Source organism: Nicotiana tabacum, chromosome 13 (genome assembly GCF_000715075.1).
Source record: "Nicotiana tabacum cultivar K326 chromosome 13, ASM71507v2, whole genome shotgun sequence".
In the NCBI taxonomy this organism is placed as follows: domain Eukaryota; kingdom Viridiplantae; phylum Streptophyta; class Magnoliopsida; order Solanales; family Solanaceae; genus Nicotiana; species Nicotiana tabacum.
The window spans coordinates 13,629,289-13,701,377 of record NC_134092.1 but is presented as its reverse complement, the minus strand read 5'-3'; the positions used below and the strand labels follow the sequence as shown (position 1 = coordinate 13,701,377).

Genomic DNA, 72,089 nt, shown 5'->3' with positions numbered 1-72,089 from the left:
TTGGCAAATTTGAATGAAGTTTGTAAAGTGAGAGTTGGGAAGGTTCTGGTTGAATGTTGTGATTGTTTAAAATTCTCATCAGTTAGAGAACTAAAAGTCCCTTCTTTATGATAAGTAGTCACACCACTTACACTTGTTTGGGACACTGCATCATATATAATTGGAGATGGAAGGTTCATAGAACTGCAAACAAGTCATTAACTTAATTATTGAACATAATTAATGCCTAATTTAATACTTAAACTGATAGGAAACCTTTGAGTAAGAGAAGATGTTTCTGAGGTAGCATAGAGATGACTATTGTTGTTCTCATTAATATAGTTTGTGTAACTATAATCTTCAAGCTCTAGCCATAAGTCATAGGGGGATTTCTCCAATGAGGGCATTGTGTCCTCAGCTTGTGTGTTGTCTATGTATTGAAGAAGTGCATTTATTTGCTATGACAAACCAAAAAAAAATATTTAGTTCCTAGAAATGGTATACATAATGATGTAACATACAAGATTGCAGTCATTTTGATAAATCAAGTGACATTGCTGAAAAGAAAAGAAGGTTTGTATGGCTTAAACTCATGTATTGGAGATACCTATCATATCAGTTTTTCTTCTCTTTGATTGTTTTATTGACACACGCGCGGAGACGGACCTATGTTATACAATGAGCGGTCATCGGTATCGGTAATGTTCGCCAAAAAATTTATGTACATATGTATTTGTCTTTAAAAAATGATATTTTTGTAGTGACACCTTATATACAAAGCAAATTTTGATTGAATACAAATGTGCACCCGCTACTTCTAAATTCTGGGTCCGCCTCTGCTAAGGGTGGCACGTGGGTTGGGCCCGGTCCTAAGTGGATTTCGTGGGCCCGGTCCTAAGTGGGCCGGTCCTAAGTGGTCCCGGGGTTCGTGGGCTTCTTGTTGGAACCGGCCCGGGACCGGGACCACGAACTAACGGTCTCGGGCCTAAGTGGACCCAACAAATACTTTCTATTTTTTTATTTTTTTTATAGAAATTAGAGGGAAAAAAATGGTAATAAAAATATCTAAGTCAATTCCTTGTAAAATATATTATAGAATTGTGACCTAAGTTTTTTAATTCAAATTTAAAAAGATATATAAGCTATATTCGATTTATATACTATATATACATCTTAAGATATATATATATATATATATATATATATATATATATATATATATATATATATATATAGAGCTTATATCGAATATAGCTTATATATATATATAAGCTATATATATAAGAAAAAGTGTAATTATAAAAAAATTGGGGTTAAAACAAAGTTGGGAGGAGAGGGGGGGGGGTTAAATGCTTATTTTATAAATAGCCAATGACTATTTTGGCAGGTAAAACGGCCATATTTTAAATGCCATAAAGGCTATAATGTGGCAGATTTGTTTTTTAAAAAAAATTAGCCGTTGGGCCCGGATAGGCCCGTTTAGGACCGTTTGAACCGGCCCACTTCCCAACCAGTCCCGGTCCCAACCGGTCCCGGTCTCGCGGGCCTCACCTATGGGACCGGCCCACTACCCAGCCCATCTCCCCACGGTCCCGGTCCTATCCGGTTAGGACCGTTTAGGCCCACCATCCATTTGGGCTTGCGATCTTGGACCGAGCCCGGTCCTAACCGGCCCGCATGCCACCCTTAGCTTCTGCATACGCCCACGTTGCACACACATTCTTCTCATTTGTGTGCTTGTGTATGCACGCGCATGTTTGTGTTTCTGAGTGCATGTGTGCGCGTGTGAGTTATATAAAAGGAGATAACTTTATACTTTATGGTAAGATATGTCAATGACTAGTATTAACCTTCCAGAATTTAGTGTTAACCATATATATAAGCATCTCGACCTTGAGCAAAAGAAATGCATATTCAAATATCTTATCCTTTTTATTTCTTATCATAAACTTAAAAGAACATAAATATTTTTAAATTATCTTTACCTCCATATTATCTTCATAGCTTGATGTATGATTGCTCGAGAGTTGTTCCTAAAAAAAAATTAAATTATTAAAATTTGAACACAAAAAATTAGTAGATTGTAATCTTGGTTATTTGGGCAAAAAATAACAGGTATGCAGTCATACCATTCTTTGTCTAACTTGGTTTAAGGCAACCTGAAGACGTTTTTCACACAAATCTAGCTCATGGAGTGATGTAAGTTTTTGTGTATCTGGTTCAAATATTCTTTAAATAAAGTCAAAATGTGAAAGGAGAATATATCAGATAACAATTCAAAGAATTAAAAAGTAATTAAGAAAATAAAATAAAATCGTATCATATGAGTAAAGAATATGATTAGCTCAAAGGAGTGTTTCTTCCATTTCTTTAATTACCTTAATAATCCCTCAGCCTCATCGAGTTTACAATGCAAGCCATTGATTTCTTCTTGAATTTTCTAAGAAAAAAACAAAAGAGAAAACAATTAATCTTAAGGTTGATAATACAAAAATGAAATGTAATATGGAAACAACAAAACAGAGAAAATTAATTAGTTAAGCACCTTTGCCGTGTCATTTGTGTTGAGGTATGCAGGACTTATCCTAATAAATTCAGTAAAAAGAATTATGATAAATAATATACGCAAAGAGTTGTTCCAAAAAAAAAAAAAATCATAGATGTAAGAAAACATACCTTTCAATATCGCAGAATTTATCTTGAATTTCAATCTTCCTTAGGTTCCAGAGTACAGACTGCATGTAGAATGCAGTAATTAAGATGAATTGCCTTTTAGTTTTTCTTTTAGTTTTTCTTCCCTAGCCCCTATATTCCTGATTTATAAGAGTTTAACTTTTGTATATTACACTATAAGACGATATATTATTATAGGTTAAGATATATTAATATAAAATTCTTCATATGTCATTGTGTATAGAAAAATCCTATTTAGAAAGCATAGAACATTACTCTCTCCGTCCTTTAATTGTCTCTTTAGCTCAACAAACTGTCCGAAATTAACTGTCAATTTAAGATTTCAAGACTAAATTTGTGAGTTGTTTTCAATTATACCCTTAATATTAAAGGAATAATAGTTCTTTTTAATATTCTCAAAAAGTATTTAGGGGTTATTTAGTAAATTATATTTTGTAATTATTATTTTTCTTAATGAACTTAAAAAGAGCTAAAACGACAGTTAAAATGGGATAGAGAGAGTAATCATGACCATAAAAAGTAAGTAAAGCTCACCTCTTTATTATTGATATAGCTGCAATTGACAAAGAAATTTTGAGTTAGATAGTGTATTTTATAAAATAAATAAAAGATGAAAAAGAAAAGAACTCAACTAAAAGCAACAAAGAAGGGGAAAAGTTTCATAAACTAATAAATGAAAAACTTACAATCCTCTTTCACTATCCGGGAGATTGACGAGTTCCGAAAGAACATCTTCAATTCTGCATTGATAAAATCAGCTTATTAGTAATCAAATTTGATTTTTTATATATTTGTTTTTTCTGCAGTTTTCTAAATTTATATAAATAGAATTTTTTTGTGCTTAATAAAAAAATTATGTAGAAACTAACGATGCAATAAAATACTACTAGTATCATTATTACAATCATATATAGACAAAATATCAGCTATTGTATTTGTCTGAAAATATATTGTACAGGTGGCCCTCCAAAATACAATGATTTGCATTCTGTTATGTCTATATAATTCTAAAATCTCTAGAATTTTACTTCTTGAAACAAATCAATCTTTTTTTAATTCAATTTTTGTAACAATTTAATTGATCTCAATCAACAACAACACAGAGATTTCAGACAATTCAATTTCTTCTCGACTGGCCTATTATGCGACTGGAAAAAATCTAGAACATGTTCTTATGAATTTCATCTCTTCTTATAAAATTACAACAATTATATATTTATATGCATGGGAAGAGTTTCATTACCTTCTTTTACGTGAATAATGTGTGAGACGACCAGAAGGAGAGAACATGATAATAGCAACATCTACATCACATAAAACTGATAATTCATAAATCTTTTTGAGAATTCCATTTCTTCTCTTGCTAAATGTGACTTGTCTGTTTGTCAAGCTCTCTATCTTCAACAATGGCAACTTACTTCGTCCCATTATAACTTTTTTATCTTTCTATAATTTAGAAAGATATATACACATATATAATTGTAATAATCAATTAAAAAATGCATGTTCCATTTTTCCGATTGATGTAGACATTACATTCGCACATATTTTGCATTCAATTTGTTGCTAGAAATGATCCATTCCATCCCATTAACGTGAAGTTTTTATATATGGTCAATGGAATATAAGGAAATTAAGGAAGATTATAGGGATGGATGTGATGCTAAATATGAGGGAAAAGAAATTGACGAGATTTTACATTTGTGTTTTTAGGGTAATGAAAATATTGATTCCCATATACGAAGGGATAAAAAGAGATCATGGTTTTTAAAGAAGAGAAGGAGAAGGAAAAAACTTAGAAGTTGAGAAGGTTAATGGTGGGAATAATTGATTTTGTCCTAAAAGAATGGGGAAGTTGGGGTGGACGGAATATACTCGAATTATACAGGAACGAAAAAAAATTATTTGGACTCTTGAACAAAAATATGTTAATTTAGTTAAATAATAAATTGAGATAAGAAAATGCATTAATTATCTTAAAGCTCGTATAAAATACGCATGTCATGTACATATTATATATAATGCATAAGATACTAGTAAGTCTTTTTTGTATGCAAGGGTATGCTAGTGATTAGATAATAAGGGCTTATTGGGTAATTAAGTTCTTTTATGGTGATTTATGGCTGAGATTTTTGAAAATAGATGAGACTTGGACTTTGGATTTTTTTTTTTTAATGACCGAAAAATTTGTCCAGAGCCAATTCTTTGGACCAATTACCGCTTTTGAAATTGGGGAATAATGAGACCGCCCTTCTATCGTTCTTCATTTAAATATAAGAGATAGTTTGTTTGGTATAGGATTTGAACTTGTGATCTAAGACACAAGTCCATCAACCTTTGTCGCTGACCTTGGAGGCTGGACTTTTGAGATTCTTTCAAGAAGTATATTTGAAAAAAGAATTGTGAGTAGATTTTAAATTTATCTAAACAAAAAGTTTCTTTTTTGTTTTTCTTCTGAAAAGAAGAAGAAGAAACTAGTGGGGTTTATTGTCACATAGGATGGACTAGAGTGCGGGGCGGATTTAGTACAACAGTTACGGGTTTACGTGAACTCAACAATTTTTGTCTAAACCTTGTAGTTATATTAAGAAGGAAGCATTATGCGACGCATCAAACATTGACCATGTATTTATCATTCGTAGCTATATTTGAATTTTATAGCAAATCCATGAAATAATAGATTAATTGCTGGTTAGAGTGCACGCTTAGCTAGCGAAGGTCTTGAGTTCGAATCTCAACAAGAACATTTTATTTTTCTATATTTATGTATTTCGCCTTAGTTGTATTTATTGCGCGAACAAATACAGTCGATACAGGCTGTATCCTTTGTATATACACATGTATATGATACAAGTTGTATCCTTTTGTATACACCTTATATTTCACTTAGGTTACATTTGATACATATTGCATTCGTTGCACTTAGGCTCTAAACTATAGTGGTTTATGAAAATTATTCCATTAAGTATGTAAAAATATATAACTCAGAATCCAATTTAGTAGCCCGATTATTATTGTATATTAACTTGAGATAGTTGAAAGAACATATAAACTTAGGACTCGTTTGTCCAAGAAATTTTGTGAGTTTTTGGAATTTTTTTGAAAATGAGTTCAAAATTTTCAAAAAATTTCTTTCCCCACTCATAAAGCTGCAATAATTTTTCAAGTGAAATGCATATCCAAATATAATTTCAAAATTCAAATATCATTTTTCAACTTAACTCTAAATACTATTTTTTTTCAAAAACTATAATTTTTATCTCCAAACACCTACTTAAAATCCTTGATTCACATCTGTCTTGAAGTGGGATCGTTGAAATTAGACCTCAAAGAGTCTAGAAACAAAAAGGTTAAAGCCTCAATCATATGAGAGAGATATTGTTGTATAATTTGACTTGAAATAGGAGACCAACATTTTGCCCCTATCAATAATGGTACAAATCGTAGTACCTCGGTTCACTTTTATTTGTCCATTATGAACTTTGCATCCTCCTAAAAAATAATAAATGAAATACATAATTTATCTTGATACTCATATTAATTGATGCATATTTTTAATGGATTTGAGAAAATGATTTGAAATGAGTAATTAATACTGTGGGTATAATATGAAAAAAAAAAATTGTCTTCTATTAATATGCTAAAAGTGACAAGTAAAAGTAAAAATTTATTTTTAGAATAATGGACAAGTAAAAGTGAACGGATATAGTATTACAATCTTATGCTGAGAACCATTATAGTAGTAGCTAGAGGAGGGAGGGAGAGATTTTGGTCCTTTCATGCGTTGTACAACATCAATCAATTCGTGAATAAATGCACTAGAAAATTTATTGAGAGAAAGAATCTGAATTAATTACAAGGTACTATCGGAAATTTAAAAAGAAGTAAAGACTTTTTAAATATGCCATAATGTGAGAAATTTAAATTAAATGTTTTCAAATTTAAAAAATAGACAATCTTTTTAACGGATTAAAATGAAAATATTACCAGCTATAAATCTAAATTAAATTATTTGCCTTTCCTATTTATAGAAGGTAATCACGTACGCCAATCTCTTTTCAGCTGTAATTCAGCTAGCATTCATAAATGTGACATAAAAAAAGAATGATAAATCTAAAAAATAGTATGTGAAATTACATCCGATCTAGCAATAAAGTTTAATCTTGTCAAGCTCTGAAGTTTCTTCTTTAAGTGATCATTATCGGCAGAATTGGGACTCGCTCGACGCTGGCCCCAGGGCGGAGCACTCGTAAAATGTCACTGGGCTTATGTGTAGGGCTTAGTTCCGTGAGACTTACGCCTCGGCCGTCGGGGTTTACGCCCTGGACACGTCCAACGCCCAGTGTACTGGGCTCGCCTAATAGAACTTTATGCAATTTTATGTAACTAACCTTGTAAATCCTCAATTTTTCTTAATAAATCGTTGACTATTCAAAATTACTTTTTTTAATCATAAATCATTAAGTTGAGAGTATTTTATGTCATAATTAAAATAAAAATTATTGCACGTTATCCACTAAGACTTCTATGATAGTAAACTTTAAATAAATCTTTCATTTAAAAAGTATTTATTTATTAACTTTTATTTTGTCTTTATTATATAATAGTCCATAATTTTTTTCCTAACTATTATTTTTTCACGTTTACGAGATACAATACTTATTAATTTAATAGCTTAGTATTAGCTAGTAACTATTTACAAATAATTAGTTATCATGGTATTGTATGGTAAATTATGTGTCACTTTATTAACTTGTTAGAAGCTTAAAAATAAATGATGCTAGAGAATCATATTTATATTGTGAATTATGTTTTTAGGTAAATTCTCTTTCAAATAAAAAGCATATTAAATAAAAAGAGTATTTAAAAAAATATTAAATTATAATATCAAAATTCATTCAAGATTCATTACTCCTTAAGAGATGCGTATAAGATTTCATATCGAATACATTACTTTTGTCACAACCCAATTTCACATATAGGTCGTGATAGCGCCCAACACTACAGCTAGGCAAGCCAACAAATAAATTAAACATATATCAATTATTTTCAGAATAATTTTCTAAATAATTTTATTACTTTACTAGCAATATTAAAGAAAATAAAAAAGATACCAATTAATTTAAATCCAAGAAATAATACAAATTTCAAATTCTACCAATGTGTGTGTGCCAAGACCTGGTGTCACAAGTGTATGAGCATCTAGTAGATTATACAAAACTCCAAATATTGTCTCAAATAAAATAGACAGAATATAATTACAAGAAGAGACATTGGTAACTGCAGAACGGCTCAGAAAGGCAACTCACCACTACGCCTCTGGATAACGTGGGTGTAAGATGATAGGTCCTCCAGATGTACCTGCCTCAGATCCTGCACCAAAAGGGCAGCAAGTGTAGTATGAGTACGTAAACAACGTGTACCCAGTAAGTATCAAGCATAATCTCGAAGTGGTAGAGACGAGATGACCGACTTTGACACTCACTAAGGGTCAATAATAATAATTGAAATAAAACTAGAATATCTAAATCATCATGATTCACAGAGTTAACAATAATTTATTTAACCACAAAAAATAATTAAATTCCTTCAAATGCAACAATTTTCAAACTATTAATTAAGTTCACAAACTGCAATTGAAATGCCAAGGTATCGTATAATTATTATTATTAGGCACGATTTCTGCCGAGGTCGTACGACCCCGATCCAGAGTATCGTGTACACTGTCGAGGGACGTGCGGCGCGATCCATAGATGCATCTATCCTGCCGAGGCGTTCGGCCCGCTCCACAAGAAAGGAGAACATTTTCTTATGTACCTCCGGAATGAGAGTATATTTATTATAAGATCAATTCGAGAGGATGAACAATTTCTTTAATAATTAATTAATTTAAACAGAAAATTAAGCATATGAGATTTTCACCTTTTAATAATTTCTCTAACAATTCACAATATATACCAAATAATTTAATTAAATAACGGATATAATTTACATAAGTAATTCATGCTTTGAGTCCTAAAGTACCCGGACTTTAGCATTAATAGTTGCTACGCACGGACTCTCGTCACCTCGTGCATACGTAACCCCCACAATTAGCAACGATTATTAATTTAATTACTTATGAGGTAATTTTCCCCTCACAAGATTAGACAAGAGACTTACTTCAACTTGCTCCAATTTAATCCACTATAAGGCCTTTTCCACGATTATCCAACTCTGTTTGGCTCGAATCTAGCCAAAATAATTCGATACAATCACTAAAAATTATAGGAATCAATTCCATAAGAAAATACTATATTTTTCAATAAAAATTCGAAATTAATTCAAAAATCTTCCGTGGGGCCCACGTCTCGGAATCCGGCAAAAGTTATGAAATATTAATGCCCATTCAACCACGAGTCTACCCATATCAAAATTACTAAATTCCAATAACAATTCGGCCCTCAAATCCTCAAATCTATCCAAGAAGGTTTTCAAACTTTTTCAACTTAATTCACCAATTAAATGATAAAAACAGTGATGGATTCGGGTAATTTAACCAATATTGAGTTAAGAACACTTACCCCGTTGTTTTCTCTGAAAATCTCCCAAAAATCGCCTCAATCCGAGCTCTAAATTGATAAAAAGGAGTCCCATTTTCAAAACTTAAACTTAATTCCCAATGATTTCTTCTACGCGATCGCGAACTTCCTCATGCGATCGCGTAGAACAAGTTTTCACTGCCCAGAAAATAACCCTACGCGATCGCAAACTATCCCACGCGATCGTGAAGTTCAAACCTACAGGCCCACGCGGTCGCAAACCATTTCACGCGATCGCGAAGCACAAAGGCGTGGCCTTCCCTGCTGTTCCACGTACTCTACGCGAACGCGACCTCCTCCACGCGGTCGCGAATACCAAATTCCCACACCTCCGCGATCGCATCCCTATTCACGCGATCGCGAAGAACAAAAATATCACTGCCTCAAACAAGCCTACGCGATCGCAAACTATCTCACGCGATCGCGTAGAACAAAGTCGCCTCTGCCCAATTTACACTACGCGATCGCAGACAAACTTACGCGATCGCGTATAAGGAAATCAGAAGAAAAATACCAGTAGCTATCAACAGTCACCCAAAGGCCAAAAGTGATCTGTTAATCATCCGAAACTCATCCGAGCCCCTCGGGACCTCAACCAAATATACCAACAAGTCCCAAAATATCATACGAACTTAGTCGAACCCTCAAATCACACCAAACAACGCTAAAACCACGAATCATCCTCCAATTCAAGCTTAATGAAACTTAAGATTTCTAACTTTTACATTCGGTACCGAAACCTATCCAATCAAGCCCGATTGACCTCAAATTTTGCACACAAATCATAAATAGCATAACGGAGCTATGAAAATTTTTGGAACTAGTTTCCGACCCCGATATCAAAAAGTCAACTCCTCGGTCAAACTTCCAAACTTAAATTCCTGTTTTAGCCATTTCAAGCCTATTTTAACTACGAACTTTCAAATAAAATTTTGAACACGCTTCTAAGTCCAAAATCACCATACGGAGCTATTGGAATTGTCAAATCCCGATTCCGAAGTCGTTTTCTCAAAATATTGACCGAAGTCAAACTTAGCATTCTAAGGCTAATTTAAGGAACCAAGTGTTCCAATTTCAATCCGAACACTCCCAAATCCCGAACCAGCCATCCCCGCAAGTTATAAATTAACAAAAACACTTACACGGAGTTTTATTTAGGAAAACGGGGTTCTAAAAGTTAAAATGACCGGTTGGGTCATTACATTCTCCACCTCTTAAACAAACGTTCGTCCTCGAACGGGTTTAGAATTGTACCTGTAGTGCTGAATAAGTATGGATATCTGCTCCGCATATTTTCCTCGGCCTCCCAAGTCGCTTCCTCGACTGGTTGGCCCCTCTTCTGGACTTTTACTGTAGAAATCCTCTTGGACCTCAACTGGCAAACCTGTTTATCAATAATGGCAACTAGTTCTTCTTCATAGCCCAAACTATTATCTAGTTGAACTGTTTTGAAGTCTAACACATGTGATAGGTCAGCATAATACTTCCAGAGCATAGATACATGGAAAACCGGATGAACTCCTGATAGATTGAGAGGCAATGCAAGCTCATAAGCAACCTCCCCAACTCGTCTCAACACCTCAAATGGGCCTATAAACCTTGGGCTCAACTTGCCCTTCTTCCCGAATCTCATGATTCCCTTCATCGGCGAAACCTTCAAGAGAACATTTTCACCCATCATAAATGATAAATCACGCGCTTTCTGATCTGCATAACTCTTCTGTCTGGACTGTGCTGTACGAAGTCATTCCTGAATCAACTTTACCTTTTCCAAGGCATCTTTCACCAAATCAGTACCATATAACTTAGACTCACCGGGCTCAAACCATCCAATGGGCGAATGTCATCGCCGACCATATAAAGCCTCAAATGGAGCCATCTCAATGCCGGATTGGTAACTGTTATTATAGGCAAACTTGGCCAAAGGCAAGAAACGATCCCACTCACCTCTAAAGTCAATCACACATGCCCTGAGCATTTCCTCCAAAATCTGAATTGTCCGCTCTGACTGCCCGTCGGTCTGCGGATGAAAGGCTATGATGAGCTCTACACGGGTCCCCAACTCACTCTATACTGCTCTCCAAAAATGTGAAGTAAACTGAGGACCTCTATCCTGATATGATGGAAATTGGCACACCGTGCAACCGAACTATCTCCTGAATATAAATTTGGGCCAACCTCTCTAAAGTATACGTAGTCACAACCGGAATGAAATGTGCCGACTTGGTCAACCTGTCAACAATGACCCAAACTGCATCAAACTTCCGCAAGGTCCGCGGCAACCTAACTACAAAGTCCATAGTGATGCGTTCCCATTTCCACTCCGGTATAGTCATCTGTTGAAGTAGGCCACCTGGCCTCTGATACTCATATTTAACTTCCTGGAAATTTAGACACCTAGCTACATACTCAACTATGTCCTTTTTCATTCGTCTCCACCAATAATGCTGCCTTAAGTCGCGATACATCTTCGTAGCACCCGGATGAATAGAATACCGAGAACTGTGTGCCTTCTCTAGGATCTTTTTCCTCATGTCATCCATATTAGGAACACATAGATGATCCTGGAGTTGTAGAACACCATCCGTGCCAATAGTAACTTCCTTGGCACCACCTTGTAGTATTGTTTCTCGAAGAACCATTAAGTGTGGATCATCATACTGGCGAGCCTTGATCTGTTCAAATAATGAAGACTGAGCTACAACACATGCAAAAACTCGGCTAGGCTCTAAAATATCCAGCTGCACAAATCTGTTGGCCAAGGACTGAATATCCAAAGCTAATGGCCTCTCCTCTGCTGAAATGAAAGCCAAACTACCCATACTCTCCGTCTTTCTACTCAAGGCGTCTACAACCACATTTGCTTTGCCCGGATGATACATGATAGTAATATCATAATCTTTTAGTAATTCAAGACATATGCGTTGCCTCAAATTTAGGTCTCTATGCTTAAACAAATGCTGCAAACTACGATGATCAGTGTAAACTTCATAAGACACCCCATAAAGATAATGCCTCCAAATCTTAAGAGCGTGAACAATCGCAGCTAACTCCAAATCATGCACCGGATAATTCTTCTCGTGGGGCTTCAGCTGTCGGGAAACATATGCAATAACTCGCCCTTCCTGCATCAATACACAACCCAAGCCAATGCGTGAAGTGTCACAATACACTGTATACATTCCCGAACCGGAATGCAACACTAACACTGGTGCTGTAGTCAATGCTGTCTTGAGCTTCTGAAAGCTCACCTCACAATCATCAGACCATCGGAATGGAGCACCTTTCTAGGTTAATTTGGTTAAAGGTGCTGCAATAGATGAAAAACCTTCCACGAACCGACGATAATAACCTGCTAAACCTAGAAAACTCCTGATCTCAGTCGCCGAAGTGGGACGATACCAATTCTGAACTGCCTCAATATTTTTGGGATCAACCTTAATGCCCTCGCCCAATACAATATGCCCCAAAAATACTACAGACTCTAGCTAGAACTTAGCATATAGCTTTTGTTCCCGCAACGTCTGAAGCACCACTCTCATATGTTGCTCGTTCTCCTCCTTACTGCACGAGTAGATCAAGATGTCATCAATGAAGACAATGACAAACGAATCAATATATGGCTTGAATACCCTATTTATCAAATCCATAAACGATGCCGGGGCGTTAGTTAAACTGAAGGACATTACTAGAAACTCATAATGACCATATCTCGTCTGGAAAGCAGTCTTCGGAACATTCGAATCTCGAATCTTCAACCGATGGTACCCCGACCTCAAGTCTATCTTAGAGAACACCCTAGCACCCTACAACTAGTCAAATAGATCATCAATATGCTGTAACGGGTATTTGTTCTTAATAGTGACTTTGTTCAATTGGCAATAATCAATACACATTCGTATAATACCATCCTTCTTCTTCACAAATAATACCGGTGCACCCCAAGGCGATACACTCGGTCTGACGAACCATTTGGCTAGTAACTCCTCAAGTTGTTCTTTTAATTCTTTAAATTCTTTCAGAGCCATGCAATACGGTGGGATAGATATAAGCTGGGTATCTGGAGCCAAGTCAATACAGAAATCAATATCACGATTAGGTAGCATGCCTGGATGATCTGAAGGAAATACATCGGAGAACTCCCGAACTACAGGCACTAAATCAATAGTCGGAGTCTCTGCAGTAGTTTCTCGAACATAGGCTAGATAAGACAAACAACCATTTTCAACCATGTGTTGAGCCTTCATAAAAGAAATAACCCGATTAGGTGCACTAACAGACGAACCCTTCCACTCCAGCCTAGGCAATGCTGGAATAGCCAAGGTAACAGTCTTGGCATGACAATCTAGAATAGCATGATATGGAGATAACTAGTCCATGCCCATAATAATTTCAAAATCGGCCATCTCAAGCAATAGGAGATCTGCTCTAGTTTCATAACCACAAAATATAATAATACATGACCAGTAGATCCGATTCACAACAACAGAATCTCCCACAAGAGTGGACACATAAACAGGAGTACTCAAGGACTCACAAGAAACACCCAGAAATTGAGAAAATAGAGAGGACACATAGGAATATGTAGATCCTGGATCAAATAATACGGAGGCATCTTTGCCGCAAACAGAAATAATACCTGTAATCATGACATCTGAGGCCTCTGCATTCGGTCTGGCCGGAAAAGCATAGAACCGAGATGGAGCGCCAACTGGCTGGCCTCCGCCTGACTGACCTCTACCTCTAGGACAGCCCCTACCCACTTGTCCTCCACCTCTTGGTGGTCAGACGACTGGTGGAGCAACTGGTGCGGTAATCATAGGCTGCTAACCCTGCTGCACTGGTCTACCCCGAAGCTTGGGGAAGAATTTTGGTTTGTGACTGGGATCCCCGTACTCGTAACAACTCTTCGGTACAATGGGCTGCTGACTAAGAATCTGGCCCTGGTGACCTAAATACTCACTGGAAGAACCTTGAATAACTGGTGGGCGATAAGAACTCTCTAGTATAGCACTGAAATAAGGTCGCACTGGAGGACCCCGAGGAGGTGGTGGTGCTGGATATGGGGGCATGCTGGACTGCCCTCTTACGAACTGGCCTCTGCCCTCCAGATGGAGCACCTCTGAACTCTCCAGAATACCTAAACCGCTTATATCTAGTAACTTGCTCTCGGCTACGCTGACGCACACCCTCATTCCTCCGGGCTATCTCCATGACTAGCTCATAAAAAGTACCCATCTCAACCTCTCGGGCCATAGTGGCGTAAATGCCAGTAAGTAAACCCGCAACAAAACTCCGCACTCTCTCCGCCTCAGTAGGGAGTATCATATGTGCATGGCGAGATAACTCACAGAACCTCACCTCATAATCGGTCACTGACATCTGACCCTGCTGGAGTTGTTCAAACTGAAACCGCAACTCTTCCCTCTGGAGGGTAGTATATACCTGTCCAGGAAGATATGGGTGAACCTGTCCTAAGTCATGGGACGAGAATCTGCTGGTCTGCCAAGAACATAAGACTTCCACCATCTACGGGCTCTGCCCTCTAGCTGAAAAGTAGCAAAGTCAACCCCATGAGACTCCAATATCCTCATGTTATACAGTCTATCCTTGCATCGATTAATGAAATCCTGGGGATCCTCATGTCACTCACCCTCAAAGACAGGAGGATGTAGTCTAGTTCATTTGTCCAATAGTTTCTGTGGATCAGAGGCTGCAGCTGGCCTGGGCTCAGGTGTAGCTGCTGCCACTGGCTGGGCTCCACTCACGGGTAGTGCACCCTGGGTCTGATATACAACAGCTTCCTGCTCATGAGCCTGTGCGGTAGGGGTCTGTACTTACTCGCCCGCCTGAGATGTGGTCGGATCTGCCGGAAATAAACCGGTCTGAGTCATATTGTCCATGAACCGCAGCATACGACCCATGACATCTTAAAATCCCGGTGCAGATGTGAAATCCACCGGAGCTGGCTCTGCCACATGCACCTCACCTTGTTCCTCAACAATGGGATTCTCTGCTGGACCCACTGGCGGATAACTAGAACGGTCCTGGGACGTCCTCGCCCCCTACCACGGACTGGAGACCTCCCTCGGCCTCTGCCTCGGCCTCTAGCAACTGATGGAGTAGCTCTTCCCTGGTCTGGAACCTCATTAGAGCGCGTTCTCACCATCTATGAGAGAATAAGAGAAGGATATTTAGTACAACATTAATTGCACGATGGAATATGAAGAAAGGTAGTTTTCTAACACCCTATAGCCTCTCGAAGATAAGTACAGACATCTCCGTACCAATCCGCAAGACTCTATTAGGCCTGCTCATAACTTGTGAGACCTACGTGAACCTAATACTCTGATACCATGTTGTCACAACCTAATTCCACCTATAGGTCGTGATGGCGCCTAACACTACAGCTAGGCAAGCCAACAAATAAATTAAACATATATCAATTATTTTCAGAATAATTTTCTAAATAATTTTATTACTTTACTAGCAATATTAAACAAAATAGAAAAGATATCGATTAATTTAAATCCAAAAAATAATACAAATTCCAAATTATACCAATGTGTGTGTCCCAAGACCTGGTGTCACAAGTATATGAGCATCTAGTAGATTATACAAAACTTCAAATATTGTCTGAAATAAAATAGACAGAATGTAATTACAAGAAGAGACACTGGTAGCTGCATAACGACTCAGAAAGGCAGCGCACCACTACGCCTCTGGATAACGTGGGTGTAAGATGATAGGTCCTCCACTAGTACCTGCCTCATATCCTGCACAAAAAGTGCAGCAAGTGTAGTATGAGTACGTAAACAAAGTGTACCCTGTAAGTATCAAGCATAATCTCGAAGTGGTAGAGACGAGATGACCGACTTTGATACTCACTAAGGGTCAATAATAATAATTGAAATAAAACTAGAATATTTAAATCATCATGATTCACAGAGTTAACAATAATTTATTTAACCAGTAGAAATATTTAACTTCATTCAAATGCAATAATTTTCAAACTATTAATTAAGTTCACAAGCTGTAATTGAAATGCCAAGGTATCGTATAATTATTATTATTAGGTACGATTTCTGCCGAGGTCGTACGGCCCGATCCAGAGTATCGTGTACACTGCCGAGGGACGTGCGGTGCGATCCATAGATGCATCTATCCTGCCGAGGCGTTCGGCCCGCTCCAGAAGAAAGGAGGTCATTATCTTATGTACCTCCGGAAGGAGAGTATATTTATTATAAGATCAACTCGAGAGGATGGACAATTTCTTTAACAATTAATTAAGTTAAACAAAAAATTAAGCATATGAGATTTTCACCTTTAAATAATTTCTCTAACAATTCACAATATATACCAAATAATTTAATTAAATAACGGATATAATTTACACAAGTAATTCATGCTTTGAGTCCTAAACTACCCGGACTTTAGCATTAATAGTTGCTACGCACGGACTCTCGTCACCTCTTGCGTACATAGCCTCCACAATTAGCAACAATTATTAATTTAATTACCTATGGGGTAATTTTTCTCACAAGATTAGACAAGAAACTTACTTCAACTTGCTCCAATTTAATCTACTAGAAGGCCTTTTCCATGATTATCCAACTCTGTCTGGCTCGAATCTAGCCAAAATAATTCGATACAATCACTAAAAATAATAGGAATCAATTTCATAAGAAAATACTATATTTTTTAATAAAAATTCGAAAATAATTCAAAATTCATCCGTGGGGCCCATATCTCGGAATCCGGGAAAAGTTACTAAATATTAACGCTCATTCAACCACGAGTCTACCCGTACCAAAATTACTAAATTCCAATAGCAATTCGGCCCTCAAATCCTCAAATCTATCCAAGAGGGTTTTCAAACTTTTCCAACTTAATTCGCCAATTAAATGATAAAATCAGTGATGAATTCAGGTAATTTAACCAATATTGAGTTAATAACACTTACCCCGATATTTTCTCTGAAAATCTCTCAAAAATCGCCTCAGAACTTAAACTCTTTGCCCAGTGATTTCTTCTACGCAATCGTGAACCTCCTCACGCGATCGCATATCACAAGTTTTCACTGCCCAGAAAATAACCCTACGCGATCGCAAACTATCCCACGCAATCGCGAAGTTCAAACCTACAGGCCTACGCGATCGCAAACCATTTCATGCGATCGTGAAGCACAAACGCGTGGCCTTCCTTGCTGTTCCACGTACACTACGCGAACGCGACCTCCTCCACGCGGTCGCGAATATCAAATTCCCACACCTACGCGATCGCATCCCTATTCACGTGATCGCGAAGAAGAAAAATATCACTGCCTCAAACAAACCTACGCGATCGCAAACTATCTCACACGATTGCGTAGAACAAAGTGACCTCTGCCCAATTTACACTACGCGATCGCTGACAAACTTACGCGATCACGTATAAGGAAATCAGAAGAAAAATACCAGTAGCTATCAACAGTCACCCAAAGGCCAAAAGTGATCTGTTAGCCGTCCGAAACTCACCCAAGCCTCTCGGGACCTCAACCAAATATACCAACAAGTCCCAAAATATCATACGAACTTAGTTGAACCCTCAAAATCACACCAAATAATGCTAAAACCACGAATCATCCTCCAATTCAAGTTTAATGAAACTTATGATTTCCAACTTCTACATTCGGTACCGAAACCTATCAAATCATGTCCGATTGACCTCAAAATTTGCACACAGGTCATAAATGACATAACGGAGCTATAAAAATTTTTGGAACTGGATTCCGACCCCGATATCAAAAATTCAACTCCCCGGTCAAACTTCTAAACTTAAATTCCTGTTTTAGCCATTTCAAGCTTATTTTAACTACGGACTTCCAAATAAAATTTCGAATAAGCTCCTAAATCCAAAATCACCATACGGAGCTATTGGAATCATCAAATCCCGATTCCGGGGTCGTTTTCTCAAAATATTGACCGAAGTCAAACTTAGCATTCTAAGACCAACTTAAGGAACCAAGTGTTCTGATTTCAACCCGAACACTCCCAATTCCAGAACCAACCATCCCCGCAAGTCATAAATTAACAAAAATACATACAGAAAGTTTTATTTAGGGGAACATGGCTTTAAAAGTCAAAATGACCAGTTGGGTCATTACAACTTTTGATGTTTGAGTTGTAATGACGTTGCAAATAATTTGCATATTATGATATATGTCATACTTTTCGTATTATTCATAGTTGAATTATAATTCATAAATATTTTAAATAGAATATTTGCTATAATTTTGTGATTTTAATGTAATTTTTATAATTATTTTTTATTTTATACTATCTTAAAATTCTTATAATTATAAAATTTAAAGATCTGTGGGACTTACGCCCCATGTCTCAAGGTTTAAGCCTCGCCCCGTCAGAGGTAAAACGCCTAGCTTCACACCCCGCCTTTTAAAACATTGATCATTACTAGCAATTTTCCGTCATTTTCTTTGTCCAAAACACCAACAATTAAACTATTGATGTGGACAACGACACATATTATTACCTAAGAACACCACGTTATAATCCTTCTTCTTTTCCTGTACAGCTAAAGGTTTAAAAGCATTTGTGGTTGCATTTGATGAATGACTAAATTAAAGATACAATTGATCAATGAATTATGACTTAATTATTCTTTTGCTAGGACTCATCCGGTCTAAGTAACTAAGAAATTTTTTGAACAACTATGTGTGAGGTATATTTGCATTTTTCTTTCCTTTTCTATGTACAACAGTCAGATAATTGGACTCGAACTCGATATTATGTTTACAACGAACAAGTCATCTATATATCTTACGTATTCCCTCTTTAACATTTGTTGGATATTGGATCATGTGTCGCCTCATGTGAGCTGACCATGAGGCGTTAAATAAGAAAAGAGTGGGAGAAGTTATTAGCTAGAGAAAAGTTAGCATCAGGTAACGTTAAAAAATAAAAAAGTTAGGAACAGTTTTTCTCATAACTTTTATTTTCTCTTTCCTAAAAACAGAAGTTATTGCTCTGTCTAGGATTGAGGATTGAAAAATTCTCTTCGTCCTTCTTCTCCATGTACATAGAATTTAAAAGACTAGGCAACAGATTTATACTGTCTCTTGACTAGTCATTTACCCTATGCGATCGTGTACAGGAAATTTTTTGCTGCAGTGATCCGACTTTGGAAACTTATATTTTGCAATCTATAAAAAATTTGGAGATGATCCAAAAATAAAAGTTGTAGACCTTTGTGTTTAGTTTTGAGAAAATTAAACAATTTGGCATTTGAAGTTGTATACGAAACGTTATAATTGGTATACTATAGGCTGTCCAGGAAGATATTTGGAAATCGCGAAGAAGAAATTTGTGTTGTATAGGACTAATTTTGACAGCTTATATCTCGAAATCTATAAGGAATTGGAAGATGAACAAAGCATGAAAGTTGTAGATCTTGGTGTCTAGATTTCATAAAGTTAAATCATTTGTTATTCAGAGTTTGGTACAAAATGTTATGATCATTATACTAGAAGCTGTCCAGAAGAGTTGGAGAAGGCTGTTGGAAAATATTTGTTCTTCGCGATTGCGGGCGAATGGCCGCGATCGCATAGAGTAAAAAAATGCTGGAAATATTTTGTCTTCGCGATCGCGGGAGTTGGCCGCGATTGCATAGGGTAAATGACTGGGCATCAGATTTAAGTTCTAAAAATGGAACGCGATTTTTCAGAGATTTTCAAGGGAAAACATTGGGGTAAGTGTTCCTTATCTTAGATTAATTATATTCCATGATTCCATACTTAATTACATCATGAATTCGTGAATTAATGGAAGAAAAATAAAATTTTTATAAAACCTTCCAAAAATATAAAAAGGAAGATTTGAAAGGCAATCCGATGTCGGAATTTGATAATATTTGTATGGTTGGACTCGTCTCAGATTGGGTGTTAGAATTTTATGCGTTTTTTGAGATTCGAGACGTGGGTCCAACTGTTGAATTTTGAGATGAATTTCGAATTTTTATTCGGAAGATTAGTAATATCATATAGAATTTATTCCTACGATCCGTGTTGAGTTTATTGAATTGTTTATGACTAAATTTGAAACTTTCGGACACCAATTCGCGAGGCAAAAGTTTATTGAAATCTTGAATTTGGTTGCAAAGCGAGGTAAGTGCCATGGTTAACCTTGACTTGAGCGAATAGAACCCTTGAATTATTTGTTACGTGAATTTCATGTGTAACGATGTATAGGCAAGGTGACGAGTGCCTATACGTCATCAAATTGATTATTTGTATAATTATCTGGAAATCATAAACTATTTTTTTTTATCATGAATTAATTACTATATTAATTGTTTCTCTCATATTCCTTGCTAAATATTAATTCTTGATTTCATGTTATAATTGCTAGATGCTTTTTTGATTTTTGTGTCCTAATTACTACTTGACATTTAACATATTAAATATGAAATTGCCTACTTTCTCCCTGATTTTCCATAATTAATTGCTACTTGTCATTACTTGTTTCCTGAATAAATTGTAATCATTGTATGCTTTGTTGCCTAATAATTTTTTATTGAATATGGTATTTATTGGAGTATTTTTATTACAATCAAGAGTTATTAATTTTATATTGTTGGAGCGGGTTGCACGTCGCAACGGAAATGAAAATGAATATATTGAGGGATCGGGTTGCACGCCGCAACAGATTATATTTTAAGTTTATATTGTTGGAGCGGGGTTGCACGCCGCAACGGAAATTTATTGAAGAATTTTATTGTTGGAACGGGTTGCACGCCGCAACAGAATGAAAAAGAAATAATTGATTGTAACTGCTGAAAAGATTTCAATTATTGATATGATTTATTTGTCTTACCTCTATTCATGCTGTTATTATTATTATTATTACGTACAGGTTAATATAAGCGACCACCCTTAGCCTCGTCACTATTTCGTCGAGGTTAGGCTCGGCACTTACAGAGTACATGTGGTCGGCAATACTCATACTACACTCTGCACTTCTTGTGTATATACAAGAGTTGGTCCTAGCAGCGTACTATAGATTTTGCTCGGATTCAGCTATCAGAAGAGACTTGAGGTATAGCTGCACGGTGTTCGTAGCTCTGAAGTCCCCTTCCACTTTATTTTAGTTGTGTGCTTACTTTCAAACAGCTTTATTTTTATTCATACCCTTGTGTGTATTATTCTAGAAGCTCGTGCACTTGTGACTCCAGTTCTGGGATGGTATTTAGACATCGTACTTATTTTGGTTTGTTCACTTAAATTCAGATATTAATCCAGTTGTTGGTATACTTTACTATTTAATTAAGATGAATTGTTAAAAATAGTTAAATTATTCTAACGTTGGCTTGCCTAGCAAGTGAAATGTTAGGCGCTATCACGGTCTCGAAGGTGAGAATTTCGGGTCGTGACAAGTTGGTATCAGAGCATTAGGTTACTTAGGTCTCACGAGTCACGAGAATGTTAAGTAGAGTCTGAAGGATAGGTACGGAGACGTCTGTACTTATCTCTCAGAGGCTATAAAGTTTAGGAACAATATAACTTCTTTCTTATTTTTTTGTGCAATTTTATTCTATCATCGATGATTGAACCATTCTATTCTTATTCTCTTGCAGATTCCGAGAACACGTAATACATCAACCGACGTACAGGTACTAGAGCCCCAAGTGGAAACTATGACCAGGGGTAGAGGCCGAGGCCGATGTCGTGCCAAAGGCCAAGGTAGACGCAGAGGCAGAGCCCAGCCTCGAGCTTGAGCAGCAGCACCTGTTGTGGAGCCTCAGGTGTATTTCGAAGCGGAGGTTCCAGCTCAGACTATACCTGTTGGACTAGTTCAGGTCCTGGAAGGATTCATAGCTACTCCGGTACTTTAGGACGCTCTAGTCCGTTTGGTGAGCCTAATGAAGGGTGTGGCCCAGAATGTTACATTTCCAGTGGCACCAGCTGTCTCACAGGCTGGGGAGGAGCATTTACTTCCTACTCCCGCTCCGGAGCAGATAGCTCCCCAGTATCAGGCTCCAGGAGTCCTGCCAGTTGGGATAGTTCAGCCAGTTATTGCGGCACAGGCCGGTGATAGACCCGCCATGTCTTCTGGGGACTTATTGAGATTGGATAAGTTTACTAAGCTCTTCCCAGTTCACTTCAGTGGTACACCTTTTGAGGACCCACGGGATTATCTTGACCGTTGCCATGAGGTGTTGCGGAACATGGGTATAGTTGAGACCTATGGGGTCGATTTTGCTGTATTTCATATGACGGGTTCCGCCAAGAGGTGTTGGAGATATTTTATGTTGACCAAACCAGCTGGGTCGCCTGCACTGACTTGGGAGCAGTTCTCACGGTTATTTCTAGAGAAGTTCCTCCCTATCACATTGAGAGAGGATTATCAGAGGCAATTTGAGCGTCTCCAGCAGGGCAGTATGACTGTTACTCAGTACGAGACCCATTTTGTGGATCTAGCCCGTCATCCTCTCCTTTGGATCGAGTTGCACGCCGCAAACAGAATTATTCTAAGTTTATATTGTTGGAGCGGGTTGCACGCCGCAACAGAAATTAATTGAAGGTTTATGACTATTGGATTGACTTCAATTATTGATATGATTTACCGGTCTTACTTCTATTATTATTATTATTATTATTATTATTATTATTATTATTATTATTATTATTATTATTATTATTATTATTATTATTATTATTATTATTATTATTATTATTGCGTACAGGTTAATGTAAGCGACCTGCCTTAGCCTCATCACTACTTTGTCGAGGTTAGGCTCGGCATCTACAGAGTACATGGGGTCGGTTGTACTCATACTATAGTCTGCACTTCTTGTGTAGATACCGGAGTGGGTCCCAGCGGCGTACTATAGATTTGCTCGGATTCAGCTATCAGAGGAGACTTGAGGTATAGCTGCACGGCGTGTTCGCAGCTCTGAAGTCCCCTTCCTCTTTATCTTAGATGTGTGCTTTCTTTCAGACAACTTTATTTTATTCAGACCCTTGTTTGTATTATTCTAGAAGTTCGTGCACTTGTGACTCCAGTTCTGGGATGGTATTTAGACATCGTTATCACTTTGGTTTGTTTACTTTAATTCAGATATTATTCCAATTGTTGGGTTTTTTGTTGTTTAATTAAGATAAATTGTTAAAAATATTACAATTATTCTAATGTTGGCTTGCCTAGCAAGTGAAATGTTAGGCGTCATCACGGTCCCGAAGGTGGGAATTTTGGGTCGTGACAAGTTGGTATCAGAGAACTAGGTTACTTAGACGAGTCACCAGCAAGCTTAGTAGAGTCTGAAGGATCGGTACAGAGGCATCTGTACTTATCTCCTAGAGGCTATGAAGTTTAGGAACAATATCACTTCTTTCTTATTCTGTCGTGTGATTGTATTCTATCATCGATGATTGAACCATTCTATTCTTATTCTCTCGCAGATGGCGAGAACGCGTAATATATCTACCAGCGGACAGGGTCCAGATCCCCCGGTGGCAACTATGACCAGGGGTAGAGGCCGAGGCCGAGGTCATGCCAGGGGCCGAGGTAGAGGCAGAGCTCAAGCTAGAGCTCGAGCAACAACACCCGTAGTGGAGCCTCGGGTGGATCTTCAAGAGGAGGTTCCAGTTCAGGCTGTACCCGTTGGACCAGTTCAGGTCCCGGAAGGATTCATAGCTACTCTAGTGCTTCAGGACGCTCTAGTCCATTTGGTGAGTCTTATCGAGGGCGTGGCCCAGAATGGTACATTTCCAGTGGCACCAGCCATCTCACAGGCTGGGGGAGGAGCACTGACTCCCACTACTCCCGCTCCGGAGCAGGTGGCTCCCTAGTATCAGGCTCCAGCAGTCCCGCCAGTTGGGGTAGTTCAGCTAGTTGTTACGGCACAGGCCGGTGATAGGCCCGCCATGTCTTCTGAGGCTTTATTGAGGTTGGACAAGTTTACTAAGCTCTTTCCAGTTCACTTCAGTGGTACACCTTCTGAGGACCAACAGGATTATCTTGACCACTGCCATGAGGTACTACAGAACAGGGGAATAGTTGAAAGAAACGGGATCGATTTTGTTGTGTTTCAGATGAATCCTTTTGCCAAGAGGTTGTGGAGAGATTTTGTACTTGCTAGACCAACGAATTCACCTGCACTTACCTAGGAGCAGTTCTCACAGCTATTTCTGGAGAAGTTTGTTCATATTACATTGAGAGAGGAATATCGCAGGCACTTTGAGCGTCTCCAGCAGGGTAGTATGACTGTTACCTAGTATGAAACCTGATTTGTGGACTTAGCACGTCATGCCATCGTCTTGCTTCCTACTGAAAAGGAGAGAGTGGGGAGATTCATTGATGGAATCACTTATACTATCAGGCTTTATATGGCCAATGAGACAGGGAGTGATATTTCCTTCCAGACAGCTATGAATATTGCTAGGCGGATCGAGTTAGTTTGTGCTCAGGTGAGAGGGCCAGTGTCAGATAAGAGGCCCCGTCATTCCCGTAATTTCAGAGGTGCCTCATCTGGAGGCAGGGATACTTATGTCAGGGGTCATCCTCCCTGGCCATTTTATTCAGCACTTCAGGCATATCACGGTGCTTCAGGTAGTCACGGTCCTATTATGCCTTACTCTGGGCAGCCAATATTTAGTGCACATCCAACTCCTATCAGTGGACCATCGCTCCAAAGTCACTATAGCGGTTATCCGACCCGTTCGGGTCAAGTTCAGCTTCAGCAGCCACAACAACAGGATGGGTGTTATGAGTGTGGGAACATTGGTCACATCAAGAGGTATTGCCCTATGTTGTCGAGCAACAGATCTCAGCAGGATTCTCGTGCCATCATACCGGCACCGGTTACTCCACCGCTCGCCCGGCCAGCTAGGGGCAAGGGTCAGATAACTAGAGGTGGAGGTCAGGTTGTTAGAGGTGGAGGCCACCCAGTTAGAGGCCGTCCTAGAGATGTAGCTCAGAATGGTAGGGCCCAGCCCCGATTTTATGCCTTTTCAGCTAGGCCTGAGGCTGAGTCATCCGATGTCATGATCACAGGTATTGTACCAGTTTGCCATAGAGATGCTTCAGTTTTATTTGATCCAGGATCTACTTATTCCTATGTTTCCTCCTACTTTGCTTCATCTTTGGTTGTGCCTCGTGATTCTTTAAGTGCTTCTGTGCACATGTCCACGCCGGTAAGGGATTCTATCATTGTAGATCATGTCTATCGTTTGTGTGTGGTTACTATTGGGAGTCTTGAAACTAGCGTGGATCTTCTACTTCTTGATATGGTAGATTTTGATATCATCTTGGGTATGGATTGGCTGTCACCTTATCATTCTATATTGGATTGTCATGCCAAAATGGTGACCTTAGCCATGCCGAGGTTACCTCGAATAGAGTGGAAAGGGACTCCTGGCCATTCTATCAACAAGGTTATCTCTTATGTTAGAGCTCAGTGTATGGTCGAGAAGGGGTGTCTAGCTTATTTGGATTATATTCGCGATCCTAGTGCGGATGTTCCTTCTATGGATTCAGTCCCAGTTGTCCGTAAGTTTCCAGATGTATTTCCTGCAGATTTGTCGGGGATGCCACCCGACAGAGATATTGATTTCTGTATTAATTTGGCTCCGGGCACCCAACCCATTTCTATTCTACCATACCGTATGGCCCTGCCGGAACTAAAGGAATGGAAGGAAAAGTTACAAGACTTGCTTGACCAAGGATTCATTAGACCTAGCGTCTTGCCCTGGGGTGCACTAGTGTTATTTGTAAAGAAGAAAGATTGTTCAATGCGGATGTGTATAGACTATCGGCAGTTGAACAAGGCTACTATCAAGAACAAGTATCTGTTGCCAAGAATTGATGACTTATTTGATCAACTTCAGGGTGCCAAGGTGTTTTCAAAGATTAATTTGAGGTCTGATTACCATCAGTTGAAGATTAGGGCATCCAATGTCTCTAAGACAACTTTTCAGACTCGGTATGGACATTACAAATTTCTAGTAATGTCATTTGGGCTGATAAATGCCCCAGCAACATTTATGAATTTGATGAACCAGGTATTCAAACCCTATTTGGATTCTTTTGTGGTTTGTATTCATTGATGATATCTTTATTTTCTCTAGCACTCGAGAGGATCATGACAAACATCTTCGAATTGTGCTTCAGACTTTGAAGAATAATCAGTTATATGCCAAATTTTCAAAATGCAAATTTTGGTTAGACTCAGTTGCCTTTTTAGGAAATGTTGTATCAGCAAAAGGCATAAAAGTGGATCCTAAGAAGATTGAGGCAGTTCAGAATTGTTCTAGACCTACTTCAGCTACAGAGATCCAGAGTTTCCTAGGTCTGTCAGGTTATTATCGTCGGTTTGTGGAGGAATTTTCATCTATAGCATCTCCATTGACCAAATTGACCCAGAAGGGTGCCCCATTCAGATGGTCAGACGAACGTGAGTTGAGCTTTTAGAAGCTTAAGACTGCTTTGACTACAGCGCCAGTGTTGGTATTACCCACAGGTTCAGGATCTGATACGGTGAATTGTGATGCATCTCGCATTGGGTTTGGTGCAGTATTGATGCAAGATGGCAGGGTGATTGCATATGCATCGCGGCAGTTAAAAGTTCACGAGAAGAATTATCATGTTCATGACATAGAATTGGCAACCATTGTTCATGCGCTGAAGATTTGGAGGCATTACCTTTACGATGTCTCGTGTGAGGTATTTACTGATCATCGTATCCTACAGTATCTGTTCAAACAAAAAGATCTCAATCTGAGGCAGAGAAGATGGTTGGAGCTGTTGAAAGACTATGATATCACCATTTTATATCACCCCGGAAAGGCCAATGTGGTGGCTGATGCTTTGAGTAGAAATGTTGTGAGTATGAGCAGCCTTGCGTATATTCAGTTTGGTGAGAGGGAGTTAGCTGCAGATGTTCAAACTTTGGCCAATCAGTTTGTGAGGTTAGATGTTTCAGAGCCCAGTCGGGTTCAAGCTTGTACAGTCGCTCTGTCTTCTTGATATGAGCGTATCAGAGAGCGACAATATGATGATCGTCATTTGCTTGTCCTTAAGGACATGGTACGGCACAGTGGTGCCAAAAAGGTTGTTGCAGGGGAAGATGAAGTTCAGCGGATGCATGGTCGTATTTGTGTGCCTAATATAGATGGGGTTTGTGAATTAATTCTTAAAGAGGCCCACAGTTTCCGATATTCTATTCATCTAGGTACCGCCAAAATGTATCAAGATTTGTGGCAACATTATTGGTGGAGGATAATGAAGAAGGATATAGTTGCATATGTAGCTCGGCGTTTAAATTGTCAGCAAGTCAAGTACGAGCATCAGAGACCCGGTGGTCTGCTTCAAAAGTTAGAAATTCCTGAGTGGAAGTGGAAGCGTATCACTATGGATTTTGTTGTTGGGCTCCCACGAACTCAAAGGAAGTTCGATGCAAAATGGTTCATTGTGGACAGGTTGACCAAGTTAGCACATTTCATTCCAGTGGCAGTTACCCATTCTTCAGAGCGGTTAGCTGAGATTTACATCCGCGAGATTATCCGTGTCTATGATTTCTGATCGAGGTACATAATTCACCTCGAACTTCTGTAAGGCTGTACAATGTGAGTTAGGCACGTGGATTGAGTTGAGTACAACATTTTATTCACAGACAGACGGACAGTCAGAACGCACTATTCAGATATTGAAAGATATGATTTGCGCTTGTGTTATAGACTTTGGAGGTTTTTGGGATCCGTTCTTGCTACTTGCGGAGTTTGCCTATAATAACAGCTACCAGTCGAGCATTCAAAAGGCTCCATATGAAGCATTATACGGGAGGCAATATCGTTCGCCAGTTGGCTGGTTTGAACCGGGAGAGGCTCGGTTAATGGGTACTGATTTGGTACAGGATGCCTTGGATAAGGTCAAGTTTATTCAGGATCGATTTCGCACAACTCAGTCTAGGCAAAAGAGTTATGCCGACCGTAAAGTTCGTGACATTGCATTCATGGTAGGAAAAAGAGTATTGCTCCGGGTTTCACTTATGAAAGGTGTAATGAGGTTCGGAAAGAAGGGCAAGTTGAGCCCTAAGTATATCGGACCCTTTGAAATTCTTGAAAGGGTGGGTGAAGTAGCCTACAGGCTTGCACTACCACCTAGTTTATCAGTAGTTCATCTGGTGTTCCATGTATCCATGCTCCGAAAATACCATGGGGATCCGTCCCATGTGTTAGATTTAAGCTCAGTCCAATTGGACAAAGATTTGATTTATGAATAGGAGCAGGTAGTTATTCTATCCCGGCAGGTCCGACAAATTGAGGTCTAAGAGTTATCCATCAGTTTGAGTACAATGGAGAGGTCATCCAGTAGAAGAATCTACCTGGGAGTCCGAGTTGGACATGCGGAGTAAATATCCACACCTTTTCACCAGCTCAGGTAATTTTCTAATTCCGTTCGATGACGAACATTTGTTTAAGAGGTGAAGAATGTGATGACCCAAAAGGCCATCTTTAAATTTAATATTCACTTCTATGTTCTGAGACCTCAAATAGCACCATTCAACTTTCCTCGACTTGCGTGCGCAGTCCATATAATTTTTCGGTAAGCTTTTATGTGAAAAATTGATAAAAATGTGAATTTGTGCATTAAAACTCACTTAAGTTGACTTCAGTCAACATTTTGAGCAAACGGACCCAGATCAGTATTTTGACAGTTCCGGTAGGTTCGTATCGTAATTTGGGACTTAGACCTATGCTCGAAATTTAATTTGGAGGTCCCTAACTTTAGTTATCGCCAGTTGTTGAAAACTAAAAATCTAAAGGCTAAAGGTTTCCAAAGTTTGACCGCAAATTTGACTTTATTAATATCGGGGTCAGAAACCAATTCTGAAAATTAGAATAGCTCTGATATGTCATTTATGACTTGTGTGCCAAATTTGAGGTCAATCGGAATTGATTTGATAAGTTTCGGCATCGAATGTAGAAGTTGGAATTTTCTAGTTTCATTAGGCTTGAATTGGGGTGTGATTTGTATTTTTAGCATTGTTTGATGTGATTTGAGGCCTCAACTAAGTCCGTGATATGTTTTGAGACTTGTTGGTATGTTTGGACGGGGTCCCGAGGGGCTCGGGTGAGTTTTGGGTGGTTTCGGACCATTTCTAGGCCATTTTTAGCTGTTGGTTTTTGGCTACAGCAGTGTGCTATGCGATCGCGAGTAATTGACCGCAATCACGATGAGTAAAATGGGAGAAATTGGCCAGTGATTCGCGATCGCGGATGACCTTTCGCGATCGTGTAGAGGAAACTTTTTGCTGCACTGACCCGACTTTGGAAGCTTATATCTCGCAATCTATAAGGAATTTGGAGGTGATCTAAAAATAAAAGTTGTAGCCATTTGTGTCTAGTTTTTAGAAAATCAAACCATTTGGATTTGGAGCTGTGTACGAAAAATTATAGTTTGTATACTACAAGCTGTCCGGAAAGATATTTGGAAATCGCGAAGAAGAAATTTGCGTTGCACAGGGCTGACTTTGGCAGCTTATATCTCTCAACATATAAGGAATAAAGATATGAACAAAACATAAAAGTTGTAGATCTTGGTGTCTAGTTTTCAAAAAGTTAAACCATTTATTATTTAAAATTTTGTACAAAATGTTATGACCATTATACTAGAGGTTGTACGGAAGGGTTGGAGAAGGTTGTTGGAAAAAAATTGTTCTTCGCGATCGCGGGAGAATGGCCGCGATCACATAGAGTAAAAAAAATACTGGAAATATTTTGTTCTTCGCGATCGCGGGAGTTGGCCGCGATCGCATAGGGTAAATGACTAGGCAATAGATTTAAGTTCTAAAAATGGGACTTCGTCCCATTTTCCATTTTTAACAATTTGGAGCTCGGGAAAGGGCGATCTTTGAGAGATTTTCAAGGGAAAACATTGGAGGTAAGTGTTCCTTATCCTATATTGATTATATTTCATGATTCCATACTTAATTACATCATGAATCCGTGAATTAATGGAAGAAAATTCAGATTTTTATAAAATCTTTCAAAAATACAAAATGAAGATTTGAAAGGCAATCCGATGTCGGAATTTGATAATTTTTGTATGGTTGGACTGGTCTCGAAATGGGTGTTCGGATTTCGTAAAATTTTTTGATATTCGAGACATGGGTCCCACTATTGAATTTTGAGATGAATTTCAAATTTTTATTCGGAAGATTAGTAATTTCATATGGAATTAATTCCTACGATCCGTGTTGAGTATATTGAATTGTTTATGACTAGATTTGAAGCTTTCGGACACCAATTCGTGAGGCAAAAGTTTATTGGAATATTGAATTTGGTTGCGAAGCGAGGTAAGTATTGTGGTTAACCTTGACTTGAGCGAATAGAACCCTTGAATTATTTGTTACGTGAATTTCATGTGTAACGATGTATAGGCAAGGTGACGAGTGCCTATACGTCGTCAAATTGATTGTTTGCATAATTATCTGGAAATCATAAACTATTTTCTTTATCATTAATTAATTATTATATTAATTATTTCTCTCATATTCCTTGCTAAATATTAATTCTTGAATTCATGTTATAATTGATAGATGTTTTTTTGATTTATGTGTCCTAATTGCTACTTGATATTTAGCATATTAAATATTAAATTGCCTATTTTTTCCCAGTTTTTTTACAATTAATTGCTACTTGTCATTACTTGTTTCCTCAATAAATTGTAATCATTATATGCTTTGTTGCCTAATAATTTCTTATTGAATATGGTATTTATTGGAGTATTTTTATTACATTTAAGAGTTATTAATTTTATTGTTGGAGCGGGTTGCACGCCGCAACGAAAATGAAAATGAATATATTGAGGGATCGGGTTGCACGCCGCAACGGATTATATTTTAAGTTTATATTGTTGGAGCGGGTTGCACACCACAACAAAAATTTATTGAAGAATTTTATTGTTGGAACGGGTTGCACGTCGCAACAGAATGAGAAAGAAATAATTGATTGTGACTGCTGAAATGATTTCAATTATTGATATGATTTACTTGCCTTACCTCTATTCATGTTGTTGTTGTTGTTATTGCGTATAGGTTAATGTAAGTGACGCGCCTTAGCCTCGTCACTACTTCGTCGAGGTTAGGCTTGACACTTACAGAGTACATATGGTCGGTAATACTCATACTACACTATGCATTTCTTGTGTATATACAAGAGTTAGTCCTAGCGGCGTACTATAGATTTTGCTCGGATTCAGCTATTAGAGGAGATTTGAGGTATAGCTGCACGGCGTTCGCAGCTCTGAAGTCCCCTTTTACTTTATTTTAGCCGTGTGCTTACTTTCAGGCACCTTTATTTTTATTCAGACCCTTGTTTGTATTATTCTAGTAGCTCGTGCACTTGTAACTCGAGTTCTGGGATGGTATTTAGACATCGTATTTATTTTGGTTTGTTCACTTAAATTCAGAAATTATTTCAGTTATTGGTATACTTTACTATTTAATTAAGATGAATTGTTAAAAATGGTTAAATTATTCTAACGTTGGCTTGCCTAGAAAGTGAAATATTAGACGCCATCACGGTCCCGAAGGTGGGAATTTCGTGTCGTGACAGTTTCGCACAAAATTATTATTTTTATAATGAACTACATAATACACTATCCTAAAATCATAACATGATATTTTAATATCAACTGGTAATAACGCAATTACTAGCTACTATATTTCGTCAAATTGCAACTATATTACAAGATCCAGCAGTCCAAAAGAAAGTGATACTAGTAATTAGCTGGTGAATTAGTTGGGTCATAATAGATGGTGTTTTTTTTTTTATAAAATACAAAAATTTTGGGTAATTTTTAAAATTGTTCAAAAATTCAATAGTAATATTTTGGGTCAAAAACAGGTCTAGAACTTGTTTTGGGATTTGAAAATTTTGTTTTCAAAATCTGCCAAAACATGAATAAAATCTATAAGCAAATATGTTTTGCATGGTTTGCAGGCTATTACACAGGGGGAGGTTTACCCAGTACGCACAAAGTGTTCATCTGAAGGGCAGAGGCTGTGGCAGAGATTGTAGTGACGGCGGGTTTCCCCTCTTGCCAAAAAACATGTTTTGCAAAAAAAAAAAGTTTGAAAAAAACTTGACAAAATTTATGGCCAAACGGGCCTTAGTTCGTGGATCAAATTCCGTTTTCTAGTGAATCAAAGTTGTTCTCGCCTCGCAATTTGTTCTAACAACATTAAGCAGTTCACTCTTCTAATTTTCATTTAAGTGTATCATTAGGCATTGCCTTTTTTCGCTTTTAGTGCTGAAGGAAGCCTAATAATTTCTCCCTCTTCCCTTTTGGAAACTACACCTAACCCAAGAAAGATCACCCAAAACGTGGGTACTGGGGCCAGTTGTTTGAAATATAGTTTCCGATTGAATGTACACATCAATAATGTAATTGAGGCGTGACCCTGATAAAAATTGTCCCGGTATGACTAGAAGATTATGGTTTCAAAAGCAGTGCGTGTACAGACAATAGAAATATAGAGTAAATTAAGTTACATGCATAATATTAAAAATATAGTCCGACTCTTTATTAAACCCTGCACAAAATTAAGCTTAGTGTATTGAGTTGTTCTTTTTTATTAATAGTGCAAATAATTTTGCATTATTGATATATAGGAGCCTATCAACTCAAACGATATTTATAATTTGCTTTAATTGCTTGAGTGAATGTATAAAATATGAACAGCTGTGTCGACATGAGAGGAAACTCTTTATCATCATCATCCCACGTAGTATACATCAAAAGAAAACTATAAACCACCAGATTGTAGTAATATAGCATCATTCATGTATCAAACACAAAAGGGAAACATTAAAAACAACATTCTATAATTCTTAAAGCAGGTTTTCTACGACAACCAATTCTAAAATCATCAACCAATTCCAATCACCCAAGATTTATAGAAAAAATCACCATGCACTACCAACAACAAAATTAGTGTAATCTCACAAGTATAGTCTTGAGAGGTAATTGTGTGCACAAATCTTACCCCTACCTTGAGATGATAGATAAATTGTTTCCAGTAGGTCCCCGGCTCAAGGAATAGTGAAAATAAAACAACAGACGATAGCAACAACAAGGAAATAAGGTAACGGAAGTGAATAACATAAATAATAATAACGAAACAAGAATAAGAAAATACAAGAACAGTACTAGTACTACTAATAAGCCTAGGAGAAACTCACGACTATCTGTCAACCATACACTACCAACACCACCTACAAATATTTTCCCTTATCTCACTTCTCAAACCCTATTCTCCTATGAGCTTTCATACTTCCCGGATGGTAGAAGTTATTCGGTGAAATAGTTAATAGCGCTTGCAAACTGAACATATACCATCGCTATAATAAAATCCCATTGAATTTGAAACCGAGCGAGATAAACAATAAGAATTCATATAGTCGGTCTTAACTTTCACAGAATTTGAGGTATAGTTATTGTTGTCATTACATTATGGAGCAAGCGTTTGGGTTGTCATCACTGAACATGGTCACATAAGCAGGGTCCTCAAATGTGGAAATTGTTCCAATGGTTGGGTTTTCAACCCTTCTAACATAACCAGGAGGAGCTTTCTTGTCATAAGCTGCTGCAGCATAGGGCTGAGCCACTAAATTGTAGGGCACATAGGGCCAAATCTCAGACTTCTTCCCTGTTGACTTTGCCTTCTTTAACACTTTATTTGCTTCCACATATCCTGTTACTGTCACCTTTTGCTCTTTTCTGTTTATCTCCACTGATTTAACTCCTGCAAACATTAAAGCAATTATTTAATTACTCATTGTAATTTAACTTATTATAATAGGTTAATTAGTTAATAATTTTATGTATTTCTTTAGGACATCCTAATTTATGTGACACTCTTGTCTTTTTAGTTTATCCCGAACAAAATAGTACAATATTTTTTAATATTTAAAAATAATTTATATTTTAAGATAATCTATAGTCACATATTTTACAAAAATTCTCTTTCTTAATCTTCATGACGCATAAAACAAGACAACATAAAATTTCTCGGACGGAGGGAGTAATCTTATCATATATTGTATATAAAATGTAATTACCATATAGCTTATCTGCAGATTCTATAATTTGTATACATTGCATAGAAATTAAACTCAGGAAGTTAATTAAAACGATGATCAACTTTTATCAAAGATTCATAATATAGCGACTTGAACTTGAGAAAAATTCAACCAGTATATATTATCGAGCTGCAAATTACGTATTCCATTAATATTTCTCAATTTATGTGACACTCTTCTTTTAGTTTGTCCTAAAAAATAGTACAATTCTTTTTATATTTAAAAACAATTTATATTTTAAGATGATTTATAGTGACATAAATTTTAGACCATAAACTTTAAACTTTTTGCTCTCTTTCTTAATTTTAATAACCAATCAAACAAGACAACATAAAATTTCTCGGACGGAGGGAATACGTATCATATATTGTATATACACTATAATTATCATATAAGTTATCTGATAATATAAATAACACGTTGTATAGAATTTAAACTCAGGAAGTTAATTAAAAGAAAGATCAACGTTTATCAAAGATGCATAATATAGCAATTTGAACGTGAGAAAATTCAACCCCTATATACATCATGTGTGGGACGGGTAGACGCGAGTGTTGATACTGGATGGGTGAACGCGAGTGCAAATACTATGCGGGACGGTGCGCAGCGGGTGAACACGGGTGTTGATACGAGGTGGGTGAACGTGGATGCAAATACTATGTGGGGTGGTGCGGGGCGGGGCGGATGGAAATTTTGCGGGTTAAGATAAAACCTGCCGCACCCGCCTCGCGCTGCACCGCTTGCCATCTATATACATGTCAATGTTGTGAAGAAGACGAACCTCTAATGTAGGAAAATAACAAAAACATCAAATACTATACTATATTGTTTAAATTCTTACCACTTAATGAAGACAAAGCTTTCTTGACTTTAAGCTCACAACCATCACAATCCATTCTAACTTTGAGCTCAACAGTCTGAAGCTGTTTCTTCTTCTTCTTAAACTTATGACTACTGCTCATCATATCAGAAATGTACTCCAAAGTTCCTTTAAGTCCCATATTTTCTTTGGTTTTTTTACTTTATGATCTCGTTACACAAAATGTCAAACAAACAAAGTAATTACCACAAGTTTAGAACAAGAAAGTGAACAAAAGAAGTTTTTTTCCTATGCTTAAAACAAAATTTTTAGCAAAGAAAACCCCCAAAGAGAAGGTTTTTCTGAGGCTAAGAAATTAAACTTCCCTCCAATAATGTATTCTTTACTTGCCTTAGAACAAAAAAAGAGAAAGAAAATGGTTCTAAGTTTACTCTCCTAAATTTGATATTTTTCTTTACACAGGTCTACTTCTTATATAGGCCTTTTCTTCTGAACACATGGGAGAAAAAGGAAGGCGGCCCCCACAACTAAACATGAGCTTGATATTATAAGGAGCTCAATTGCTCATGCAAACATGGATTTATATTTTATTTGTTTAAACTAAATATGTACTATTAGTATTTTACTTTTGATTTAAAAAACAGAAAACGCGGTCTGTATCACAAAGGAATAATGAGATACTATATTATAGTAATATTTTGTAACCCACAATTTCACTTTATAAGAGTATTATTATTTAGAGAATTTTATAAAATAATCGTTGATAATAATTTTTTTCATGAAATGTTGAAATTTGTATAGTTGTGAAGTTGTAACTATATTTAGGACTTCATATCTAGTTTCTAATTATCGTAAATTTCATATAAAAAATAATATTACGAAGAGAGGGATATAGCACGACTCACCCGCTAATACCCCTAAATAATCGTTCAGTGATAAAGGAGATAGTAGTACAGAGAGAACCAGGAGGTTTGCCTAGAAGCCACCATCCTTGAAGGAGTACGTATAAGCTCACTGATCGAGCGCTCTTGCGTCGAAAATAAAATTAATGTTTAATTTCGAGTGAAAAGAAGATTTGACTCTCATAGTCTAATCTTCTTTATTCTTTTTTTTTTTTGAAACGAAAGGAGTTATAGTTTTTCATCTATTACGATTTACCAATATCTGAAATAAGATTTAATTTTATATCTAGTCAAATTCTTCGGTATAAATTAAAATGAAGGGAGTACGAACTAGTTAATGGGGAAGAAAATGAAAAGTAGTAATGGCGTTAAAATGAAAAAACTTAACAAAAACGCAAAATTAAAATTTGACTCGGTAAAAAGAAAAGGAAAAGGACAAATGACCATGAAAAATGAACCTGATGAAAGGTTGCAACAAAATGTGGGCCAAACCCTATGATTAAAGAGGAAAACCACCAATAATAGAAAGAGTAGCTTCCACGTTTCGAGGTTGAACTTGAACACGTGTCACATAGCACTCTCATCAAAACAGCTGGGGTTGTGTCCAGTTCAGATTTTTATTTTTCCCTAATTTTATTTACCTATCAAGTTTTCCACCCAACATATGGTAAAAGGCCGTGAATGGTGTGGAAGTCGAAAATTATAGAATTATAGTAAATGGTTAATAATTAGTTGTGTGTCTCCCTTGTTTTTATCAGTAGTATCAGAAAAAATAAAAAATAAAATTAAAAAACTAATAATAAAAAGTTAGTATCTGTATTAAGTCTTATATATTTTTTATTTTAAGATTTTTATCATTACATGATAGTTTTTTTCGCTTCGGTTTTCTCGTTATCTTGTTGGTGTTACTGTTTGTTTGCTACTGCTTCTTCTTTTTCATCTTTTCTTGAGCCGAGTAGCTATCGAAAATAGGCTATCTACCTTTTCAAGGTAGGGATAAAGCCTACATACACACTTGTATGTGTCAAAATCTGTCTTTAGAATATTTAAGCCAAGATAATACTAAGGCACGAGTTTCCAAGTCGTCATTTTTCGAGATGGCCCAAGAAGCAGCAAAGTTTGTGGTCTAAGAGTCAAAACGAGCCGTAGTCGAGGTATCGACAAGGGTCGAGGTCGAGTATCATTGACAGAACTGTAACGACTAGTTTTCAAGATATGATATTAAAGAGAATATTCTAGTGGATATTATCTGTACCTGTACTATTAGGGTTTCTTAGGGACATGTCCCATATAAATAGAAAAAGAAACAATGATCGGGGCATGTGATATTTATTTTTGTAAAGAACACACTTTGACTTAAAGATTTGGCTCTCACTTGCTAAGATACAAACATCACCTTTTCACTGAGATTCTTGTACATACTTTTCCATCAGATCCGAGAATAACTCGAATATTTAAGGATTTTTCTATCATTCATTGTGAGGAGGAAGATCCATTTATTCCATCCTATATTGAGAATCATTCCTCCTATTTATTTAAATATCATTTATTGATGTTCATTACTATTGAATGTTACATTATTGCTCCTGATTTCCAGAACATTTATTATATGATATTGCCATTGTCCGAGCAGATCCACACGATATTTATTGCTTCTTTAAAAACTTCATTTAATAATATTATTGTTAGCTAAGATTAACTCTTATTTACATAAATTTAATTATTTGAACCAAGATCTATATTTTTTTGGTCAAACAACACTACCCTGCTCAGACCCTACTTGTGAGATTAATTTCAGAATTTACTTTATGTTCTTAAGTTACTCTATGATGCAATATATCAATCATATTTTAGTTTAGATCATACAGGATAGAAAAATGCATTGACTATGATATTTTGGATGAAACTATTACCCTAATATCCTACAGATAAACATTATTAAATTGTAATCATACAAAATTAGATTATCAAAAAAATTTAAAAGAAAATCACCTTAAAAATAATACAATCATTTTTTCTCGAAATATTTCCCTCAAACAAGAAACGCCATTATTCCACACTTTGGAAATTCATTAACAGAATATATCGTTTTCCCCCTTTTTGGGTTAATACGCTGAGAATAATTTAAGTAATGACAGTTGTTAATTAATTTCCTTGGACGCGTTTGGTATGACCATATGAACTGGAATGAAGCTGGGCATTATTTTTTTATCTTATTTTTAGTAAAGTACAGTTAGATCAACAACCTTAATAATTTAAAAAATTGTCCTTTCATATTTTCAAAAGAAAAGGGATAATAGTATTTTAGTGTAATATGCATGTGATTATAAGCTGGAAACTTCGTAATATGGTCTTGATAATAAAACGATCCTCTTAGGGGGAAATGAGCAAAAAGACAAAAATAAAATAAAATTGTATCTATATAAAGAGTTTATATTGACAGTGAGTATTTTTACACTATCAAATTATTTAATTAAAAATCAATTATAAGTAACATCTTATAGAATCATTGATTGGTGAGCTGCAAAAGACAATAAGCGATTTGTTACGAAAGGTAAACATAAACTAATAATTGTGTAAAAATATTCCAAGCTGTCAAATAACATGTACAAATTATATTCATATTGAAAAGGAGAAGCTTTTGAGAATGGAATATTTTTACGATTTGTTACGCTCTGCCCCGCGTGAATATTTTTAAAAAAATTGAACCCGCACCTCACCCACGAGCTCCCTAACCCGCACCGCTCCGCAGACTCCCAAACCCGCACCGCACCGCACTCGCACCGCCCCATTGCCACCCCTAGATGTTGAGCCGTGGAAGCATCAATTAATGCTTATATTAAGGTAGGTTGTCTACATTATATCTCATAGGATGCGGTCCTTCCCCAAACTTTACATAAATACGAAATACATTGTGCACCGAATTGTCTTTTCACTACGCCTCTAATAAATTCCTTTCTTTTCTTGACCAAACAAAACCCCCATTTTCCTCATTGTGCTCTATTATATAAAGAATGCATGTGGCTATAGCAAGTCCAAAACTCTCCAAACCCACTCATTGATATTTTCATATCACAAAAGGTTGCTAGATTTGGCCAATTGTTTTTAAGCACTTCTTTGAAGTCCCTGCACATTAAGTAAAACTAGGTGTGCGCACAATTTTGGTACAAAAGTTATGGGCAGTACTATGGCTTGGAAATATCAAAGGGAGAGGCCCTTTAGCGCTTGTAATATTTAACTAAAGAAATAGTATTCCAAGAATGTGCACTTAAAAAAAAAATGATGTCTCGGTGCACAAAATATATGCATTCACATAGGTTCGGAGGAATAATCGCACCCTCAAAGGGTGTGATGTATATATATCATACTCTAACGCATGCATTAATTAGTGGCAGCTTTCACGGTTCGTACCCGTAACCTAGGTCACACGAATACAACTTTAATGTTCTTTTGAAAGTAGAAAAATCTTAATTTCCTTCGTGCAACTTGTTCATACATTGATAATACGTACAACATATATACTACATAATACATAGTAAAATGATTCAGTGGTCAAGACCAATGATTATAATTCGTTGTTTGATTTATTTATTTATTTATTATCATTGGTCAAGTTGATATTTTCCAGCCATGTCCTATTTTTAGAATGGTATTACTACATTTTCCTAAAATCTAATGTCATGTCAGTTACAAAATAATCCAAAGAAATATTTTACAAAATAATTTATGTCAAAGTTGAGTGATGGCAATTCAAATGGCTGTTTTCCTGGGAAGTGAAAAATATATTAAATTTGTGCAAATCACCCTTAGTCTAGTGGGCTGAGTCTGTCTGCTAAAAGAAAATTTCATTAAATTACTTTTATTGACGAATTTAATCCACTAAATAAGGAGGAAGTGCATATATATATATATATATATATATATCTGATTTTGGGACACTATTGAAATTATATCTATATTATATAAAAATTTGTAAATTTACCTACTATGGAACACAAACATACACGTCTAAAGTTTTAAATTGCGTATGAAGTTACGGAAATGCAACTTCAGACACATTGGATCTGAAGTTCTTTCGTTGTAATGTGAACTTCGGACAAATTAGTATGAGGTTACAAATTTCGGTGTTGGCCAGTCACAAAGTAAACTTGGGGAAAATTGAGTCTGAAGTTAGCCCATCAAAGTACAAACTTTAGACAATTGGGTCTAAAATTCTTCAGTCGTTGTCACACCTCCTTTTTTTCAAGGTGCAATAGGGATAGGGGAGTTTTTTCAATTAAAGTGACAATATTCGAAATGAGATTATTTATTTGATCAGAGTCGTCACTTGGAATAATTTATGGTGTCCCAAGTCACCGGTTTATTTTAAATCCCAAATCGAGGAAATTTGACTCTATTTCTGGTCCGCGAACACAAAAGACTGGGTAAGGAATTCTGTTAACCCGGGAGAAGGTGTGAGGCACTCCCGAGTTCTGTGGTTTTAGTACAGTCGCTTAACAATTAATACTTGGCCTAATTATCTGATTTATTACATATTTAAAGCCTATTGTGCATTGTTACTTTTTAACCGCTTTTAATTATTTATGGAATTATTTATGGAATTATTTCTGGAACAAATCACGATGTCGTACACTTGTCGTTTTGGTATACGTCGCAAACCGCGCCACATGAAATGCACCCGCGATTTACGACATGCTTATTTTTATTATTGTTCGAAGTTATGATCGGGTCACATGAAATGCACACCCGAATGGGATTTACATATCGTGACCATACCACGGGAACCGTACCCATAGTCACGATGATTTATTAATCGCGCCTAAAGCAAGCTACGATGTTCATAAATTATTTTTTCTACTTTGAGATTATTCTGAGACCTCAAGAAAATATTTACAAGAAAAAGTAGATAAATACATTATCCAAAAATAATTAATATTGCCATCTCAAAAATATTTGTATTAACAACAGTAGGTATTCAAAATTGACCTCTCATAACTTTACATAATCTTTCCCTTTTACTAAAAAAAAATATGGCACACCTAATCAACTAGAAGCAACTAAATCGTTCCGACCACAAATCTGGCAATGAAAGCCCATGAAACAAATTTTAAAAATAGAAAAAAAAAAAAAAACTGTATCCATTCTTTTCATCCTGAGCCTAAACTCAGTAAGCTAAGACTAATGAGAGTATTATATTTCATGGTTTCATTTTTTTTTTTAATGACCGAGAAATCGGTCTTGGGCCGATCCTTTGGACCAATCGTAGTTTTCGAAACTCGGTGTATAATGGGCCCGCCCCTCTATCCCTTCTCCACTTAAATACCAGACTTTACTTTGCATGGTATGGGAGCTTGAATCTGTGACCTAAGAAACAAATCCACCACCCTTTGCCACTTGAGCTAGGCCCTGGGGGCTTATATTTCATGGCTTCATGTAGTTCAACAACTCAAACAAGCATTCAAGATTTTAAACTAAAATAAAGCAATTAACTGATTTAGCAGAAGCAAACAAACATAATATTCAGCTATTCCATAGTAAAGGCAAATTGAGAATGGAAATTAACTGAAGCAACAATTTTTCATTGAACAAAGCTTCCAGCAAAATTCTTACAACGACCACTCATGACAGATCCTAAACCCAAAATCGACTTTAGACCGGAACCTCAAACTCGAACCGGAGCTTCGTCGGCTAAATCGAACCACGACCAAACGAACATAGCTTTTTTTTTGGAGTGGTTTAATGACTGGAGTTTGGAACTGGTGGTTGACTGACGGGTAGCTGACTCAATTTCTCAGCTCGGTTCGCCGGAGAAGGAGATGAAGAACAGTACTCGCCGGAAAGTGCAGTGAACTCGCCGAAGAAGGCGTCAGAATCCGCGACTTCAGAATTTTTGGTTTTCTCTTTTGTTCTTAGTAATAGACTTCTGGACAGCTAACGAAGTAACTGTCCGTCTAACCTTAGCATAGAACTCGAGCTTCAACTGCCGGAAAGTGCAGTGAACAGCCTGAGTTTTTTTTTTCGTCTCTCAATGTCTCTCTCCGTTTCACCGTTTCACCCCTTTCCCCTTCTCCGTTTTCTGTCCGCGTTTCTTGTTTCTGAAGTGGGGGAATTAGCCTATGATTTTTGGGTGTTAATTTAGTTTTTATATGGTAGTGGGGAGTGAGTATTGGCCTTTGGATGAAAGTAGATCAATGGATATGATTAAAGGAGGGGTTTGATGGGTGAGAAAAGGGTTTGGACTAAAAGAGATTGGGAAGAATAGGCCTTTGTCTTGCTGGGCCACCAAAATACGAAAATGAGCTCCCAATTGGTCCAAATTCAATTCTTACTAATTGAACAAAAAATAAAAATAAAAATACTAATACTATCAAAATATACTAATTAATACAAAATATATTTTTTTGGTATTTTCAAATAATAATAAAAATAATATCTTTCTAAAAATACCTAATACCTAAATTAAATAGAGAAAATGAGACTATTTTTGTATTTTTCAATTTTTGTGCTTTAAAAAAAAATAGAATTAAAATTAATAATAAAGTAAAATCCTAATGAAATAAACTCAAATAAATATTCTAAAAAAATACTAGGACTATTAAAGGTAATTCTAATGTGTGGGTCAAAAATTACGTGCTTACAGTCGTACCGCGAACTTCGAATAAATTAGTCTAAAGTTTGTACAATTACACACAACCTTCAAACAATATTTGTGAAACTGCAAAAACTATAAAACTCATGAACTAATGCAATAGATATGAAAGAAGAAGAAGAGGAAAACAATAATAAAGAATCATAAGCAAGTATTGACGATAAATCAGAACAAGAAGATAAAAGGAAATTGTACACAGACCTTCTAATATGAAGAAACATCCAAGATATTGGGCTAAAATTGTTACTACTGTGTGGCATAATGTTTTTACAAATAAGGTGTAGCATGAAATTTTTACATTAAATAAACAGAGACAAAAAATGAAAATGGCGTCAAAAAAGGCCATATGGTGCAATATTTCTTCAAATTGATAGTCACTATAAGTTGGACCTATCACGTAAAGGCTGAAAAGGGCCGGGTCATAGCCCCAGTAAAGCTGTGAGGCCGGTTCGAGACCAATACAATTAAGAGGAATTTTCATAAGGAAATTTTACCTCCTATATCAAAGGTATACACCCTATTTATTATAAATCAAAATTATTTTAAAATATTATTTTCTATAACTATCTTTTATATTTTATAGCAAAAATAAATATTTTATGGTATATACTACCATTGAGGCATGAAATAAGACCTGAAATACGCTATTTATGTTTTTCCTTTCTTTTAAACAGCTGGACATACCAATTTTAAGGGATTACCGTTACTGTATTCATGAATACATGGCGCGAATACATGTGAATACATGCACGTACTGTTGTATTCATGAATACAACAACACGAATACATGTGAATGCATGCGCGCACAACTGGACTGCCCTGATTTTAGGTATTTTTTGCTGCTGTATTCATGAATACGTGGCGCGAATACATGTGAATACATGCGCGTACAGCTGGACTGCCCTGATTTTAGGCGTTTTTTTTACTGCTGTATTCATGAATACAACAGCGTGAATACATGTGAATACATGCGCGTACAGCTGGACTGCCCTGATTTTAGACACTTTTTACTGTTGTATTCATGAATACATAGCGCGAATACATGTGAATATATGGGCATACAGCTGGACTGCCCTGATTTTAGGCATTTTTACTGCTGTATTCACAAATACAGCAGCGCGAATACATATGAATACACTACCGTAACAACTGAATAGTAGCTATAGGAAGTAATTATGTATATGGTAGTTATAGAAAGTTAATAGTCACTAAACAATAGTAGTTTCTGAAAATTTCCGCTATTGTTTAGTGGCTATTAACTTTCTATAACTACCATATACATAATTACTTCTTATAGCTACCATTCAATTATTACGGTAGTGTATTCGCTGTATTCGCACTGCTGTATTCATGAATACAGCAGCAAAAAATGCCTAAAAACAGGGCAATCCAGCTGTATGCACATGTATTCACATGTATTCCCGTCATGTATTCATGAATACAACAGCAAAAATCGCCTAAAATCAGGGCATTCGAGCTGTACATACATGTATTCACATGTATTCGCGTTGCTGTATTCATGAATACAACAGTAAAAAGTACCTAAAATCAGGGCAGTCTAGCTGTTTTCACATGTATTCATGAATACAGTAACGACAATCACCTTAAAAATAGGTATGTACAGTTGTCTAATAACAGAAATAATATCAATTAGCGTGATGCACTCCTAATATAACTCAACAAAATCAATTCTATCATGCCTCATTATCAACCTAATTAATTAGAATGATTTTTCAGTTATATGTAACGTTTGTATTTAGCTTGTTTCAATATTATTTTTCTTACAGTTGCATTCATTAGATTCAATGTTTGTATTTACTATATTCGTTATTTTATATATACATTGTATTCAAATATATTTGTATTAACAGTACTTTAGTTATTCCTAATACATGTTATTATTGTTGTATTCAGTATATTTCATTGGTTGTATTCACTGTATTTCTATTTGTATTCAGTATATTTTATTGTATTTCACTGTTTATATTCTATTCTATTTTAATGTTTGCATTCAGTGTTTCAATGTTTATATCTTGTATTCATGCATATTGTATGTACAATATGTATGAATAAATACAGGTGTATTCTGTTGTATTAAAAAAATACAAACCTTCAAAATACATAAACACAGGCAAAAAAATATATTTATACAAAAATACAATGTGTTTGAGTGAATTTATACATAATACAATGTATTTATATCATTGTATATGACTAAATAGCAAAGAAGAGACGAAAGTTCGTCAGAGATGGCATTTTCCGGCCAAGACTCCTTATATCGCTTCACTACCTCTTCTATTACAATTTACAACGCTTCCAATTCGACCGCTTCTTCCTCTTTTCTCTCTTACTTACTGCGCTAAGAATCCCTCTTTCTCTTCAATCTCTCCGTCGCCCAAGGTATTTTCGCTTCCTTTTTTTGATTATAGGTTTACTTTCATGTTTCAGATTTTGAGGCTTTCTTTCATGATTTGTTTCTCTTTCATGTATCTATGATTCGGCATATTTTGCTCGAAGAAAGGGAGAAGAAAGAGAGAGAGAGAGTGAAAGAAGAAAACTTCTGAGAGAGAATCGTGTGTTAATTGAAAGAAAGAGAGAGAAAAAATATAAATAGCATATTTCATGCCTTATTTCATGGCTCAATGGTAGTATATACCATAAATACTTATTTTGCTATAAAACATAAAAGATAGCTATAAAAAATAATATTTTAAATGATTTTGGTTTATAATAAATAGGGTGTATACCTTTGCTATAAAAGGTATAATTTCCTACAATTAAAGGATGATATTCGCAAATGTTCCATTTATAAGTGTACGCATGTAATTTTTGGCTCGCGCAACTTTTAAAAGTAGTATTTTAAAATATTTACTTATTTTTTATTTTTATAGGATTTCAGTTAAACTTTTAATTTTAATTTCAAAAACATAAGTTTAAAAATACAAAAATAATTTTATAATACTTCTCCTATTAATTAGTATATTTTGGTAGTATTTTTATTTTTGTTCAATGAGAAAGAATTGAATTTGGGCTAATTGGGAACTCATTTTCGGATTTTAGTCGCCCAGCAAGACAAATGCACATTCTTTCCAACCCATTAACCCACTCTCTACTTAAATACAAGATTTAATCTTAGCCATCGATTCCCCTCCAATCTAATGGCTCATGTCAATTCTTACATCCATATTTAAACCCAATTATAACCAAACCCTAAACTACTTTTTAATCTCCTAAATCCCTACACTCCTAAGCCAGCCGCAACCTACACAAAACAGAGCACCTGAGACGGGAAAAAATAGAGAGGAGGGGATCTGGAGAGAAGGCAAACAAAAAAAATGCATCAATACCCACCAAAAAGTTTCATCTTCCTCACCAAAGCCTCACTGCTTTTGGCAATAGAAACCAGTAACCATTAGCTATGTAAACCCACTGCAGTTACTATCTTAGAAATAGCTCCAAAACGCCTTTAAATCACAGCAAATTCAGCCTCGAAATTCACCTGTGAAGGTTCGCGGTCTAGGTTCTGGTCACGGTTGATTTTGTACGTTAATTTGGAGCTTTGTCAGAGGAAAACAAAAATTCAGCAATGAAGGTTCATACTTTGCTTTACTGATTATCTTTTAATATCTTTGAATTGATTAATGTGAGCATGATAGTTTAATAGTTAAGTTCTGTTGATTAGGTCTTCATTTGCTAAATGCAGATTATACTTCATCTTATTCATATTTCATATTTTAGTTTAAATATTTACTTTAGATTGGTGAGCCCACTGGATTGATTTTAGCTTATGAGATTTGTTCGAAAGTATTATTATTATTATTATTATTATTATTATTATTATTATTATTATTATTATTATTATTATTATTATTATTATTATTTTCTCTAAAGATTTCATGAGTTGGGCTATACTCTGTTGATTTGCTTATGGTATAGAAAGATGATAATTGTAATTTTGTGAGGAGCATTCACTACTCATATCTTTGGATTGTCAATTTTAAGATGAGAATTAATTAATTTGGGCCATGAATAAGAAGATTGGGTTTAGAAATACAAATTTTAGGTCATGTTATAATTTGGTTGAGAACGGCTTTTTCTTTTGGTACTAAATGGGTTGTTTCGATATAGTGAGCTTTGTTGAAGTTAAGTGTCATCCTAATAAAGGAAGAGTACTAGCAATCGATTAAGTGATGAATATCTTCAACATTGGTATTACATATTTTGCCAATACCTTTATCGATCAATTACACCCTTCTCAACAAATTCATTCTATAACTCTTGGCCTTACAATAATCTCAAAGTAAATAAAATAATTCATAAATATCGTAGCTTGCTTTAGGCGCGATTAATAATAAATCATCGTGACTATGGGTACGGTTCCTGTGGCATAGTCATGATACATAATCCTCAATTCGGGTATGCATTTCATATGACCCGGCCACAACTTCTAATAATAATAAAAATCAACATGTTGTAGATCGCGGGTGCGTTTTACGTGGCGCGATTCGCAATGTATACAAAAATAAACGAGTGTGCGACATCGCGACTTGTTCAAACAAATTTCGTAAATACTAAAAGCGGTTTAAAAGGTAAAAATACACAATAGGTCTCAAATATGTATTAAATCACATAATTAGGCCAATTATTAATAGTTAAGTGACCGTGCTAGAACCACGGAACTCGGGAGTGCCTCACACCTTCTCCCGGGTTAACAGAATTTCTTACCCGGTCTTCTGTGTTCGTAGATTTTTAAACGGAGTCAAACTTCCTCGATTTGGGATTTAAAATAAATCGGTGACATGGGACACCAAAAATAAATTATTCCAAGTGGCGACTCTGAAATTAATTGAATAATCCCATTTCAATTAATGTCACTTTAATTGGAAAAATTCCCTATCCCCCTCGGGAAAAAGGAGGTGTGACAGCTCTGGCGACTCTGCTTGGAACAAGAACCCAGAATCTTTGGTTCAGGGTTCAGAATTCGAGCTTAGAATAATTGTGATACTTGGTTTTGTTTATTATCTGATTTTTACGTATTTGCGCCTAATGTGCTAAATGCCGCTTTTTACCGCTTTGATATTGTTTGAACTGTATATAAAACTGTTACAAAACCCTTCTTCTCTCTGAGTCTTCTAAATCTTCTGGGAAGTGTGCGCTTCGTGTGGTTTCTTTTCTGTTAGAGTCGTATCCTAATTTTAGAACGAGGTTCGGACAAGTTGCAAAGCCGGTGAAGCTTCTGTATTCTCGGTACGATGCCCTCCCCCTCCGGCTCGAGTTGTCCGTTCGGGTAAGCCGGGTCTAGAACAATACACCCAGATTTTTAAAACTTAGAATGACATAGCCTCATGCCGGATCCCTACTAGGTACGCTTGTTTGCATCACGTGCATTTGACCTTAGGGACTCAACATAGGGGTTGGGTCTGTCTAGGACAGGTGTACCCAAAAACTAAAAGACCATGCTGATGCATTTTACGTGCTACTTGTGTATTCATTTGCTTCGGCTTGTATGTTGACCGGCTTCTAGAATAGGGAAAGAAAATCAAGAAAAAAAATAAGAGTGAGGTAGGTGTTTGAAATATTTCGAAACTCTGCCGAAATTTTGAAAAACAAAAGAGAGAGAAAATAAGCCAATATTTTCAAAAGTCATTGTTTCCTCTGTTCCGTCAAAACTGACGAACTACGCGGATCTGATTCTCACTGTATGTGAGATACGTAGGCAAACCTTATCGGTTCCGGCCCATAATTTTTAAAAAATCCAAAAATATTTTCCTTTACTTCCTTCTTTAGATTTTAAAAATCCAAAAATTTATTTATTTTAATTTCTTCTCAAAACCCAAAAATATTTTCATTTATCTTTCAAAAATTAAAAAGAAAATTGAAGATTCAAAAATATTTTCTTTTTTTAAAAGTATTTCTTTAATAAATTAAAAATAAAAGTCCAAAAATCCAAAAAATATTTCCTTTCTTCTTTAGAAGTTTTACTTTCAAAATTCCAAAAAACCAAAAGTTGTTGAAGTTAAAAAAAACAAAAAATATATATTTTCTTTCTTCTTTAGAAGTTTTTCTTTTCCAAAATTCTTTAAAAAAAATCGATATCCAAAAATATTTTTTTTATAAGTCTTTCTTTCGGAAATTAAAAAAAATGGAAAAACAAATTCAAAATATAAAAAAAAGAGTTGGTTTATTTACTTTATTTCTAATCTTCCCGAACTACGCAAGATCTGATTCATGTTTCTACATGATACGTAGGCAACCTATATCGGGTTCGATCAAATTATTTTTGAAATTAAAAGAAAAAACGAAAAAAAAGGAAGAAAAAAAAAGATGAAGTTGTGGGACGAGGTGAAAGAAAAGAGTGATAATCTAAAAGAAAAAGAGAAGAAGGAAAATGAGCAAATCAAGGAGTGTAAAGAGGAAAGAGAAGAGGGAGGCTAGAACAAGCAAATTGGGATGATGCCCTATGACTTTCGTACCCTCGAAGTCATTTTAGAACCATTAACTCTGACTAGGTGCATTGCACATAATGTGAGATTATCTTATGTTAAATTCCCTAACACTAACGTGATGACTTTACTTTGTTCCTTTTTGTTGCTTTATTATAGCAGAAGAGTGGTTAATTTGTGGTTCTTAAACTGGTAACTCTTCCCTACAGCATAAAGTTGAAAGGCAATGGTAGACGACAATAGAATTGAGTTGGTTGATACTGGTGCCCTAAAGTAACTGGTTGAACAAGACACTGGGTTGGTTGAAGAGGTAAGGATGTTAAGACAACACATGGCGGACATGTATCAGGCTTGGATGACTGGGAAGGCACTACCCCCGCCACCATCTAGCCTCCTAGATGCTACCCTCACCCAAGCCCCGGCCATATTGTCAGATGATCCACCATATTCTCCAGATTTTTTCGCTTATCATAGCTTTCCTAACCTCCCTAGTAGCTCTATTGTTCGTCCTCTAACTACATTTCCCAAAAATAGCCCTCTTGTCATGTCCACTATTCCCACCATCACAAATTCTCAACAACCTCTCCTCAGGTCCAACAGTGAACACCAGTTCAAACCTCATGATGCCCAATACTACCCCCCAAAAGTGGTCCACCAGGTCCCGGACTCGTATAATCGTAACCCTCAGAATGAGCCTTATGTTGAAAATGAAAAGTCCGCAGGAAAAGAAGGGCAGGATGAGATATCCAGAAAGCTGAAAGGCATAGAACAGTCCTTAAAGAACATGCAAGGGATAGGAAATTAGACTAACATGTCTTACAATAACTTGTGTATGTTTCCTGATGTTCATCTGCCCATGGGGTTTAAAATGCCAAAGTTTAACTTGTATGATGGGCGTGGAGATCCAGTGGCCCACCCGAGGGGTTATTGCAGTGAAATGAGAAGTGTTGGTGGGAAGGATGAGTTGTTGATGGCGTATTTCAATAAGAGTTTGAGTGGGGCAGCCTTGGAATAGTATACACGTCAAGATATGAGTAAGTGGTATTCCTGGGATGACATAGCTCAAGATTTTGTTTGACACTTTTAATACAATATAGACATTATACCAGTCCGTCCTCCCTATCTAAGATGGAAAAAAAACCCGAGCAAAGTTTTAGGGAGTTTGGGCTCAGATGGAGGGAACAAGCTGCTCGGGTCAGTCCCTCGATTGATGAAGAAGAAATGGTTAAGCTTTTCCTACAAGCTCAGGGACCCACCTACTTCAGCCATTTGATCCCGGCTTTAGGTAAGCCTTTCAATAATCTGGTAAAAATGGGGGAGATGGTAGAAGAAAGGATTAAGTCAGGAAAAATCATGAGCTATTCTGCATTGAAAGATACTACAGAAGACATTCAGAACATCTCAGTAAGTTTGGAGGGAAGAAAGAGAAATAGAAAAGATGTTGTTGAGCCCCGCCAACGACTAGTCCCAGTGGGCGTTCCTGCTCAATGCTTTCAGCCTCAATTCCTACCACATGAACATTGTCGTGCTCCAGATAATCCTCCCCAATGCTACTTTCCTCCACAAAATCCCCAAAGTCATACCTCACCCTCCCAGTACTCTATCCACAATGCACCATCATATGCTCCATATCCACCAGACCCGCAATGGCCTGCACCACCTTCACAAATGTCTTACCCACCTCTACAAGCATATCAACCATCTACCCGCAAGAGGTTCCAACCGAAGCATAAGTACAAACTGAAAAGACAGCAACAAAAAGAAAAGTCTTTCACTCCTATTGGAGAATCATATGCCAGTTTGTTCCAAAAGTTGAGGCAATTAGATATGTTGAAGCCGATTCAGATAAAAATGTGGAACCCCCTTCCAAAGAATTTTAATTATTCTCAAAGGTGCGCATATTACTCTGATGCCCCGGGGCACAATATAGAAAAGCGTTGGCATCTGAAAAGAGCAGTCCATAAGCTTATTGATGTAGGTGACATTACCGTACAAAATCCAGACGCAGCGGATACTAGACAAAGTCCTTTGTCTATTCATAATGAGACGCATATGGTAGGTATGATTTGTGTTGAAAAGGAATATGAGAACTCTTCTGAGCTCCTTGGAGGGCCACTTGCCGCAAAGTTTTCAGTGCTATCAGTCTCGGTTCCAGAAGTTGATCTTAAGAACGAGTTGGTAAAAGGGACCCAAAAGCTATTTACTGAGGTCAATGTGATTGAAATTGGTAACGGTCTTGGTAATATTGATGTGGAACTCAGTGGCTAAGATGTCGAGCTTGATAATTGGAAAGACACTCCTTTCTTGGCTAGCTAGGGAGGAGTTTTGATGGTTTATTTTGTTGCCATTTCTGTTTGTCCGAGTTATTTCAGGGTTGTAATCCCGATATTGTCTTGTGACTCAAACCCTTCTATCCTTTCATTTTGCCTAGTTCGTTTAGTCGTAGTAACTCGTTTAGTGTTATCTAGGTTTGTTCTTGGGTTATAACCCCGGTTTATTTTGCTTGTTTTGTTGTTCAAACTCTTTCACCGTCTGTCTAATGCAATCTCCTGTTTTCTGTTATTTCCCGTCAATTTTTGTTTAGCTCTCTTTTCCTTTTATAGTTCTTTTCATGGTGACTCTAGTGACATGACATGCAAGTGGAATTCTCAGCCTGGTCTTAAAAGTTAGTCTAATCATGAAACAATGAAACAAGGTTTGAAGATAATAGGGACATTTGAGGGAAATAAGTAAAGATTTGGATATTTTGAGATCATTTAAAGCCTCAATTGTGTGAAACTGGGGCAGATAGTTTGGGAAGTTAATAGGACGACAAGATAAAGCCAAGGGAGTTTGTCCTAAACTGACGGAGGGTATTCATTGTGAAGAAGAAATCACCCAATGAGAGTTTTGTACTTGACACGATACTAAAGGATGATGGAAGGCATATCTGGGATATCAATGCTGATGCTGCAAAAGAAATGCTATGCATGATCTTCAATTTTCATCCTCAAGTTGCATGTGTTGTACTTGGTATTTTTCAGAGAATGGGAGGCCCTCTTTCAGCTACCCAAACACTTTATACCCTTCGGTACCCTTTTGAGCCCGTGTTGATTTCTTTGACCTTCCCTCTTTTGGAATCAAGTTAGAGTCATTAAAAAAAACAAGTCATGTCCTCGTAAGATTTCTTTTAGAAAGTTCATTCCAAAAGAAAAATAAAAAAAAAAAAGAGATAAAGAAAAAAAGAAGAAAAAGATAAAAAAGAAAAGAAAAATAGCAACAACAAAAAGTATTCTTTTGAACTATGTTCGACTTGATTCTTGTCACCACAAGATACGTAGGCAGCCTTAAGGTTCGGTCGCACCAAATAAAATATTTCATAATCCCACGAAGTCAAGAGTGGGCAGTTTTCTTAGAAATTTCATTTCAAAAAAAAATAAAGAATCAAATTATCTTGTTTTAGAAATTGGGGCAAAGTTTAAAATGGATTCCAAAAGTTGTAAATAAATTAACCCTGTTGTTTTAATTATTTTGAGCCTTCATGATATCTTTTCTTTCTAACCCCGTCCAAAAGCCATGTTCAGTCCAAAAAAGACCTTCCAGATAATCTTTGAGAGTGCCGAGATAGACATGCTAGGAGCATATGGTGTTTGTACTATGGTCAATGCCTTGCCATCTGCAGAATCAGAGAAGATAAGAAGAAAAGAACAAGATGAGAGAGTCTTATTGGTGAAAACCCTCACGGGCACCATAAGGCGACGGTGAGTTGAGAGAAAGAGCAAAATGAGAGAGGCTTGATGGTGAAAACCCTTCGGGCACTACAAGTCGAACAAGGATCGTGAATCAGACAGGATAGTTGGAGCATTGAAGCCCAGTTTCACGGCTTAAAGGTATAACAAGAGTCGAACATTAGACTTACTGGATAGATTAGGCCACTTAATCCAAAATACATGTCACGATCATTAGAGTTGGTATCCACATCTGATAAGTTTCTACTTGGTGATTTTCTTGTTAGATGTCATCTCTTTCCATTGTTCCCTTACTCTATTCTTCTTGCTTTGTTTAAGTCCTCTTTTTTAGTCTGTTTTGTCTAAACAAGTGAGAAATGACTTCAAAATTTGCTACCAGCTTTCCAATTGCACAAAACAAAGTCTAACTAGCACATCAAAGTGGCATAAGTCAGGAAAAGTAGTATGCATACTGAGTTGGTGACAATTGATGTGCTTTGGGATTCATGTGAAATGCAAAGTTTCGGTAAATGTCAATTCATGAGCACAATGCAAGAGACAGAGGTATTGGTTCTGAACGGATCAGAGGTGTTTTCTGTGGCAAGGGTTGATAGAAAAAGTGGTTAGCTAATAACAAGCAAGGTCCTCCAAGTTGAAATCAAAGTTATGATGGCAAGTGTAGGAGCAATCGCCCTCAAGATCAAGGCCACAAACCAACCACCATGTTTTAAACTCACAAGTTTTCTTTGTTTGAAATAGGGACGAAGACTATGTCCAAATCAAAGCTTGGAAGCTTGAAACTTTCGGATGTCGTGCCCAGATTTTGTCAGCACAAAGGCTGTTTAAGAAGGTTTTTACTTTTTAGACATCTTTCATAGTTGAAAAGAACCGTACCTCCTAGGCAGTCTCCCTAGTCGGAAGAGTCTTTAGTTTTCTTTAAGTTCAGGAGTCCCGCCTAGAGAATAGGGTCAAATTTTAGTTTCCTTAAGTTGTTAATCTTTAGCATTCCTTTAGCTCTGGGGTCCCGCCTGGAGAATAGGGTCAGTTTTTAGTTTTCTCCAGTTGTTAGTCTTTAGTTTTCTTAAGTTCAGGGGTCCTGCCTGGTGAATAGGGTCAAATGTTAGTTTTCTTAAGTTTTAATCTCTAGTTTTTCTTTAGTTCAGGGGTCCCGGCTGGAGAATAAGGTCAATTTTTAGCTTAGTCAAGCTCAGTTTATAGTTTTCTTCAAGCTCAATTTCACTTTTAGGAGACGCACTTCCTAGTTTGGGTAGTTTGAGTTATTCAGTTTCTAGGAGATGTACTTCCTAGTTCAAGTTTCACCCCTAGGAGACGCACTTCCTAGTCTGGGTCTTTCAGGTCATTCTTTTAGGAGACGCACTTCCTAAATTGAGATTTCACTTCTAGGAGACGCACTTCCTAGTTTGGGTAGTTTGAGTTCATCCCTAGGAGACACACTTCCTAGTCAGGTTTCACCCCTAGGAGACGCACTTCCTAGTCTGGGTCTTTCAGGTCATTCTTTTAGGAGACGCACTTCCTAAATTGAGATTTCACTTCTAGGAGACGCACTTCCTAGTTTGGGTAGTTTGAGTTCATCCCTAGGAGACACACTTCCTAGTCAGGGTCTTTCAGGTCAGGAGACGCACTTCCTAGTCTGGGTTTTTAAGGTCATTCTTTTAGGAGACGCACTTCCTAAATTGAGATTTCACTTCTAGGAGACACACTTCCTAGTTTGGGTAGTTTGAGTTCATCCTTAGGAGACACACTTTCTAGTTTGGATCATTCAAGTTTCAACCCTAGGAGACGCACTTCCTAATCTGGGTCTTTCAGGTCATTCTTTTAGGAAACGCGCTTCCTAAATTGAGATTTCACTTCTAGGAGACGCACTTCCTAGTTTGGGTAGTTTGAGTTCATTCTTAGGAGACGCACTTCTTAGTTCAGATCATTCAAGTTTCACCTCTAGGAGATGCACTTCCCAGTTTGGGTTATTCAGGTTTTATTTTTAGCAAACGCATTTGCTCAGTTAAAATTTTCTTGGTTTTACTCACAGGAGACGAACATCCTAGTCAAGTCTCTAGTTTTAGTCTCATTATTGCATCCTTCACCGATAGCATAGGTGATTTACAACTTTGCTAATAACTCACAAATTTTCCTAGTGTAAATTGGGGCAGAAAATTTTGTTTGTTTTGTTTGTTTTGATTGCAGGCACCCACCTAGAGAACGAGGGTCAATATTTTAGAAATCGGTTTTCAGTTCAAATCATAGAGGCATCAGGAGCCCGCCTGAAGAACAGGGTCAGCTTTCAAATTTCAAGTTCAAGAGGCATCAAGAGCCCGCTTGAAGAATAGGGTCAACTTTCAGTTTACAAGTTCAAGTTAGAGAAGCATCAGGAGAATCTCGCCTGAAGAACATGATCAACTTTCAAATTACAATTTCAAGTCAGAGAGGCATCAGGAGCCCGCCTGAAGAACAGGGTCAACTTTCAATTTTCAAGTTCAAGAAGCATCAGGAGCACACCTGGAGAACAGGGGAATTCATTTCAGAGTTACTTCAAATTTCAAGTCAGTACCTGGCGCCCACCTGGAGAATGAGGGAAGTCATCTCAGAATTTAAATTCAAGTTAGAAGTAGCAGAAGCTCGCCTTAAGAATACGAGTCGACAGTCCGAGATGATCAAAAGAAGAAGTCTCAATCCAGAATAAAAGGAAAAAAAAAGTGAATCCAAAATGCAAAAGCAAATGAAAGATGTGAACTGCTCAAAACATGGTCGAAGTCACGAGCACTGTATGTCCGGTCTTGATCCCAAGAAGCTGTGAAAGAACGAATCAACACCTGCAGCTAGCAAACATCAAGGTTCAAATCAAAAGTGTTCATGAAGAACTATTCAAGACTCAATATTAAGTTTCAGAAGACTTATAGATAGGAATCTTGTAACTCAGACCGGAACCTCGACGGAACCTCACTCGACTCTCCACTTATTCCATCACTTCACTCATCTCTAAACTACACGTGTCCTGATTCGTTTATAGCCAAGGATATGTATGCAGCTCAGATACCAGGGCTCGATCACAATCTTTTGTCCATTTTTGTTTCGTTTTGAATAAGCGTCGGGTCATAAATCAATTACATTGCTTATTGTTCTTTGCTCTGAAAACTCTTCGTATTTCCAAGCAAAGAGGGGCAGCTGTAAGCACGTAATTTTTGACCCGCACAACTTTTAAAAGTAGTATTATAAAATATTTACTTATTTTTCATTTTTATAGGATTTCAGTCAAACTTTTAATTTTAATTTCAAAAATATAAGTTTAAAAATACAAAAATAATTTTATAATACTTCTCCTATTAATTAGTATATTTTGGTAGTATTTTTATTTTTGTTCAATGAGAAAGAATTAAATTTGGGCCAATTGGGTACTCATTTTTGGATTTTAGTGGCCCAGCAAGACAAAGGCCCATCCTTCCCAACCCATTAACCCACTCTCCACTTAAATTCAAGATTTAATCTTAGCCATTGATTTTTCTCCAATCTAATGGCCCATGTCAATTCTTACACCCATATTTAAACCCAATTATAACCAAACCCTAAACTACTTTTTAATTTTTTAAATCCCTACACTCCCAAGCCAGCCGCAACCTACACAAAACAGAGCACCTGAGACGGGAAAAAACAGAAATGAGGGGATCTCGAGAGAAGACAAACAAAAAAAAATGCATCAATACCCACAAAAAAGTTTCATCTTCCTCACCAAAGCCTCATTGCTTTTGGCCATAGAAACCAGTAACCATTAGCTATGTAAACCCACTGCAGTTACCATCTTAGAAACAGCTCCAAAATGCCCTTAAATCACAGCAAATTCAGCCTCGAAATTCACTTGTGAAGGTTTGCGGTCTAGGTTCTGGTCACGATTGATTTTGTAGGTTAATTTGGAGCTTTGTGAGAGGAAAATAAAAATTCTGCAATAAAGGTTCATGCTTTGCTTTACTGATTATCTTTTAATTTATGTTTTTGAATTGATTAATGTGAGCATGATAGTTTAATAGTTAAGTTCTGTTGATTAGGTCTTCATTTGCTAAATGCAGATTATACTTCATCTTATTCATGTTTCATATTTTAGTTTAAATATTTATTTTAGATTGGTGAGCCCACTGAATTGATTTTAGCTTATGATATTTGTTCGAAAGTATTATTATTATTATTATTATTATTATTATTATTATTATTATTATTATTATTATTATTATTATCTCTAAAGATTTCATGAGTTGGGCTATACTCTGTTGATTTGCTTATGGTATAGAAAGATGATAATTGTAATTTTGTGAGGAGCATTCATTACTATAATTGTAATTTTGTGAGGAGCATTCATTACTCATGTCTTTGGATTGTCAATTTTAAGATGAGAATTAATTAATTTGGGCCATGAATAAGAAGATTGGGCTTGGAAATACAAATTTTAGGTCATGTTATAGTTTGGTTGAGAACGACTTTTTCTTTTGGTACTAAATGGGTTGTTTCGATATAGTGGGCTTTGTTGAAGTTAAGTGTCAACCCAATAAAGGAAGAGTACTAGCAATCCATTAAGCGATGAATATCTTCAATATTGGTATTACATATTTTGCCAATACGTTTACCGATCAATTACACCCTTCTCCACAAATTCATTCCATAACTCTTGGCCTTACAATAATCTCAAAGTAAGAAAAATAATTCATAAATACTAAAAGCGGTACTCACCTTTCTATAAATACTAAAAACAGTTTAAAATCAACATGTTTGAACAAGCCGCGATGTCGCGCACTCGATTGTTTTTGTACACATTGCGAATCGCGCCACATGAAACGCACCCGCGATCTATAACATATTGATTTTTATTATTATTAGAAGTTGTGGTCGGATCACATGAAATGCACACCCGAATTGGGGATTATGTATCATGACTATGCCACGGGAACCGTACCCATAGTCACGATGATCTATTATTAATCGCGCCTAAAGTAAGCTACGATATTTATAAATTATTTTTCCTACTTCGAGATTATTGTAAGGCCAAGAGTTATGGAATAAATTTGTGGAGAAGGGTGTAATTGATCGGTAAAGGTATTGGCAAAATATGTAATACCAATGTTGAAGATATTCATCGCTTAATGGATTGCTAGTACTCTTCCTTTATTGGGTTGACACTTAACTTCAACAAAGCCCACTATATCGAAACAACCCATTTAGTACCAAAAGAAAAAGCCGTTCTCAACCAAACTATAACATGACCTAAAATTTGTATTTCCAAGCCCAATCTTCTTATTCATGGCCCAAATTAATTAATTCTCATCTTAAAATTGACAATCCAAAGACATGAGTAGTGAATGCTCCTCACAAAATTACAATTATCATCTTTCTGTACCATAAATAAATCAACCGAGTATAGCCCAACTCATGAAATCAAAGAGAAAATAATAATAATAATAATAATAATAATAATAATAATAATAATAATAATAATAATAATAATAATAATAATACTTTCGAACAAATCTCAGAAGCTAAAATCGATTCAGTGGGCTCACCAATCTAAAGTAAATATTTAAACTAAAATATGAAATATGAATAAGATGAAGTATAATCTGCATTTAGCAAATGAAGACCTAATCAACAGAACTTAACTATTAATCACATTAATCAATTCAAAGACATAAATTAAAAGATAATCAATAAAGCAAAGCATGAACCTTTATTGCTGAATTTTTATTTTCCTCTCACAAAGCTCCAAATTAACCTACAAAATCAACCGTGACCAGAACCTAGACCGTGAACCTTCACAGATGAATTTCGAGGCTGAATTTGCTGTGATTTAAGGGCGTTTTGGAGCTGTTTCTAAGATGGTAACTGCAGTGGGTTTACATAGCTAATGGTTACTGATTTCTATGGCCAAAAGCAGTGAGGCTTTGGTGAGGAAGATGAAACTTTTTGGTGGGTATTGATGCATTTTTTTTTTGGCTTCTCTCGAGATTCCCTCCTCTCTGTTTTTTTCCGTCTCAGGTGCTCTGTTTTGTGTAGGTTGTGGCTGGCTTGGGAGTGTAGGGATTTAGGAGATTAAAAAGTAGTTTAGGGTTTGGTTATAATTGAGTTTAAATATGGGTGTAAGAATTGACATGGGCCATTAGATTGGATGAGAATCGATGGCTAAGATTAAATATTGCATTTAAGTGAAGAGTGGGTTAATGAGTTGGGAAGAATGTGCCTTTGTCTTGTTGGGTCACTAAAATCCGAAAATGAGTTCCCAATTGGCCCAAATTCAATTCTTTCTCATTGGACAAAAATAAAAATACTACCAAAATATACTAATTAACAGGAGAAGTATTATAAAATTATTTTTGTATTTTTAAACTTATATTTTTGAAATTAAAATTAAAAGTTTGACTGAAATTCTATAAAAATGAAAAATAAGTAAATATTTTAAAATACTACTTTTAAAAGTTGCGCGGGTCAAAAATTACGTGCTTAGAATAAACCATTGTTGAAATTTATCCATATTTTAAGAAGTTGGGCAAATATAATACTTGAAAAATTATTTCTTTCGGACAGTGTTAGATTCGTATTTAATATTTGTTCATATAGTTTTCAGTTGCTCACAAAACATTAGTTTCTGATTTTACGTTTGCACTAATTTATAAAATTTTAGATCGTGGTTTAACATTTTCTCATAAATATTTTAATTTGCTCAAAAAGAATCTTTAAATAGTGGTCTAAAACAAAAGAGGGTTATTTACTAATTGATTGGTCCATAAAGGGACAAGCGGGGAAAATTCTGAATTAACATTATTTTAAGGTCGTGTTTCCATGTTGTGGCTGCTAAACATTGATAAAATAAAATCTTCAAGTTAAAAGACAATTTGATATTTTTAGACTCGTGTCTCCGCTAATGTATCTTTTTTTTTTCTCTCTGAAAGGATTTTTTTTTTTTTTTGAAACTATTTTACAATTAAACATTATTAAAAAAAAGTTTTTTATTACTCAAAAAACTGAAAAAAAACGTCTTTAGTTTTGAATAGTTTTCATTTAAGAGTTAAAAATCTTTCTCGAATCATCTCAAAAAATTACATCAAATCAAATAATTTAATTTTAACAACATTATTTCTTTTGCAAAACAAACATCATTTTCCTCTAGAGGTTGGGAAACTAATAATACCATTGGCTCCAAAAATAATTTAAATAAATTAAAGACTGGATTAGCATCAATGGGACACCCATTAAACTAATCCAGAAGCTTTGTATCAATACCAAACTGCAGCACCTATCAGAAACAAAAGGCATTGGCGGACCTGTTATGGAATTAGGTCGTGACAATTATCATTAATTTCTTTAAAATGTACATAAATGGTAATTGGGTATATAAAATATAATTATAGTAAAATTTGAGTTGGGAGGGTAATATAGTTTCATATAATGTATAAAAATATAAAAACCAGACTACAACACCTATCAGAAACAATAGGTAGCTGGATTCTTTAATTTGTCACGTGGAATTTACTCATTGACTCATTGCCAGCTACCAACAAAATGCTTATGTTATTGAAAAAGTTAACCTAAATATGTCCATCCAACTGTTTAAATTAAAAATAATCGGCGGATAATATAATATATGTATAATTATAATATGTGTATAATTATATTCTGAAGTAAGCAGGATAATTCCGCTCATTTGTAACATGTATAGTCACAAATTTCTATGTTTTAGGTTTTCCTTAACACTTATGTTCTGAAGTAAAACGGGATAATCCAAACGATCGTCACATGCATAGTCACAAATTTCTCTATTTTAAGTTTCCCTTACCGGTTATGTCATCTTAATTACCATATTAATCTTATTCTGATCATTGAAAATATAACAAATACTCATATGCTCTTTACTTTAAGGGCAACTTTAGAAAAAAGAAATTAATTTCTTCTTGATATCTGAAAAAATCAAATATTGTAAACCATAAGAAAGATGTCAAAAAATCAATTAAAGTGGACCGAAGAGAGTATAAAAATCTACATTAAAAAACTCTAAGATCCATTACCAAAAATATATTTAGATAATACAATGCAATTTGCTTTTCCTATGTGGCCAGTTTAAGCTCTCGATATGTGTGAATGATTCGTTAAAGACTAAGGCAAACACACTTTAGAACGAATAGTTAAATGAATTAGTGGAGACTTTGCTTTCATTAATTTAATCTTTCAAGCAATATTTCCATTAAAGACAACATACAGCTTTGTCACCCTAAAAGAGATAAGAACAAAATGCACTTATCGATCACTAAGCAAATTATTAAATATTAATTATTCAAAGGAAAACATGTTAGCGGACATTTTCAGAAGCCAAGAAAGGGAAAATGATATAGCTTTAGGGTGTGTTTGGTATGGAGGGAAATATTTTCCAAAATATTTTTTAATTTTTCGATGTTTGATTAACTTAAACGTTTTGAAAAATATTTTCTTCATGATATTTGGAGGAAAATGACTTTCCTACTAAAAAAGGAAAAGTATTTTTCAAAATTCTTTTTCAACCTTCCCCACCCTATTCTCCACGGACCCCACCCGCCCCTCCACCCCCACCACCCCCAACCCCTACCCCTACCTCGACCACCCCTTACCCCTTACCCCTGCCACCCACCCCTAACGCATATCCCGGCATCTAGACTCCAACCTATCACCCCTCCCCGCCCTTATTCATTTCGGCTTAACGTACGATCTGAGTTGTTTCCCTCTCGACTTTGGATCTTAGCACCTAAAAATCTGTCTGTACAAACGATCTAGGCCTGTATTCGGAGTTTTCTTGGGGTTGGTAATGCGAAATGAGGCCACCCTACCCCATTGAGTGCTCTAGAAGGTAGATTAGATTCGACAATCTTAAGTAGTGAAGTCGGTCCTTAGCCGAGATACAATACTGTCAGCTAATCACTAGCTTTTGCTAGAATAATATCGTGAAGTCGAAGAGGAAGAAGAATGCCATCATAGAGGGATCACCGTGTAAACTTGAAGGGCTGGAGTGGGAGAGTCAAGAGTCGAAAAGAGGATTCCTCACTTCTTTCTCTCATTCAAAATCGTGCATGAGACTTTCATCTCACACGACTCCTAAGTGATAAAAGAATGAAGAACCCATTTTCTTTTCTTTTTTTTTTTGATTACCTTGCTCGCATATGTATAAGAACGAATCCATTCGATATCTAAAAAGGATTACTAATCCTTAACTTTTCGTCTCCCATTATGTTTGCTAAATTATATAATTTTCAAAAAATACTTTCTGCTACCTAACTAAACATCATCAAATAAGTAAGATAACTACTTATTTTTTAAGAAAATATTTTTCAGAAAGAAAAACAATTCCTTCATACCAAACACATCCTTATTTTCTGACCACTTCAGGAAATATGGATACTTTAGGTTGACCTTCAAGATTAAAATATTCTCTTCTCTAACTTATATGTAATTAACTAGTTTTTAAGACCACAAGACAATTAGACAAATAAAGTATATGTTTATAGATTAATGTTGTTGTATGAAGGGACATTTTGTCTTAGTGGAGATATAATTAATTATACACTTTGGATAGAAAAGGTGTGGTTTTCATTGGATTGACGGCTATATGTATGGTCATTAACTGATTTATTACACTATTCTTAGAGCCAATACTAAGGCACTTATCAAACGATAGATAAACAGAATATTGTTTACAAGAACGATATAGTAAATGAGTACTCTTATTAGCTCATTAGTTAGTAGCAAAAACAAATGCAAAATACTTAGGGAATTAACATTGATATGTCTTACATTTTATTTTATACGACGTGGATTATCTTTCGAAAAATCAAAGGTTGTTTTCGAAGCAATTCATGACCTGTAAACTCCTGTGGAATGTACTCAACATGGAGACTAAATTCTTAGACCAAAAATTCATTTTCTTTTCTCAAACTGTTGGAAATTATATCTTTCGGGCCTAGGTGAACCCCATAAAAGGGTGCTAGCTTATTATAAGGCTCACTAGTCAGTCCAATCCAAACCCTAACACACTTTATAACGTCTAGAGAACGGCTAGGGTTATATATCTTTGTGTTATCGAGGGGTTTTAGGCTGTGGCAAAAGGGAGTCCATCCTGCTTGTGAGGATTCTCGACGACCAGTGAAGTGACACAAGTCTGTGGTTCCTGCAGATTCGCTTCCGCTATGAAAAAACCCGTAAGTCTCCTAAACTAAATTTACGGTTAAATACATCACAAACAAACAGCTATTTGAATTTGTTCTGTCATCGATCAATTCCAAGTAATCAGCCATTTGAATTACACCATCCGTTAAGTTCTGAGGAATAAGTACCTAACTTTGTTAATTAATGTTCCTAAAGAAGGCTGACAGCTAAGTGCTCCACTAATATCAAACTATGTTCAAAATTTCTTTTGCTAATAATGGTTAAGCCGCCTTAATAAAAGATAATAACTTTATACATTGTAAGTGTAACCTCCACTTAATTCCATATATATCTGTGTTCTAAACCGCCCTGTTTGAATATTATTATATATAGCCTAAGAGTCATCCTAATTAACCACCAAAAATAAGATAAAAAGAAATAGAATATAGACATTGCTTGCTTACAAAAGGAGAAAAATCTCTATAAATTGCCTCTTCTATTGTTTTCTCAAACACACATCAAACACTTAGCAATATTTCTCTCTGAGGATAATATTCCAATAATTATGGCTTCCATGGGATTAAACTATGCCCATCTTCACGTGCAGCAAAATCGCCTAAAAGAGAATTCGAAGAGAATGGAAGTGGAAAAAGCTCGTAGTAATAACGAAGGTGGTGCGGTGAAAAAATTAGTTGAGGATGGAAAGCGTAGTAAGAGTAAGAAAATTTACCCTGGTGGTTTTGCTTCTAATGAGAACTTAGGTGAAAATAAATAGTAATTTAGGTTCTGCACAATATAGTAAGGGCATTGTAAAGCGAGCTTATGTCAAATAATGTGCTAGATTAATTTCTGTCTTTTTTCTCAAATTGTTTTCACTAGGTTGTATGAAATTGATCGCCTAATTTGTGCATGTAATATATGGCGTTGTTGATATTATTGTTTGAGTCTTTGCATGATGGTTTTACTATTACAAGTTAAAACTCCATATTATTATTGCAGTCACTTAGCTATTTGTAGTATCAAACTATTAATGATGTATTTTCCCAAGGCCTCGAGTGCTTATCATAAGTGACAGAAAAGTATACACACTGATCAATAAAATAATTCAGTCACTAATACGTAGGGGTGTTCGTCGGTTGGTACGGTACTTAGACATTTTGGTTCGATATTTTCGGTATTCGATTTCTTAAAATGTTATATCAATATCGTACTTAATTATATTAAATTCGGTATGGTTCGATTTTTCTCCTTTCAGTTTCGGTTTATTCGGTTCGGTAACTTCAGTTTATTCGGTTTGAATACTAACTAGTGCATAAAGTTAATAGACTGTAATATTCTTAACTAAAGTACTCAAAAGTACAAAACTAAATTTGTTGATAAACGTTTTGTCCAAAACAAGCAAATATCAGCTCCGAGAGAGAAAACTATACATAAAAAATAAATTTGATCAGTAAATATCTTGTTACTTGCTTAGAGTTAATTGAGGAACTTAGAGAATAAATGAAAGTAAAATTTTAGATTTTTCATATTTATGTTATAATTATTAATATGTGTATTGTGTAATATAATATATATTTTGGTACGGTATCGATATTTCGGTATTTTATTTTAAAATACCAAATGCCATATCTAATACCAATTATTTTTAAAACATAAACTAAATATCGTACCGAATACCATAATATCGAATACCAAATACCAAAATTTTTTATTTCGGTACGATAATTCGGTATTCACCAAATTATACATAGCCCTACTAACACGTCCATAAGCTAAGAGGCTATATATTTTTGGCATGTATTGAACTCATTTCATCAAACAAACCTATGATCAACAATGCTCATCTTATAATCATTCTCACAACTCAACAATTGTCTTTAAAGAAAAGAAATAATACACGCTTAACATCCGTTCAACTTAACTCGCGTACATGTACGATAGAAATTAGAGAGGATTTCAGAGACCTACCTCTAAATTTTGCGTCCTAACACTGATGATATTCCTTTTGGTTTATGATATTACTGTAATGACCCGATGGGTCATCTTAGGTTTCAGAACCTAATTCTATGTTTCGAGGCCTCAAATATCTCATTTTATCCTTCTTCGATTTGCGTGCGCTGTACGAGTATTTTTTCGGAAAGCTTTTATATAAAAACTGAGAAGATATGAAATTTTTGCCTTAAAATTTATTTGAGTTGACTTCGGTCAACGTTTTGAGCAAACAGACCCGAATTCATATTTTGACGGTCCCGGTGGGTCCGTATCGTGATTTGGGACTTGGGCGTAGGCCCGAAATCGAATTCGGAAGTCCCTAGCCCGAGTTATCGGACTTTATTGAAATTTGAAAGTTAAAGGCTTAATGATTTTGAAATGTTTGACCGATGTTTGACTTTTTGGATATCGGGTCCGTATTTTGGTTTCGGAACCTAGTATAGGTCCAATACTATATTTATGACTTGTCTGTCAAATTTGGTGAGAAACGGAGTTGGTTTGACGTGATTTAGACGTCCGGTTGTTAATATAGCAATTCTAAAGTTTCTTGAAAATTTCATTTGATTTTGGTGTCCGATTCATAGTTTTAGGTGTTATTTTGGTGATTTGATCACGCGAACAAGTTTGTATAATGTGTTTAGACTTGTGCGCATAGTTGGTTTAGAGCCCCAATGACTCAGGTGAGTTTCGGATAGGCTACAGAGTGGTTTGAACTTAGAAAATTATAGCTGGTGAATCAGATCTGCAGACTTCGCATTTGCGATAGTGGGCTGGGGGTGGACCTTCGCATTTGCAAAGTTTTGGGTCGCATTTGCAATCCTCGCAGTCCGCATTTGCGAAGGCAACAGAGATGGGAGAGCTTCGCATTTGCGAAGCATTTCTCGCGTTTGCGGGGTTCGCAATTGCGAATCCCTGGTCGCATTTGCGATATCTGTAGCTGTTTAAAACTTAAGTTATACCGGATTTTTCTCTCATTCATCAAATTTTCAAAACCTAGAACCCTAGAGGCGATTTTTCCAAAGACCATTTCTTCCCCAAATCATTGGTAAGTGATTCTAACCTACTTCCTTTCAATCTTTCATTACATTTCACAAGTTTTTAACATAAAATCTAGAGTTTTCATGGTGGAATTGGAGGTTTTTGGGTAGAAATTAGGGATTTGGTATATTAGAGATTTAGACCTCAAATTGAGGTCGGATTTCAAAATAAATGAGATAACCGGGCTCAGAGGTAAATGGGTAATCGGGTTTTGGTCCGAATTTCGGGTTTGGACCAAGCGGGCTCGGGTGTTGACTTTTTCAATAATGGCCTAAATTGAAATCTTTACAATCGTGGGTAGTTCCTAAGGCTTAATTTTAATCGTTTGGTTGGTAAATTGCTAGATTCTATTGGTTCGAAGGCTTGTTTGAAAGGAAAAGCCATGGTTGAGCTTTGAGTTTGGTCTTCGGAGCGAAGTAAGAGTCGTGGTTAACCTTGACTTGAGAGAATAAGACTTGTTTTGTCTATTTGCTACATGCTTAAATGTTGGAGAATAATGTATATGTGAGGTAACGAGTAATTACGCGTTGTAGTCGGGTTAAAACATACGGGCGGGGCTTGGTTTCTTGCAATTATATCTTCCTTTATTCATGTTATCCATGTTTAGACTAGTATTGTTAAATTAATCGTTCTTATCATGTTTACGGATATTCTGGTGATAATTGAGTATTGATTCTGAAGGTGAGGTTGATATTGTAGAACTAAATACTGAAGTAAGGCTTGTACTTGTTATTCTATATCCCTATTGTTATTTGTTCATTGCATTATGGTAAGGGAGAGTGATAATGCACGAATGGTGATACCGTGCCATATTATGAGTGTTAATGCATGAAGGGTTATGCCGTGCCATATTATGAGTGTTAATGCACGAAGGGTGATGCCGTGCCATGTTATGAGAGTTAATGCACGAAGGGTGATGCCGTGCCGTTTCTATTGATTTTATGGTGAGGTTGAGAGTAAAAACACGAAGGGTGATGCCATGCATTTTTCCTTTACTGTGTTTACTTGTTCATATTGGTTCATAGTATATTGGCTGTTCAAGTTACCATTCTGCTGTAGTTCTCTATCTCGTATTCCCCTCAACATGTTCCCCCTCCCAATAGTACATGTTTAGATGTTATTTGTACATATACTGTTAAACTGCACATGTTTGTTATGTGAGTATCTTGTCATAGCCTCGTCACTATTTCGTCGAGGTTAGGCTCGAAACTTATCAGTACATGGGGTCGGTTGTACTGATACTGCACTCTGCATTTCTTATGCAGATTTTGGTATTGGTCATAGCTGATCGTGATGCGTAGTAGCTCGGACTGGTTCATCGGAGACTCAAGGTAGATCTGTTGGTGTTCGTAGACCTTGAAGTCCTCATCTATCTTTTTAGTTTTTTTTTTTATTTCTTTCGCTCAAACAGTTGCATTTCTTTCAGACTTTTACTTGTAGTAAATTCTAGAAGTTCGTGAATTGTGACTCCAGATCCGAGTGGTAGTAATTAATAAAATTTTTATATTATTCCGCACTCGCTGTATTTCATCTTAGCTTATTTGCTGTTATTTACTGAATTGAATAAGGATTGGCTTATTAATTCTCTAACGTCGACTTGCCTAGCAAGTGAAATATTAGGCGCCATCACTGTCCCGACGGTGGAAATTTCGGGCCGTGATAAGTTGGTATTAGAGCATTAGGTTGCCTAGGTCTCACAATTCACGAGCAGGCTTAGTAGAGTCTGGAGGATCGGTACGGAGATGTCTGTACTTATCTTTCAGAGGCTATAAAGTTTAGGAACATATTTCACTTTCATTCTTCTCTGTCGTGCGATTTTGTTCTCTCATTGCTAATTGAACTTTCTATTCTTATCCTTCCGTAGATGGCGAGAACCCATGCTACGTCTTCAGCTGCAAAGCAGCCGGAGCCCCAAGTGGCAGCTCTTACAAGGGGCAGAGGTCGAGGCCGAGGCCGCGCCATAGGTCGAGTCAGGGGTAGAGCTCAGCCCAGAGCTCGAGCAGCAGCACCAGCACCAGCAATGGAGCCCCAGGTGGAGTTTGAGGAGGAGGTTGCTGCCCAGACTGTGCCTGCTGGACTAGCTCAGGTTCCAGAGGGGTTCATCGCCAACCCAATGCTTCAGGATGCTTTGGTCCGTTTGGTGGGCCTTATGGAGAGTGTGGCCCAAGCTGGTACCTTTCATATGGAACCAGACGTCTCTCAAGTTGGGGGAGGAGCACAGACTCCCGCTACTCACACTCCGGAGCAGATGGCTCCCCAGTATCAGACTCCAGTAGCCCCGCCAGTTGGGATAGTTCAGCCGGTTGTTGCGGCACAGGCCGATGATGGACCAACTATGCCTTCTGAGAGCTTATTGAGGTTGCACAAGTTAACCAAGCTCTTTCCAATTCACTTCAGTGGTGCACCTTCTGAGGACCCACAGGATTATTTTGACCGCTTCCATGAGGTATTTTGGAACATGGTATAGTTGAGACCAATGGGGTCGATTTTGCTGTATTTCAGATGACGGGTTCCGCCAAGAAATGGTGGAAGGATTTTGTATTGACCAGACCAGCGGGGTCACATGCTCTTACTTGGGACCATTTCTCTCAGATATTTCTTGAGAAGTTCCTTCCTATCATATTGAGAGAGGAGCACCATCGTCAGTTCGAGCATCTCCAGCAGGGTAGTATGACTGTTACCCAGTATGAGACCTGTTTTGTGGATTTGGCCCATCATGATCTTCTTCTGCTTCCTACCAATCGAGAGAGGGTGAGGAAGTTTATTGACAGACTTGCTCAACTTATTAGATTGCAGATGGCTAAGGAGACTGGGAGTGAGATTTCTTTTCAGGCGGTTGCCAATATCGCCAGGCGAGTCAAGATGGTTCTTGCTCAGGGAGGTTAGGGGTCTGACAAGAGACCACGTCATTCTGGGGGGTTCAGCGGTGCCTCATATGGAGGCAGGGGTACTTTTGGTAGAGGCCATCCTCCCAGGCCATTTCATTCAGCACTCCAGGCATCCCATGGTGCCTCAGGTGGTCGTGGCCCTCATATGCCTTATTCCGTCTAGCTAGCATACAATGCACCACTAGCTCCTATTAGTGCACCTCCGCTCCAGAGTTTTCAGGGTGGTTACTCAGGTCGACAAGGTCAGTTTCAGGGTCAGCAGTCACAGCAGTCGAGGTCCTGTTATACTTGTGGTGATCCGAGGCACATTGCTAGATTTTCCCTCGGGCATCGGGCAACTCACAGCATCAGGGTTCTCTTTCCATGGTCCTGGCATCGGGTGCTTCACCGCCCGCTCAGCCAGCTAGAGGTAGGGGTAAGACAACTAGTGGTGGAGGTCAGGCCATTAGAGGTGGAGGTCAGGCCGCTAGAGGTGGAGGTCAGTCCTAGAGATGTAGTCCAGAGTGGTGGGGTCCAGCCTCGATGCTATGCTTTTCTAGCCAGGCCCAAGGCTCAGTCATCTAATGCTGGTATCACAGGTACTATTTCAGTTTGCAGTAGAGATACTTCAGTTCTATTTGATCCGAGTTCTACTTATTCCTACGTGTCATCCTATTTTGCTTCATATTTGGTTGTGCCTCATGATTCTTTGAGTGATCCTGTGTATGTGTCCACACCTGTGGGAGATGCTATTGTTGTAGATCGTGTTTATCGTTCATGTGTGGTCACCATTGGGAGTCTTGAGACTAGTGTAGATCTTCTACTTCTCGATATGGTCAATTTTGATATTATCTTGGGTATGAATTAGTTGTCACCTTATCACGCTATATTGGACTGTCACGCTAAGATGATGACCTTAGCCTTATCGGTATTGCCTCGATTAGAGTGGAGGAGGACTCCCGGCCATTCTACCAGCAGGGTAATCTCTTATATGAAGGCTCGGCGTATGGTCGAGAAGGGGTGTCTAGCTTATTTGGCTTATGTTCGCGATTCTAGTTCGGAGGTTCCTTCCATGGATTCAGTACCAGTTGTTCGTGAGTTTCCAGAGGTATTTCCTGCAGACCTACCGGGGATGCCACCCGACAGGGATATTGATTTCTGTATTGATTTGGCTCCGGGCACTCAGCCCATCTCTATTCTATCATACCATATGGCCCCGCCAGAGTTGAAAGAATTGAAGGAACATTTGCAAGATTTGCTTGATAAGGGCTTCATTAGACCTAGTGCCTCGCCCTGGGTGTACATGTGTTGTTTGTGAAGAAGAATGATAGATCGATGAGGATGTGCACAGATTTTCGGCAGTTGAACAAAGTCACCATCAAGAACAAGTATCCATTGCCGATGATTGATGGACTTATTTGATCAGCTTCAGGGTGCCAAGGTATTTTTGAAGATTGATTTAAGATTTGGCTACCATCAGTTGAGGATTAGGGTATCCGATGTTCCTAAGACAACTTTTCGAACTCGGTATAGGCATTATGAGTTTCTTGTGATGTCCTTTGGGTTGACAAATGCCCCCGCAACATTCATGAATTTGATGAACCGAGTATTCAAGCCTTATTTGGATTCCTTTGTGATTGTGTTTATTGACGATATCTTGATCTATTCCCGCAGTCGAGAGGAGTATGAGCAGCATCTTAGGATTGTACTTCAGACTCTAAGAGCCAGCCAGTTATATGCTAAATTTTTAAAGTGCGAGTTTTGGCTGGATTCAGTCGCTTTCTTGGGGCACGTTGTATCAGCAGAGGGCATTCAGGTAGATCCTAAGAAGATTAAGGTAGTTCAGTACTGTCCTAGACCCCCTTCAGCTACGGAGATTAGGAGTTTCTTAGGTTTGGCGGGCTATTACCATCGATTTGTGGAGGGATTTTCATCTATAGCAGCCCCGTTGACCCAGAAGGGTGCCCAATTCAGATGGTCAGACGAGTGTGAGGCGAGCTTTCAGAAGCTCAAGACTGCTTTGACTACAGCACCGGTGTTGGTGTTGCCCACAGGTTCAGGATCTTATATGGTATATTGTGATGTGTCCCGTGTTGGGCTCAGTGCGGTATTAATGTAGGAGGGTAGGGTGATTGCATACACGTCACGGCAGTTGAAGGTTCATGAGAAAATTACCCTGTCCATGACATAGAGTTGGCAACCATTGTTCATGCGCTGAAGATTTGGAGGCACTATCTTTACGGTGTGTCGTGTGAGGTTTTCATAGATCATCAGAGCCTTCAGTATTTGTTCAAGCAAAAGGATCTCAATTTGAGGCATATGAGGTGGTTGGAGCTATTGAAAGACTATTATATCACTATTTTGTACCACCCTGGGAAGGTCAATGTAGTGGCCGACGCCTTGAGTAGAAAGGCAGCGAGTATGGGTAGCCTTGCATTCATTCTAGTCGGTGAGAGGCCGCTTGCATCAGATGTTCAGAATTTAGCCAACCAGTTTGTGAGGTTGGATTTTTCAGAGCCTAGCTGTGTTCTAGCTTGTACAGTCGCTCGGTCTTCTTTATTTGAGCGCATCAGAGATCGACCGTATGACGACCCTCATTTGTTGGTCCTTAGGGACTCAGTGCGGCACGGTGGTGCCAAGAAGGTTACTATTGGAGATGACAAAGTTTTGAGGATGCAGGGTCGTGTTTGTGTGCCTAATATGGATGTACTTCGTGAGTTGATACTTGAGGAGGCCCGCAGTTCCCGCTATTCTATTCATCCAGGCACCGCCAAGATGTATCAGGACTTGCGATATCATTATTGGTGGAGGAGGATGAAGAAGGATATAGTTGCTTATGTAGCTCGGTGTCTAAATGGTCAGCAAGTAAAGTATGAGCATCAGAGACCCGGTGGTTTGCTTCAACAGATAGAGATTCTTGAGTGGAAGTGGGAGCGTATCACTATAGACTTTGTTATTGGGCTCCCACGGACTCAGAGGAAGTTTGATGCCGTTTGGGTCATTCTGGACAGGTTGGTAGAGATTTACATCCGCGAGATAGTCCGTCATCATGGTGTGCCCATGTATATCATTTCTAATTGAGGTACGCAGTTCACCTCACACTTCTGGAGGGAAGTAC

At 36.9% G+C, this 72,089-nt stretch overlaps 2 protein-coding genes across 3 annotated transcripts in view; both read right to left on the bottom strand.

The window, feature by feature from the left end:
* Positions 1 to 4,402, bottom strand: part of LOC107778759 (uncharacterized) — a 6,124-nt gene extending 1,722 nt beyond the window's left edge. For both annotated transcript variants that reach the window (XM_016599058.2, XM_016599059.2), the window contains exons 1-10: positions 3,917 to 4,402; positions 3,360 to 3,413; positions 3,208 to 3,226; positions 2,656 to 2,714; positions 2,525 to 2,564; positions 2,358 to 2,419; positions 2,109 to 2,208; positions 1,965 to 2,012; positions 256 to 437; positions 1 to 183 (exon numbers count right to left, since the gene is read on the bottom strand). The exon at positions 1 to 183 is cut by the window's left edge and continues 1 nt beyond it. In XM_016599058.2, coding sequence (XP_016454544.1) covers positions 1 to 183; positions 256 to 437; positions 1,965 to 2,012; positions 2,109 to 2,208; positions 2,358 to 2,419; positions 2,525 to 2,564; positions 2,656 to 2,714; positions 3,208 to 3,226; positions 3,360 to 3,413; positions 3,917 to 4,101 — 932 coding nt within the window. In that variant the 5' untranslated portion in view covers positions 4,102 to 4,402. The remainder of the gene's footprint in view (positions 184 to 255; positions 438 to 1,964; positions 2,013 to 2,108; positions 2,209 to 2,357; positions 2,420 to 2,524; positions 2,565 to 2,655; positions 2,715 to 3,207; positions 3,227 to 3,359; positions 3,414 to 3,916) is intronic.
* Positions 4,403 to 33,392: 28,990 nt separating this feature from the next.
* Positions 33,393 to 35,644, bottom strand: LOC107778758 (heavy metal-associated isoprenylated plant protein 23-like). The gene is made up of 2 exons (XM_016599055.2): positions 35,237 to 35,644; positions 33,393 to 34,058 (listed from the first exon to the last, which is right to left on the bottom strand). Exons 1-2 carry the CDS (start codon positions 35,394 to 35,396, stop codon positions 33,760 to 33,762), a joined length of 459 nt encoding a protein of 152 aa, XP_016454541.1. The 5' UTR covers positions 35,397 to 35,644; the 3' UTR covers positions 33,393 to 33,759.
* Positions 35,645 to 72,089: the final 36,445 nt, after the last annotated feature.

Bases quoted from the DNA above. Each gene is read 5' to 3' on its own strand.
- LOC107778758 (XM_016599055.2), bottom strand. From the start codon at position 35,396: ATGGGACTTAAAGGAACTTTGGAGTACATTTCTGATATGATGAGCAGT. The intron at 34,059-35,236 runs GTAAGAATTTAA...TAATGTTTGCAG, and splicing joins AGCTTTGTCTTCATTAAGTG to GAGTTAAATCAGTGGAGATA.